The 72,089-nt window shown below is 41.2% G+C and overlaps 1 protein-coding gene across 1 annotated transcript; it reads right to left on the minus strand.

The window, feature by feature from the left end:
• Nucleotides 1-7,092: 7,092 nt before the first annotated feature.
• ESR2 (estrogen receptor 2) lies at nucleotides 7,093-59,701 on the minus strand (the record flags this gene model as incomplete). Its single annotated transcript, XM_080809747.1, has 8 exons — nucleotides 7,093-7,279; nucleotides 9,173-9,353; nucleotides 26,965-27,098; nucleotides 33,123-33,261; nucleotides 35,521-35,820; nucleotides 44,895-45,011; nucleotides 57,266-57,438; nucleotides 59,283-59,701. 8 exons carry the CDS (start codon nucleotides 59,699-59,701, stop codon nucleotides 7,093-7,095), a joined length of 1,650 nt encoding a protein of 549 aa, XP_080665873.1.
• Between the last annotated feature and the right edge of the window lie 12,388 nt (nucleotides 59,702-72,089).

Below are 72,089 nucleotides of genomic sequence, written 5' to 3' on the forward strand. Positions count from 1 at the left end.
TATTCCAAATTAGATGTTCTACACAAGCTACCCCAGAACAAAAGTTATTTTAAAAATATTTAGGAGGATTTATGGGTTCTAATTCTAAGCTAGGCTTTATATTCTACTTATTTAACTTGTTACAAGATAACTTAGGAGATCTAAATTCCCACAACTTGTAGATATGGCGATTATACGGTGTGACCTCCCGTGCTAGAGGGAGTGACGAGGGCAGCATGGCAGGGAAGGTGGGTACAAAAGAAAGGAGGAGTTCACCCAGATTGTTCTATTCCCAGCTCTCTCCAAAACAAACAGATTTTGTTTAACAAATGTTACAGGCAGAACCACCTGCCTTCTGGAGGATTCCAGTACCATTATCTATTTCTCACCAAAACAAAGTGATTAGAAGTCACTGAACAGGTTCCTGGGTTAACGACTCCTAACCTGCATCCTTTTTTTTTTTTTTTTTTAAGATTTTACGTATTTGACCGAGAGAGCACAAGTAGGCAGAGGGGCAGATAGAAGCAGGCTCCCCGCTGAGCAGGGAGCCCAATGCGGGGCTGGATCCCAGGACCCTGGAATCAGGACCTGAGCTGAAGGCAGACGCTTAACCCACTGAGCCACCCAGGTGCCCCTAACCTGCATCTCTTGACACTTGGGAGACACACTGTCCTAACCACCACCTCAGTCAGTGCCCCCCTCTTTCTCAGCCAAGCACAAACTTCAGGGGAAGCCAGGGAGGCTTGGCTGTAGATGAAGACCAGACTCCCAGCACTGGCAGCCCCTTCTGTGGGTCAGACACCCCCAGGATGTGTGCAGTTCCCCGGTGGCTTGATGTAATGGTACCAGTGGAAGGGAATCCGTCTTCACTTTACCAAATTGATGAAAGTGATAGGGGAGAATAGGGTATTTTGCAGTTTAAAAAAAGTCTTTTGATGCTTTAAAATCATTCATTTCTTTTCATGGATTAACAATGTCACCCAGCTGTTTCTCTGAGCCACCGAGTTGGTTAGAGGGTCCTTGCTCCAGTTCTGCCAGAGGCAAAAAGCAGAATCTCTACCTCCTTCTCTTCCTTCCAGTCCAAAGGAGGTGATGGTTCTGGAAACCTTTGACTCTGGTGGTATTTTAAAGCCTAATTGTGCACATGTATTCTCAGGATAAAGGTCTTTGAGTCTTTAAGCTTCTAGACCCTACCCTAACCCAGCAGGTCTTTTTTCACTCAAAGCTCAGCATATTCCCAGACACTTGTTATGAGATCATGTTTTACACTTTTAGGAGGCTTTCCATCTTCCATTTCCCACATGCAAGGGAAATTTTTAAACGACACTTGGCATTTAGATCTCTTCAGTATGAATGAATGACTTTTCTCCCCATCCTTAAAGCGGTGTCATACTGACTGACTTCGATGGGGTAATTACAGAAAATCCACCCAAGTAATTGATGTACTGGGTACCAGGACTTTGATGTGTGTGGGCTGGCTTTTACTTGAACACACAGTGCCTGTGGTTATTAATCACAAGGGTGAGATTAGCTGATCAAAGATTAAATTGCTACTTTTTAAAAAGTCTGTGGGGCGTCTGGGTAGCTCAGTTGGTTAAGCATCCGTCTCTTGATTTCTGGTACAGGTCATGATCTCAGGGTCACAGGTTCAAGCCCCACATCAGGCTCCACACCGAGTGCAGAGTCTGCAATTCTCTCCCCTCTGCCCCTCCCTCTGCTTGCACACACTCTCTCACATAAATAAAATCTTTAAAAAAAGGTTGGGGGGGGACGCCTGGGTGGCTCAGTTGGTTAAGCGGCTGCCTTCGGCTCAGGTCATGATCCCGGCGTCTGGGGATCGAGTCCCACTTCAGGCTCCTTGCTCCGCAGGGAGCCTGCTTCTCCCTCTGCCACTCTGTCTGCCTGTGCTCGCTCGCTCGCTCTCTCTCTCTCTGACAAATAAATAAATAAAATCTTAAAAAAAAAAAAAACCTATAAAAAAGGTGGGGGGGGCTTTGGCAGATTAAGACAGATTCCTAATCCTCTTGAATTATATAGCCAAGCATATTTGTGTTTATGTACCTTTTTCCAGGAAGAGTGTTCATGGTTTTCACCAAATTCTTAAAGGGTGCTGCATACCTAGAATAGAATAGAATTCAGAATATAATGGGAACATTGACTACTTAGCCTAGTTATTACAAGTTCTTAGATTCCCAACAAATACATTTTTAAAACCACAATTATGAAAAACACTTTATTTAGCTTTTGTCACATTAAACTTCTTTCCACAACAGTTCCATAAATATTAAGGGGAAACAGTGGAGGAAAAGTAGTACCTGGAAGGAATGGAAAGCAGACCTCAAAACCTGCTTTCACACAACAGCAAACACTCATTTGTAAAGACCCAGATACACAAGCCTGCTTCGTGGCACAAAGCATTCACCTGAAAAAACAAGGGAGAGCCGCCAGCAGGCTCTGAGGTCCACGGGACCACCAAATCATCACGTTACAGAACCACAAGTCGTGGCATTGAGACACCCAGCACAGAAGCACAAACACGGCAGTGTAGACTGTGCTGTTCGCAGGAGCTGCTCTGGGCTAGCCTTAGCAGCCCTCTGCCTTTCCCATAAAGGAAGCCCTCCCAGAACCTCACAGCCACTGGCCTCATAAGTGAATAGGATCCTCAGAACTCAAAAAACAAGGATCCTTGGCTCCTAAACAACAGAAGGATTAGAAGATCACATATCGTAGTCAGTGCACCTCTTGGAGCTGCCACTGGAGCCAAAGTCCAGCAACTTTGAAGCTATAAAGAATTAAGAGCATGTGTTTCACACTACTGTATACCAGACTCCACAGGGAAGCATCAGTACCTAAAAGGTGTGCGCGTTTTACACAGGCAAATGTCCAACGAGCGGACTCCACATCGGTACATTTGGGAAAAGCAACAGCAGGTATGAGGAGATGACCAGAGTGCCACCCACTAGCTCATGAGCCCAGGATGGGAGGACGGAAACGAACTCACTTTTTTCCGCCTGTTCTGTAACATTTCTTGCAGACCCGCATCTTGGCTGAAAAGATGGGATCTACAGGGTTAGTAGAAAGCAACTGGTCGAGTCTGTTAGGCATAGAGATTCAACTCCAGCAGCTGATTTAGGGAGGCAAGTCCTGTGGCAGCAGAAGACTTAACTTCCTGTCAGAGTTTTGCCATAAGTAGTTTCACAACCTCGAGCAGGTCAAAGCCCCCTCTGGGCTTTAATTTACATGTGTATCCAAGATGAGATTGAACTTCCGTGTCAGGTTTGTAAGCTGTCACTGTATCCAGAGTGTTGTGCAAATTGGGAGGACCCCACAGAAGCCCGAGTGGCATGCGTGTCAGATGCCAACTGATGCATGCATTCTGTGGTCTAAGAATATCTTTTCAGTTTTGTGTTAAACTCAGCTGCACGATTACCTTAGGCACTAGAACTCGGCCTCTGCTCAGCTCTGTCACTCACTTCCCTGTGGGACCCTGGGTGAGTTCCCTTATACTCCAGTTTCCACAACCAGAAAGTTAGGATCACTGTAATTATTATTAAATGTGAAAGTATGAGGCATTGAGAACTCTGTCTGGCACACAGTAAGTGGCACACAGATATTTTTAGTTGCTAACTGGTATATTTTTATCATTTCCTTCACATAGTCTTTATTATGTGTTCTAAAAGGTTTCTAGCAGCTTAAAGAAATGTGTCAAATCTTAATAAAAAAAACGCCTTGTTTCAAAATAGACCTAGACGCAGAAGGTTCACCTTGAATTTGAAAAGGTGTCTATCTGTGCAAGCTCCTTAGCAGATTTAAATAACAACCAAACTGGTTTCACATGCCGGAACATTCTAGAATTGCTTCATCCTAGCTTATATATATGAATATATAAGTAGCTCTGCCAAAAATTGGTAACTGATTTCTTTTTACTGAAATCTGGAGTAATTGCCCTCCCAAGGGCTAGCAGGTGAAATAATCCAGGGAGAGACCATCTCCCTCCCAGAGCCTGTGTCGATTTTGTCTTGTGTTGTTCTTAATATAGTTAAGGCCCTCCAGATTTATGTTCCCACCTCAATTTTTTAAGAAAAATCTCTTCAAAATTATTTTAGGGTCAATTCCTCTGTAGTTGGTCCCAGTGGACAGTGTGACAGGCCTGAGGCCACACAGAGGGGCTGGAGGGAGGGGAAGGCAGGGTGCAGTTAGGACGACGCCTGAAAACTCACTGCAGGCCCAGCTCACCCACCCTGGTCCTCTTTAGGGATTGCTAGCGCCCCCCTCAGGAATCTGAACATTCTGTTCTAATGTGATCTGTGTTAAGAATATTCCATGTTAATTGTTTCATTAAGATGTGTCCACATGATCCCATATAAGACACTCATGTTTTTGGAATTAACCCCAAATCTCATTTCATCTCCCACAAATAAGTTTCTCACATTAAACAATAACTCACAGATCAAAATGGAGGAAAGGAATCTTGCCACACGAGTCTGAGGCAAAGCTGAGGCTCACTTTTCCATAATACACAAAGTGTAGCTGGGTGTGTTCCCCCCACCCATACTCAAATTATTTCCTGTTTACAGTTGTCAGGTCCTATTCCCCCTTGTTCATTCCTTTTAAAAACTGATCTTGAAAACAGTGAAGTCCTCGTTGCTAGGCTATGGCAGAATTTTAAGTTGTCCATAGATCATTAGGATGGGGTATGGATACTCCCCAAAACAGAAGACATTTAAAAGAAAGCACTGTTTAGGAGACATTATTAATCTTTAAAATGGATACTGAGGATTTACGAAAAACATATAAAAACAGCAGACTGGCTACACACTGGTGTCTGCTTTAGAGGACAGTTTGGAACAGATGGGCCCAGAGATTGAAAACACTCCCATCTGCGAGGAGGAAAGGGCCCTACACTATTCAAAACAAAAGGAAGAACACCTTTCAGCTATAGACCAGGTTATCTCAACTGTCTCCTTGGCCCAGACCCCAGTTCTAAGAGACAGCCTTGCCCCGACGGCCCCCCCCCCCAAGGCTGGACTGACCGCTGTGGCAGTCTGAGCCAAGAATAAATGACCTAAAGTATTAACAGCCCCCTCATGGGCTAACTCCAAATGCAGGGAAGCAGGCAGCCTCACAAAGCATGCAGGAATAACTAGGAAATGAGCAGTGGGCCCTGGGAGAGCTCACTAGCACACGCACCAGCCCAGGCAAGTGCAGCATTTGGTATAGAAAGCTGCTTCGCCCCCCGAGACCAATCTAGTCTCTACTGTGGGCATCAAAATCCAACCTAAAATACGTCAGTCCCTATCAGCCACTGTGGCAGTGGCTTAGACCTCGTTCTGGTTTTGTTTTTTAATCTGGTAATTTCCTTGTAAGTATAATTAAGAGAATTTCACCAGCAAATACTTGTTCAAGACTGCCTCCCTTGCCTCCCACTTCCTGTTCTCCAGCCTTGTAACTGCAGTTTGTTGGGGTGCAGGTCTAGGCTGGCCGGAAAGAGAGAACATCAACCTTCTGGATGTTCCCCGGTTCCCGTAAAATGCAACGCTTGCGTTCTGCACGGAGTCTCACCTAGGCTGCAACACTGAACCACGAGGAATCATTTCAGACCAACTCAGAATACAGACAACGGCGTGCACTCCCTAGCTCTGTGTCTGAGTGTTTCTGAGACAGCTCTGCTCAACTTGTAGTAAATCTGCACCAATACCGAAATTAAGAATTATTTAAGGACTCCCTAGCAGAAACCAACCTTCATAACATCGAATTTAATCTTCCTGATGTCTTAATAAATACAGAATGTGCCAGCCAAAGTAAACCCATTTTCAAAAAGAGAATGAGTTTCATTGATCACAAGGTAGTTTTTCAAAACATCATCACAAAAATCAAACATGTATGTAACCACTCACTGCCAAGGTATAGATGTAACCCCTTTAATGTGTTCACTATGTTCCTGAAGATTTCAGTGTTTTAAAAGTGAGTTAAAATTATAATTCCAGATGTTGCTTTATCATCTTGTCCTATCTATGTCCCACTTGGAATAGGAACGAATATTCTTCTATGAAGTTTCCATTTCACCCAGCTCGCCATATAAATGTTCTGATAAGAAAATAGTTTAAAAGAGCGCTACGGTGTAAAAATTCTTTCTTGCTATAAATAACTATCCCTAGATATTTTTTAAAGTAGAGTTCACAAACCAGGTCTCCTTAAAGTGATACGCTCACCAAGTCTACACAGCCTGACATGTCCCCGTCTGGATGGCTGATGTGGTGCTTGTGGCTGCCCCCAGGGAAGCAGTGTGGCTGTGACCCAGACCCACAGGAGAAACCCATTCCTGCAAATGCTGAGCCTTTCTCCAGCACCCACTGAGCTCCTTGGGACGGGAGTTTTAAGGAAGGGACAGAGATTTAAATCTCCACAATCCTCCATAAAAGTGATCAAACACATAAATGCGCCCCCAAATAATGAGCAGGCTCTATGAATGCAAATCAAGAGGAATGAACCCCTATGGAGATGGCAGCAAGGTCTGGGGGAAGGGCGTGGCTCACCTCCCAGCCCGACCACTGGCTCCCCAGGTCACGATCCCTCTGGCCTTCGACAGTAATAGCGATACATGACCTCAGTCCTCATAGGCCTGTGACATTAAGTGTGTGGAACTAGTTCAGTGGCCCTGAAGAGAGCAAACGGAGGTCTGTGTAAGGGCAGGTTAGGCTGCATGATAAAGGTTAGTCCACTTCCGTAAGGGCCCCAGCGTCTCCCCTCTACACACCTTGCACAGCGAATTTCCACCATTCATTCCCAAACCTTTAAGATGTTTTCCAGAGGGGCGGAAGGGAGATGAGAAGAAAGGACCACACTGAGATCCTAAGAGGCTTAGCAAGAGGTGACGTGGGCATTGGAACATACCCCCGGAACCAGGGAACACTGCAGCTTTCTCACCCGACTCCTGGGAAGCGGGGCGTTCGGGCGCAGGATGGTACCCGGCTCAGCCTGCCGTAACCAAAGGAGGGACCACACGAGCCAGACGACGAAGCCTGCCCATCCCAGACAGAGCTCACGGTTTGCATTGGAGGTCACACTTCAGCCTCTGACCTCCTCTGTGGCCTGTTCGCCTCAGACGGGGCATCAGTGGGACGGGTGCTTCTGGGAGTCCTCCCTGCTCTTACTCTCCTCTGCTGCGCTGCACTCGGCCCCAGCAAGCGAGGACTTGTGCCCGCGAAGCGTGTGGGCGTTCAGCATCTCCAGCAGCAGGTCGTAGACTGGGACCACGTTTTTGCATTTCATGTTGAGCAGGTGTTCCATGCCCTTGTTACTGGAGGACAAAAAGACGCCAAGAGTCCTTCCTGGGAGGCAGCCATGGGAACGTCAAGATCTTCCCCAGCTCTCCCATCACAGCCGGTCTACCTTCCACCCCCTAAACCTCCCCCAGCCATTTCTTCTAGGGTTCTTGCGTCTGGCTCCTTCAGTCATCTACACTTATGGGCAGGACCTTAGTGTCCTATCACCACCCACCCACAGTGGCCCGACAGCACCTGGCAGAGTGCCGGGAATTCTCATCGTGCACAGTAGCTGTGTTCTACATAGTTCCACTAACACTGAATTAGCAAATACATTGCTTCTGCGGGAAATGCGGGGAATGCAGGATTATGTGCCCAAGGCTCTGGTCCCAACATTTTCATCATCCGGTTAATACTGAGCCCTGGTGTACCTGTGTTTTTGTTTAAAGACACCTTATTTAACATGAATTGTTGCTTCATTAACATTTAACTCACAGCCGATGATACCATAGCTCACACGTGAACAGAGCTTACCCAACACGCTTATTTTCTCCATAAGGCACATCACAGCCTTCTTGCGCTTAGGAACACTAAGCTTCATCACTATGCTTGGGGGCCATTTACAGACCGTGGACTCACCAACAAAAAGCACAAAAATGCAAAAACATGGCACTAACTAGACCACGCAAAGGACATTTCTTTATAGTATGAGAGCCGAAACAAGAACAAAATGGTCCCCTTGCTTGACCTCAGTTGGGAATGTAAGTGTGGGCAACTCAATTTTTTTGCCACCCTAAGCTGTCCTTGAAGGACCACAGAAATGCCACTAAGTATGGATTCAGGGGTTACAAATAAGTTTTTAAAAGTAGTCAAATTTGCAGAGCACCTGGGTGGCTTAAGTCAGTTAAGTGTCTGTCTTCGGCTCAGGTCATGATCTCAGGGCCCTGGGATCGAGTCCAGCACCGGGCTCCCTGCTCTGCAGGGAGGCTGCTTCTCCCCTTTCCTCTGCCTGCCACTCCCCCTGCTTGTGCTCTCTCTCCGTCTGCCAAGTAAATAAAATCTCGGGAAAAAAAAAATAGTCCAATTTGCAAATAAAGACTCTGTGACTAATGAGAGTGGGCTCTATCTGTTCTGCAAATGGTTCTGTGTCAGTAATTATTCAGGAGAAAACAAGGTGGACGTTGCTTCGTTTCCTCCCCTTGTTATAATTCTTGAGGTGAATACTGTCCTTCTCCACAGCCTCTAGACTCTTCCCCACCTTGGGTAGCAATGACCTTCTGTCCTCACTCCTCTCTGCCAGCCCCAGGGCAGGGCCGCCCTCCTCCTAGGAGCCATCAAGCACCAAGCATCTCTAAACCAGCACAGAGCCATCGTGCTACACCCGTCCCCCTCCATCAGCATACACTGAATGCACTCTCCTCGCACCCCGGACTTCCGAAACCGTGGGCCTCCCCAGTTCCCTCAGATCTCATTATTAACATCCTGATGCTGCTGCTGAGAAGACCCACTCCTGGGGAAGGCTTTAAAAGGGCACGCCCCCAGATCCCTAGCCTGAGGAGCTGATCTAGAGGAGCTGAGTTTAGCCTCCTCAAGCAAATGACCTCAGAGTGGTGGTGCAAGGAGGGGTGGCCCCTTTTAGAATCCCATAAATAAGCCCAAATCCCAATCACGTGCAACTATGGTAGCACGTGACATCCGCTCAGTGCCCGCAGTGCTGACCTCCGGCCACAGCTGCGTGCGCTGATGAAGAACGCCCCCCCTCTTCCCTTTCAGAGGTTTATTTTCCTTTAGAGGTCAAAATTCTACCTCCTCACTCTCAAACCTGCAAACATTTTCCCCGAAGCTCTTAGGCCTTCGCAGGGCACAGGCACACCCCCACACCCCGGCCCACCCCACACCCCCAGCAGAGCGGCCCCCAGGGACTGTACCTGGCGTGTCGAACGTGAGAGAGGAGCATCAGGAGGTTAGCCAGGCGCACGGACTGCTGCTGGGAGGGAATCCCACTCTTGGCAATCACCCAGACCAGAGCGTCGGTCACCGCGTTCAGCAGGTGAGTCAGCTTCCGGCGGCTCTCAGCCTCCTGGCTTGCTGCGGCCAAAGGGTACATACCTGGACAGAGTGACAGCCACAAGTCACCACTCTGAGACAAGGAAATGGAAGTTAGGGGCTCAGCTGGGAAGCATGGCTACATTCTCCAGAAAGGGGGCCAGACTGATCTGGGTTGTTCAGGTATCTGCATGTGTGGTGATATCACTGGCCCTTGATGTCCTTCCCCCAAGACCCAGCCCCATCGCCAAGCCCAGATGGATGTGGACCAGTCAACTGGTCTCTCAGAACACCACTGGCCCACAACTGTGGCCTCTGGGAGCAGAAAACTATCTAGTGGCCAGAGGCCATTAACCTGGTGTGTCTCAGCAGTAGCAACAAATACACAGACAGAGGTGATGAGAAAGTGAGATCAATCCTACCCTTCCCCACTAGGAGGGTCCCTCATCTAAGGGGAGTTTAACAGACAAAAGACCAGGGCCATCCAGCCTGCCTGGGCCCCCTGCAGACAGACTGAGCCCGTGGCCAGGCCCGTGGCATCACACCTCCAGTGGCACCTTGCTGGGGCAGGAAGACCATCTCTAGTTTCCTGCACTAGACCAGTTTCCTAGCTCTTCGAGCGCGGCTCCTCATTGAGCAAAGTCTGCAGGCACAGGTCTCCGAGGTTCCCAAAACCAGCGCAAGAGGGAGGTTGCTTCCCTTATCCGCCAGGCCCTGCTCTGTGTTTAATTCCCCTCCGACTCTAGGCTCAGAGATCCTGTAGCCTCCCACTATTTGCAAATTAACAGCTCGGGTCAATCTTCTTGCCCCCACTCCCCACTCCAACTCCTCCCATTCTGGAAGCTATTCTGGAAATAATTAGCTTCTCTACTAGGCTTTCCGTTTCAAAGTAAGAATAAAGGGGAACTCTGTGAAATCCTCAGGGGAGCTGCTGGCTGTGGGCTAGAATGATCATGGGGACCAGCACGCCACCATCCATATCCATGGCTTGGGGCAGTTTTTGTTCTCTATTTTGACTGGCACTTGTTCAATTAAGATAATTCAATTAAGATAACTCAATTCAGTACAGTTCAGTTGAGGGAAACGACATCCTGAAGCACAATTATGCAAGTGTCCGGCTACCCACATCCCCGGGGCCATGTCCCTCCACAATGTCAGACGACGCAGACTTCACATAGTCAGCTTCCTACAACAGCCCACAACTGCTTCCCTAACTCACTGGCTCACCTTGTTCTCCAGTGACTCTTCCTGGCCACCCCCCACATCCTCCAAACTCCCACTGAACCTCACAGCAGGTCCCCTGCTCTTCTACCACACTACAGGGGAAACAAGCCCCACCCTTGACCCAGTGCTTCCCAATCTGAGCGGCCAAAATGCAGACCTGCTCATGTGGCCCCCTTCCCAGCTCTTGGGCCCAAGTCCAAACCATCTGGTGCAGCTCTCAAGGGTACCAGGCCTCCCTCTGCTCTTTTCATCCTCATTTCCCACCACACCTCACCTTGAACCCCACTTTCAACTCCAGAGCACATGGCACACAGAACATGCTGCGCTTTCTACTTAGGAACTCTCTCCCCCCGCTCCTCCTCCTTGTCTCCACCCTCCCTTCTCTTAGCTACATCCACTCCTCCTTTAGATCCCAGCCTGGTGGTGAACTTCCTTCTGGAAGCTTCCCTGCTCTGCCTACCACCCCACCCTAAGTCTACCTTGGATTCTCTGAAGCTCTGATGGTGCCCATACACCCCCAACAAGGATCCCCTTGTACACAGCCTGTGGCCACCTTCCCAACCCTGAGAGACACTGGACAGAAGCACTTTGAGAGCACAAACCCTGTCTGCTTATCCTTATATCCTCATTACCTAGTGCAATGGCTGACAGGGAATAAATACCCACAAATGGAGGAATTGGGTTAATTCACACGGGTTCCGATATTTGCATCGTTGTAGCCAATCATGCCATCATAATGGAAATGATCAACATGCTTGTTCCAGTCTGCTCTGCTACATGATGTGTGAGCCATGGATGTCTACTGTCTTAAATGTGGTTTCGGATTCGAAAGGGAGTTAAAAGAGTCTACCAGTACTTGTGTCAATCCAAAGTGACAGTGAAAAAATACTCAGCTAGGATACAAGTGTTCATAGCAACATCACACACGATAGCCTTAAAGTGGAAACAAACCAAGCGTCCATTAGCTAAGAAATGGATACACAAAATGGGGTATATCCATACAGCAGAATATCACTCAGACAAAAAAAGAACAAAATACTTGTTTGTGTTTTGTTCATGCTACAACATGGGTGAACCTTGAAAACCTGATGCCAAGTGAAAGAAGCCAGTTACAAAGGACCATGTTTTGTATGATTCCACGTATCGGGCCAATCTGGAATAGGCAAATCTATACAGACAAAAAAGAGATGACTGGCTGCCTAGGCGTAAGGGTGAGACAAAAATTAGGTAGTGATAGCTAATGAGTACAGGTTTTCTTTTGGGGTGATGAAAATGTTCTAAAATTGGTTGTGATAACGGGTACCTAAGTCTATGGATACACTAAAATTCACTGAATTGTACATTTCAAATGGGTGAACTGTATAGTATGTGAATTCCTCCTCATAAAAGAGTACCCGTTGCCAAGGGCAAGCCCTGGGTCTTCCACAGGCTGTAGGGGCAGCACAGCTCTAAAAAGGACCATCATTGTCAATCACTAACAAGGAATCTGGGGACAGGAGTCAGCCAAGTTTTGGAAGGGCTGTATCAATTTTAGATATGGCAAATGCTTTTATATCCAAAAAGACTAACCTATTTAAAACCATCCTGGGAGGGAACTGGGCTGAAAAATATCCATGTTGCTGCCTCTTCGGTTAGCAGTGCCATGCCTGTACTTTGGGCGTTCACACACCTTGGGCTCACCAAACATGTTACATAGCAGGCTCTGGCAGAGGCAGGAGACAGGACACAAAGCCCCTCCCTCTAGGATGCTCATTGCCCAGTCACACAGGAAACAAAAATCAATCTCCTCTAACCCACCCAAAGTAAAAACATTATGACTCATTCCAGAACAAAATTAAACTTTTCATGAAACTAAAGAAGCACAGCATCAAAGGCGAGATCTTGGCACCATGCCCCAACAGACCAAAGAAAGTAAAATAAAAACAAAGACATAATCTCTCCTCTTTATCACCTGGGAACAGCTGTGTGTTCCTCTCACTAACCCACCTGCGGACATTCTGAGCAGCACACGGCGGGCGTGGGGGGCAACACCCCCAAGATCTGCCACATGCTGTGTTCAAAGGATGAAGATATACTGAAGGGAAATAAATCAGAAAATTTAAAGTGTTTAATAAAGACCCCGGAATACTAACCAAAGGAAAAATGCCTCGCTTTTAGGAGGCACGTGTCATGTTTGTTTATTTGCTTTAAGGAAAGGAACCTCTAGCCGTGACCCTTCCCTCTATCACCATCTCCTACCCCAGCACCGTAAGAACAGGCTGGTATCTGGGAAGTGCCCATGACATGAAACTAGGAGGCCGGTGTTCACAACGATTGGCCCCCACGTTCTCCATCAATAGAAAGGCCCCTGTCTTGCCTCTTCCGCACCCTTCTGTGTGTCCGTTTGTGCCTCTGCCTTCACCAGCCCACTTTACCGGGACTCTCCCAAAAACTCAGTGTGAACCAGGGCTTGAACTGATGTGTCCATCATCTTCATGTCAAAGAGGATTGCCCGGTTCTAAGCCCCTATTTCTTTCATTGAACAAAAAGTCTAATCCTCTTTAAGCCTGAAAATTGTTTAGATAAATAGACCTATTCCTAATTTTAAATATTTTTTTAAAGATTTTTTATTTATCCATATGACAGAGATCACAAGTAGGCAGAGGCAGCAGAGAGAGAGGAAGGGAAGCAGGCTCCCCGCTGAGCAGAGAGCCCGATGTGGGGCTCAATCCCAGGACCATGACCTGAGCCGAAGGCAGAGGCTTAACCCACTGAGCCACCCAGGCGCCCCCCTAATTTTAAATATTTTAAAAGGCCATCTGTGGATTGATCCCACTCTGTATCCTAGATTCAGTCCAACAGAAGACTTACTCAGTTTTTTCAGATTTCTGGTGATAAGATGGCTGGTCCCACTACTCTTAATTTGGATATTATAGTGTATACCCCTATTCTAGACCAAAAGAATGTTATCTAGTTCACTTTGACATTTTTATCATTTAGAAGTCACTGGCACATATGAAAACTAAATAAATATTTACTGAATTGAAATTGGATTAAAAATTAATATTCATCCCATATTATATGCACTATTAGGGGAGATAAATAACCCTAAAGTATGCAGCTATTTAAAATGTAACTACCGGGCACCTAGGTGGCTCATTGGGTTAAGCCACTGCCTTCGGCTCAGGTTATGATCTCAGGGTCCTGGGATCGAGTCCCGCGTCAGGCTCTCTGCTCAACACAGAGCCTGCTTCCCTCTCTCTCTCTGCCTACTGTGATCTCTCTCTGTCAAATAAATAAATAAAATCTTTAAAAAAAAAAATGTAACTACCAGGGCATCTGCCTTCAGCTCAGGTCATGATCTCCAGGTCTTGGAATTGAGCTCCACATCGGGCTCCCTGCTCTGCAGGGAGTCTGCTTCCCCCTCTGCCCCTCCCCCTGCTCATGCTCTTGCATGCGCACGCGCCTCTCCCTCTCTCTCTCTCTCAAATAAATAGAATCTTCAAAAAAAACCAAATGTAACTACCTACACCTGAAACAAATATAACTATTTTATGTCAACTGTATCTCAATAAAAAAACAAATATCCCATTAAAAATGGGTGATTTCAACAGATACTTCTCCAAAGAAGCTATACAGACCACAAACAAGCACATGAAAAAAAAATGTATATCATTAGTTATTACAAAAATACCAACAAACCACAATAATATACCATCACACACCTGTTAGCATGACTAAGGATCCTGCATTCTAGAAAACTCCTCAGTCCCAGGCAAATCTAAATGGTTGGTCACCCTAAATTACATTTAAATAAAATTTTATAAAATGCAAACTAAATCTATAATGACAAATTCTATTGGGGGCTGCACAGAATTGGACAGGGGAAGGAAGTGTAGAAGGCAGAAGTTATTTAGAGGTACAGGAAGCTTCTGCGTGTGACAGATGGATTCACTATCTTGATTGTGGCCATGCTTTCAAGGGCATATATATAAAAATGTCCAAAGGCATAAAATTGTATACTTTAAACAAGTACAATTTATTGTAGATTAATTATGCCTCATAGTTCTGCAGTCAAATGCTCTACCACTGAGCTATACCCCCGTGCCTCATGGTTCTGTTAAAAATAGTCTTGGCCATAAAAAAAATTCATGTGTGTGTATATATATATTATTAATATATATAGAAGTTTATATATACGTACATACACATAACTACTAAACCTGACCTGGCCACCTAGTATGCTGATACCAGGGCAAACCTAACTGATGCCATTATCCCAACTCGAGCTCATTGCTTACACAGGAAAACAAGAGACCACCCTACTAAGGAGACTGTCGTCTCCAGACAGACAGCCCAGTGCTTACCTAGCGCAGCAAGAAAAGCTGCCGGCAGCAGTTAGCAGCCCTCAGAGACCCTGCTCTTTCAAAATGGGACAGAGAACATCCACAGCCTTCTGACTCTAAGAAACCTACTCCATTTCTCTTCTCACGACCCTCAGCCCCGGGGCCCTCACCCTGTGCTGGATATGGTCCCTGCTGGACAGTATGTCTCTTCCACTCCGGCCGCAATCTGTGCTCCCTTCATCTTTCTTTTTCTGTTTTGTTTTCATTATATTGTTTCCAGATTTGTCGAGGTATAACTGACCTACAATCACCTGCACATTTTTAATGGGTACGATTTTATTAGTTTTGATATGTATTTATGTACACACACACACACACACACACACACCATAAAACCCTAAGTGTAATCAAGACTGCACACATTCATCACCCCCAAAAGTTCTCTCACGACCCTGAGTAATCTATTCCTCCAACTCTCCCAACTCCCATCCCATCCCCTGGCAACCACAAATCTGTTCCTACTATAGTCTGCTTTTTCCAAAATTTTATGTAAATGTGATCTTATAGTATATATGCTTTTTCATCTTCTTTCATTCAGCACCATTACTTTAAGATTCCTAATGTTACATGTATCTATCGGTAGTTCAATGCTTTTTATTGCTGAGCAGTGTTCTGCTCTACAGGCATATCACAGTTTGGGTTTATCCTGTCACCATTTGGTGGGTATCTGGCTTGTTACCAGTTTGGTGCTATTACAAATAGAGTTGCTATGAACATCTGCGTACAAGTTCTTGTATGAACATATGCCTTCATCTCTCTTCAGTAAATACCAAGAAGTGGAATGAATGGGTCACCAGGTACATGTACACTTAACTATTTAAGAAAATGCTCACCAGGGGGTGCCTGGGTGGTTCAGTGGGTTAAAGCCTCTGCCTTCGGCTCAGGTCATGATCCCAGGGTCCTGGGATCGAGCCCCGCATCGGGCTCTCTGCTGAGCGGAGAGCCTGCTTCCCTTCCTTTCTCTCTGCCTGCCTCTCTGCCTAATAGTGATCTCTGTCAAATAAATAAATAAAATCTTACAAAAAAAAAAGAAAAATGCTCATCAGTTTTCAAATAGTTGTACATCCCCCCAAAAAAGGAGTACCAGTTTATATCCCCCAACCCAGTAATGTATGAGAATTCTCCTTACTCCACATTCTCCCAAACTCTGGATATGATTAGTCTTTTTAATTTTAGCCAGTCTATTGGGTATGGTTTTTCATTGTGTTTTAATTTTAATTCCTCTAGTGAATAATTTTAGCATTTCATGTAATTATTTGCCATCACTGTATCTTCTTTGATGATACATCCATTCAATCATTTGCCTATTTTAGTTCAAGCAGCATTTAGTTGAAAAGATCATTCTTTCCCCACTACCTTGATACTGTTAAAAATTGCTTCTTGTGTGGGTCTATTTCTGGACTCTATCCCGTTCCAGTGATCTATATGTCAATACATCTTGTTTTGATTACTATGGCTTTAGAATAAATCTTGAAGTCCAGTAGGATAAGTCGTCCAACTCAGTTCTTTTTCAAAGTTGTTTTGGCTATTCTAGGTTCATTATATTTCCCTATGAATTTACGAGCCTGTTTATCGATTTCTACCCAAAAAAGCCTTAGATTTTTACTAGAATTAAACTGAATCTAAAGGTCATTTTGAGGGAGGACTGAGCTCTTACCAATAATGAACCTTCTAGCTCATTAACATATCTCTCCATTTATTTAAAATTTCTTTGATTTCTCTCAGAAATATCTTGAATTTTCAGTCTCACACATTTTGTCAAATTTATTCCTAAGTTTTATAATTCTAATGCTATTATAAATAGTATTGATATTAATTTCAATTATCATTTGTTCATTGCTGCCATGTAGGAATACAACATTACTAAACTCATTTTTTGTAGACTCCTTGGGATCATCTACATCAATTAGGATGTTTTCAGAGGTTTACTTCCACCTTTGCAATCTGGATGCCTGTTATCTCTTGTCTTACCTTATTGCATGGGGTGGAATTTCTAGTAAAATGTTAAATAGAATTAGTGAGGTGAACATTCTTGCCTTGTTCCTGATTATGATTAAGTATAATATTAGCTGAAAGTTTTTCATAAATATTTTTATTAGGTTAAGGGAGTTTCCCTGTATTCATAGTTTGTTTAGAGTTTTGAGCAGGAATGGGTATAAGATTTTGTCAGATTGACAGCAATGAAATTAAATCAGTAATCCAAAAACTTCCAACAAACAAAAGTCCAGGACAAAACACCTTCACAGGCAAATTCTACCAAACTTTTTAAAAAGATTTAATACCTATTCTTCTCAAATGAGTCCAAGAAAATAGAAGAGGAAGGAAAACTTCCAAATCCATTCTCTAAGCATTACCCTGATACCAAAATCAGTTAAAGACTTCACACAAAAAAGAGAACTACAGGTAAATATCTCAGATGAACATAGATGCAAAAATCCTCAACAAAATACCAAGATCCTCAACAAAATATTAGCAAACTGAATCCAACAATACATTAAAAAAAATCATTTGCCATGATCAAGGGGGATTTATTCCCAAGATACAGGGTGGTTCAATATTCACAAAACAACCAACATGATGCATCATATCAATAAGAGAAAGGATCAAAACCATATGATCATTTCAATAGATGCAGAAAAAGCACTTGACGAAGTACATCATTCATGAAAAAAAGCCCTCAACAAAGTAGGTCTAGAGGGAACATATCTCAACATAATGAGGGCTGTATATGAAAAATCCACAGGGGCACCTGGGCGGCTCAGTGGGTTAAAGCCTCTGCCTTCTGCTTGGGTCATGATCCCAGGGTCCTGGGATGGAGCCCTGCATGGGGCTCTCTGCTCAGCAGGGAGCGTGCTTCCTCCTCTCTCTCTGCCTACCTCTCTGCTTACTTGTGTGCTCTGTCAAATAAATAAATAAAATCTTAAAAAAAAAAAAGAAAGAAAGAAAGAAAGAAAAATCCACAGCTAACATCATCCTTAATGGAGAAAATAAATAAGTAAAAAATAGAAATGGGCAGAAGACACGAAGAGACATTTTTCCAAAGAAGACATACAGACACATGAAAGATGCTCATCATCACTCATCATCAGGGGAATGCAAATCAAAACTACAATGAGATACCACCTCACACCTGTCAGAATGACTAAAAACAACAACATAAGAAACAGTAAGTGTTGGCAAGGATGTGCAGAAAAAGGAACCCTCTTGCACTGTTGGTGCAATGCGAACTGGTACAATCATTGTAGAAAACAGCATGGACATTCCTCAAAAGGTTAAAAATAGAACTACCCTACAATCCAATAATTACACTACTGAATATTTACCCACAGAATACAAAAACCACTAATCCAAAGGGATACAGTCACCTCTATGTTTACTGCAGAATTATTTACAATAACCAAATTATGGAAGCAGTCCACTGAAAGATGAATGGATAAAGAAGGTATGGTATACATACACAATGGAATATTATGCAGCCATAAAAAAGAATGAAATCTTGACATTTCAAACAACATAGGTGGAGCTAGAAAGTATAATGCTAAGCGAAATAAGTCAGAGAAAGACAAATACCATATGATTTCATTTATATGTGGAATTTAACATAACAAATGAACAAAGGAAAAACAGAGAGAGAGAAGCCAAAAACAGACTCTTAATTATAGAGAACTGGTGGCTACCAGACGGGAGGTGGGTGAGGGAATGGGTGAAACAGGCGATGGGGAATTAAGGAGCACACTTATCCTCATGAGCACTGAATAATGTATAGAAGTGCTGAATCACTATATTGTACACCTGAAAATAATATAACACTGTATGTTAACTATACTGGAATTAAAACTTGAAAGTAAAAATAATAAACTTTTAAAAAGTAAAAAACAAAGTATGTGTAAAATTTGGCGTTATTTATTCCTTAAATATTTGGTAGCATTTTCCCAGAAAAGCCATCTGGGCCTGGAGTTTTCTTTGTGGGAAGATTTTCAACTGCAAATTCAGTTTCCTTAAATATATGGCTGTCAGGATTTTTAGATTTCTTTTTGAGTGAGTTTCAGTAATTCATGTCTTTTAAGGAATTCTTCATCTAAGTATTCAAATATATTGGCATAGTTGTTCATAGTATGACCTCATTATTCCTTTTAATATCTTCGGAATAGTAAGGTAACCTCTCTCACTCCTGATACTAGTAATTTGTGTCTTCTTTTCTTTATTCTGAGTAATCTGCCTAGAGGATTAGCAATTTTATTTTTCTCAAAAAAATCAGCTTTCAGTTTCCTTGATTTCTATTGTTTTCCATATTTGTTTTATTGATTTCCACTCTCTATCATTTCTTTTCTTTTGCTTACTTGGAGTTTTATTTGCTCTTCTTTTCCTAGAATTCTTAAGGTTGGATGCTAAGGTCATTAATTTGAGACCTTGTTTCTCTCTAATATGCATCTCAAGTGCAATAAATTCCCCTCAAACTATTGCTTTAGCTGCAACCCACAAATTTTGCTATAATATACTTCCATTTTTAGTTAGTTCAAAATATTTCCTTCTCTTGCTTTTGATTTTTTCTTGTGATCCATAGGTACTTAGATGTATGTTATCTGGTTTCCAAATGTTTGGAAAGTTTCTAAGATTTTTTTTTTTTTAAAGATTCTATTTATTTATTTGACAGAGAGAGATCACAAGTAAGCAGAGAGGCAGGCAGGGGTGGGGGGACGCAGGCTCCCCGCTGAGTAGAGCGCCAATGCAGGGCTCGATCCCAGGACCCTGAGATCATGACCTGAGCCGAAGGCAGTGGCTTAACCCACTGAGCCACCCAGGTGCCCCTCCAAGATCTTTTTATTATTGGTTTCTAATTTAGTTCCACTATGTCAAAGAAAATACTTTGTATGACTTAAAACCCTTTTAATGTATTTAGACTTGTTTTATGAGTCAGAATATGGTCTACCCTGGTAAACACTTCCTGAACACTTGAAAAGAATAAATTTTCTACTGTTGCTGGAGAGAGGGTTCTATATATGTCAAGTAGGTCAAGTTGGCTGACAGTATTGTTCAGGTCTTCTCTATATTTACTGATTTTCTGTCTACTCACTCTATATTGATAGAACTGAGAGAGGGATATTAAAATCCCCATCTCTAACAAGAGATCTGTCCATTTCTTCCTGCAGTTCTACCAGGTTTTGCTTCATATATTTTGAAGTTCTCTTTTTAAGGTATAAGTGTTTAGAATTTTTATGTCTTCTTGACAAATTTACCCATGTATCTTTATGAAAGAAACTTCTCAATACCCAGCAACAGTCTTTGCTCTAAAATTTACATTTTCTGGGTCAGTCAGGAGAGTATGCAGCTCTTGGTCTCAGGGTATTGAGTTTGAGCCCTGTGTCAGTTGTGGAGATTAAATAAACTTAAAATTGTTTTAAATTCATATTTTCTGATAGTAATGTAGCCTTTCCAGCTTTCTTTTGATTAGTCTTAGCATGGTACACCTTTTTCCATCCTTTTACTATTAACTTATTTATATCTTTATATTTAACTGGGCTTCTTGTTAGCAGCAAATAAATGTATCTTATTTATTCAATCTTTTCCTTTTAATTGAGGTATTTAGCATACTTACATTTAATGTAATTACTGATAGGACTGAGTTTAAATTTACCATTTTAAGTATTTTCTATTTGTCCTATCTATACTTGGTTTATTTGTCCTTTTTTTGTCAACTTTTGGATTATTTTTTTTAAAAAGATTTTATTTATTTATTTGACAGAGATCACAAGTAGGCAGAGAGGCAGGCGGTGGGGGGGGGAGAGGAAGCAGGCTCCGTGCTGAGCAGTGAGCCCAATGCGGAGCTCTATCCCAGGACCCTGGGATCATGACCTGAGCCGAAGGCAGAGGCTTTAACCCACTGAGCCACCCAGGCACCCCTGGATTATTTTTTATGGTTCCATTTTATCTTCTTTGCTGGTATTTTAGCTCTGTTATTTTGTTGGATGCATTTGGGTTTATGATATACATATTTAACTTATTGCAGTTTATCTTCAAGTAATACATAGCACCCCACGTACAAAATAAGAATGAAATACTTCCATTGGTCCTCTCCCAGCCTTTGTGATCTTGTCATACATTTTACTTCCACATAAATCCAAAATATGTTATTTTTGCTTTAAACACTAGGCTATCCTTTAAAGATAAATACTTTGAAATAATAAGAAAAAATCATTATATTTACCCACATTATTACCATTTTTAGGTCCTCTTTATTCCTTTGTGCAGATCCATGTCTCCATCTGATCTCATTCTCCTCCTACTTGAAAAACTTCCATTACTGTTTCTTACAGTATAGGCCTGCTAGTGGTGAATTCTTTCAGGTTTTGTATATCTGAAAATATTTATAGTTCCCTTCATTTTTGAAAGACATTTTCATTGTGTAAAGAATTCCTCACAGTTCTTTCTTAAAATAATTTAAAGATGCTATTCCCTTGTCTCCTTGACTTACAACAGAACAGAAATTCACTGTCATCCTTGTCTTGTTCATTGTATATAATATCTTTATTCTCTCGTTGCTTTTAAGACTTTTCTCTTTATCACTGGCTTTAAGTAACTTGATTATGATGTGCGTTGGTGTGGTTTCTTCATGTTTCCTGTGCTTGGGATTTATTGATCTTCTTGGATTGGTGTGTTTACAGTTTTTATTAAAATTGGAACATTTGCAACCATTGTTTCTTCAAGTATCCTTCTACAGCCCCCCCATGAGAGATTCCAAATTCATGTATATTAATAACTACAGTTGTCCCACAGCTCACTAGTGCTCTGCTCACTTTTTAAACATTTTTCTTTCCATTCTGTTTTGATAGTTTTTATTGCTATGACTTCACATCCACTAATCTATTCTTCTGCTTTGTGTAATCAGATTGTACAAGCGCTGACAATACTGACTCCATCTTTGGTCCTCCACCTTGTTCATGCCTGGACAATGACCTCCCTCGGGGCTACCTGCTCCAGGCCCCATGGAGGTTAATGCAAGCACTGACTGCTATGCAGGAAGTCTGGTTCAGAGAGTCCCTAAAGAAAAGGCATCACTTTAGAAAATTAGTAGAGATCCTCTGGCGCACAGATGGTCTCACTTTAGAAAACTACCCTGTGACCCGACCACCATGTCCCTCACTCTATATAAACTGGGGAATACAGTCCAGACTTGGCAGACAACAGGGGTAGAGAGTAGCTGTGTACTGTCTGGATTGTCCATCTGCCCAATTCCTCCATCAGTTAGTTCCCGTAAATAAAACTGTGTAAATGGTATGGAGTGGTTTGGACTGTTTGTTGGTCTCAAAGTGTTTTCTCAGTCTGGAGGATATTTTACTGTCCCTCTTCTACCATATAACACAGATATAAGTTCCATGGAGACAGAATTTTCACATCCAGAAGTTCCATTTGTGTTTCATATTTTCCATGTCTCCTCTAAATCACGCGTGGTTTCCTCCACCTCTTAGACTTATGGAAAGCAGTTACAGTAATTATTGTTACTATTGTTTTAATGTTCTTGTCTACTAATTCTATCACCTGTATCATTCTGGGGTCTTTTCTCATTTACTGGTTTTTCTCCTCACTATAGGTCATGTTTTCTGCTTCTCTGCAGGTTTGCTAACTTCTGATTGGTTATAAGACATTGCCAGTTTTACCTGGTTGCGTACTGGGTATCCTTGTATTCTTCTAAATTTTCTTGAACTTTGTTCTGTGATGCAGTTAAGTTACTTGACAATGAGTCTGATCCTTCAGGCGTGCTTTTAAGTTGTGTTTGGTAGGACCAGGGAAGCCTTTAGTCTAGGGCAAGGTTTACCTCACTCCTGACACAACACCTTTTTGGGCACTATACCCAGTGTCCAGTATATTACAAGGTTTTTCCTCCGGCTGTGAGAACATGAACTACTCCTGGCCTGTGTGTATGCTAGGGATTATTCTGTCTGCTCCTTTCTGATGGCTCTTTCTCTGTCCTTGGTTAAGTATCTTTATAAGCATGAGATTAGTACTCAGCTGAAGACTTGAAGGGCATCTGCTACAGTTCTGCAAAGCCTCTCCGTCCAACTCTTCCCTCGCCAGTAGTCTCCTGCCCTGCAAATCCCAGCTGCACTGGCTTCCCCAAATTCACGACTCTGTCTCCCCAGTGCAGAGAGACCACAGGCGTCTATTTGGCTTACGTCCCCCTATAGAACCTGGACGTTGGCTCTATGTAGTAAACTAGATGATAAAGAGTTCAATTTTGTTCGTGTCCCTTCTCTTGGGGATCACTGTCCTGTGTGGTTTGTTGTCCAATGTCCAATGTCTATTTTGTACATTCCCTTGTTTTTCTTGTTTTTCTCTAAGGTGGGAAAGTAGATTCTGTCCCTATTTTTAATGTAATGCTACAAATACTCCAGAACAAAAAACCACCTATACCTTCAAATGCCTAAAACCTAGCAGAGAAAAGACCCCTCTTTCCCCCTGACAATGGAAATTTTCCAATAGAAACAGAATCCCATCTTCCTAAACCCACTTGGCAACTGTTAAGGACTACCAAGGGAAAGGAACTTTGTTAAAAGAAGATTTCCTAAATGGAGATTTACTGTAAACAAATTCCACTCAATTTACCACCACAAGTGGTAATTACCTCACATGCCTGACTCACCCTCTGTAATTCTCCTAATACAGCAGTTCTGTCAGATGCTGCAGGAGGAGCACCACAGCCTTAGTCTTTCCCATTTGCACAGATGATGTTTCTGGCTTTCACAGCAACACAATATGATGTCTCAGAGACTAAGGTAAGGAGCCTTGCCAAACACAAGGCTTTACACTGCAAAGTGTTGTAACAAGAAGCAAATGGCTTTCCAAGGAGCACTTTGCTGCACAGATAAGTGTTCTAAATTATTTCTGCAAGTAAGAGAAGCCCCATAAACTGGCATTTGATGATCTTCCTGGGCCAAGATGGGAATGCAATTTTCAAGCAAATCCCCCTTTAACACAGGCAGACATGGCAGCACACGCGGGCGGTAAGGTCTGTAGGTGGGTTCAAAAGGATCAGGAAAAGTTGATTTTCTTCCATGATCAGTTTCAGATGTCTCAGCGGGACATTTTTCTCCATGCACATCCCCTTAATCTCTGAGGTAACCTGGGCCCTTGTATTATGTTGTAAAAGGTGAATGTCAAGAAGGTGCCTGAAGTCCCAGAGCATTTAAGGAGTCTTCCTGGCTTTCCCTACAATTTTCATTTGTCCAACAACTGACCATTTCTAGTCACAGATTGTTTTCCTGAGCTGGTGTTGAGAGTGTGTTGGGTCTAGGGAAAATGTCCTGTCAGACAGGTAAGGCCAGAGTAAAACCCAACTCAGCAGTACCCAAAGGTTGTCTACAGGATCTCTGTACCTTGCATGATCTTCAGATTCCTTCTTTGTTCCCCCCTCTTCCCCTTCCGTCAAGACTTACCCCATAGACAGCCATCTATCTCCATGCTCTACACCAGGGCTACTCAAAGTGTTACCAGTCCACAGAGGTAAGTAGAAATTGAGGGTGAACACTGGGAAACTCTTATAGCAATTGACAGAATAATTTTAAATCAACTTGATGTAATAACAAAAAGTTAACCTTGTATTTTGCATGTTTATTTTTCCTAATAATTTGTTTTTATTATATTTTATCAAAGTAACTGTCTATAATAATTTAGAAATTAAAAAAGAAAAAGAAACCTGATCCTTCACCACAAATAGCTTGAGAAGCACTGCTCTATAGGTTTCCCTTTCCCCTCCCATCAAATTTAGTGCCAACGTCCAAGAGTACGTGGGGTGTTAGACATGCAGAAAGGTATAGGCTACAGAAGGAGAGGTCAGCTGGCCCCAGAACATGGCCACAGGTTCTGCACTGAGCTTTAGCCTCAGGAACTGCTGCACTGGCTGATTTAAAATAAAGTAGCATAATACGATCCCACAGATTCCTATTATTTCAAACACAAAAGTTCTAAGGTGAGATAAAATCTAGATAGGAAGGCCCCAGGTGATGTTGAAATGAAGTTAGCTCTAAGTCATCAGTTGAGGATTCAAACTTGCATATCATATTATTTCAGAAAGAAAGAAACCAACAAGAGTAAGTAGCAAAGCGATTACCACCAGGGATAGCAGCTGGACCAAATAGTAGGTGAGACAGTAAACTGAACAGCGTGAACACTACATAGAAACTTAGAAATGTGTACAAAACAGCACCACATTTATTGCAGCAATGTTTATAACAACAACAACAAAAACCTGTAATTAAGTAAAGTAAACGTCCATCAATAAAGAAATGGTTGAACAATTTAGACAACGTCCTCACTCAAAGATTGAGTTAGATGTCTCCTAGTTGACCTGAAGGTATTTCACAGCATTTTGAAAAGTAAAAAAGCAAGACACAGAGAAGTATTTGTATATTACATTTCCCAATTTTTTTAAATGGGGGGGGGGAGAGCTTATCTTTGTGGATATTGAAGGTGAGGTATTATTTTAAAAGATTATTAGAGGATGGAAGAAGGTATGAAAGTCTATCCCTCTGTAAGATTAGCTGCTTGGTGTTGGGGTGGAAGGGTCAAGCAAGGGTCAAAGTCTTTATAATTTTTTATCATAAATAACAATAAAAAATGCTATGCTGTTTATGTAAAATGACACGTATAAGCTTGTGTGTGCCTGGATGTCTTTCTCTCTATGTCTGTATACATACATATATCTATCGACATACCTACCTACAACCCATCTCTATCTACCTATCTACCTACCTACATCTGTCGAGAGCTTCCTATCTACAGAGAGCTGTTTGAGATTGGTCACCAGGGTGCCTGGGTGGCTCAGCTGGTTAAGTGACTACCTTCAGCTCAGGTCATGATCCCAGGGTCCTGGGATTGAGCCCTACATCTGGGCTCCCTGCTCTGTGGGGAGCCTGCTTCTCCCTCTCCCTCTGCCGCTCTGCCTGCTTGTGCGCTCTCGCTCAGTCAAATTAATAAATAAAAGCTTAAAAAATGAAATTATTTAAAAAAAAAAAAAGATTGCTCTTAAAAGTTATGGTGGTTATTTTGCCCAGGCACAGGGGAGAATCCTGGTGATTTTTTTCTTCCTTATATGTCTTCCTCTTGTTTGAATGTTTACAATAACCAGGGATTACTTACACAATAAGAAAAAAGCAGGAACGCTACAACACCCATGATGCTTTCAACCGCTCTCTTGTTTCCCGCCTCTAACCCTTGCGTTTCCTTCAGGTCAGGCCCATCCTCCCCGTTCCCGCGCACCAAGTCAGTTCAGGCTCTCACTGTCCCGGGTCCCTGCCCCAGTCTCTCCCCTCTCCAGCCAATCCTTCACGTGGCAGCCAGAGGGACCCTGATGGACCGCCTATCTGTCCATGACGCTCCCGCATCTGCGCCTCTCCTAGGGCGGCTCAGAGCCTGAGGGGCGGTTCTCGGCCGGGTGTGCCGCATAATCTCTGGCACGGCGCGGCTCTTCTCAACTGTGCGCACCTCCCTCTGCTCTTCTACTGCACCACGGGCAGAACGTGTCTGCCCAGTCCTGACCACGCGCTCCCCCCACCCTCCCCTGCTTCCCCACAGTCGTCTGTACACACTCTATTAAACCACTCATCGTTCTTTTTAATGATTTGTTTTCTCTTCCTCCCTCCCTCCCTACACTGGGAGGCAGGGCTGTATCTTCAATGTCTTTACCGAATGAATAAATGAAACCAACGAATGAATGAATTTGTAAAAGTAAAGCAGTAAATATAAATGAACGTCAACCACGTACAATGCCTGTATAAATGATGAACAAAGGCTGCAAAGTAAGTATTTTAAGGTTCATTTTTTTCCTTTTCCAGCAGTGGCTTGGGCCACTTTCTAAATTACTGCCAGTAATTCAGTCAATGAATAATTTATATTCAAGTTACCACACGTTAACTACACTTTCAATCCCTATAAAATGAAACAGAAGTCAGAAAGAAAGCCATTTCCCCCTTCTTCAATAAAATAAGTTCAATACTGTTCTTCACTTCATGCCAGTTCTAGAAACAGCAACTCTCCCCCATAAAACACAGCCCAGCTGTGTGACTACTTACTGGAGTTGAGGAGGACCATGGCCTTGACACAGAGATACTCTTTGTGTTGGAGTTTTAACTCACGGAACCTTGAAGTTGTTGCCAAGAGCATGTCGAAGATTTCCAGAATTCCTTCTACGCATTTCCCCTCATCCCTACAAAAGTTCATTTGGAAATTTAAGAAACATGCAACACTAGGCAACCATTAAAAGCAATAAGGAGTATTTCCTTGTTAATCTCAAATTTCATCTTGTATACCCTTTAACAAAATGGTAATGAAATCACCTCCAACGGTATGAAATTACTAGAATTGTCTTCATATAAAGAGGACAGGGAACTTTCTCTAAATTCTAAAAGCAAATACTTGGAGTAAATACTATTTAGGCAAAAATGTGTGTTGAAAATACGCCTCCCTTCTACCCGTTCAATAAATGTTTTAATGGAATACATTTCTGTTGATTGTTTTCTATCTAAACCATTTCAGCCAACCAGCCAGAGTTATGTCACATATTACTCAAATGAGACATTCTGTATTCCCCTTAGAAGACTCTGAAGCACTAGTGAGAGTTACCAGAGCAAATGCCCTAAGAAGAAACAACCCTTTACATCTAAGGCTTAACTCACTCCCCGGCAGTCATTTAGAAACCGGTGGGGCAACTAAGAGACGTTGAACATAACTTGAAAAAAAGCTAGTCTGATACACAAAGAAATCACAATTAGAGAAAACAGATTAGAAAGAGGAAAGGAAGGCTGAGAGGGAGACATGAACATTTTTCACTTTCCAAAGATTATTTTTAAGCAGAAGTTTTAGACAAACTTTGAACCATATAATCAAAATTCTTTTGAACATTCATAGAAATGAATTTTTATGCATACTTTTGAAGGAAATTACTTGAACTGTATTTAGAAAATACCAGCTTCAATTCACTCCAGCCAGACACACATTATTCTGCCTCACTGCTCCCCAAAAACCTTCTATTATCATCAGTCGTAGTCATTGGAAGCCCTTGACAAGCAGTTAGATGGTTTCGCCATGAAACTTCCATCTGCTTCTCGACACCTGCCATGAAGGATGAAGGGGAGCCTGGCAGCAGTGGGTGTCTGCAAGTTTCATCTTCAGTCTCCCCTGTAGTCCCTGAAGGGGACCTGAGATCTTCAGAGAACTGGCTGCTCCCCTTCTTCCTTCCCCCAGCCCCAAGCCGGGACATTTCCGATGATGGCGGCGGGGGGGGGGGGGGGCGGGGAAGGGTTTCCGTGAAATTCAAATGCACGGACACCAGTGGGAACCACCAAGGCTGGGGCAGCCTTTGCCACTGGATTCTCTTGAGGGCAGCAGCTTGCCAGGATCCTGTGTCCCACAGCATTCAGACCCCACCCCCAGACTCACCTACACAAAGCTACCAGCAAGCACACTGTGAGTTCCAAACGTGTTAGCTTCTGCAACCACCTGAGGCTTTCTGAAAATGCACAGGTTAAGTGATAAAACACCAATGCCACATAATCAAATCACGGTGCTTGTGGACAATTAATTATTGAAATCTGTCATTGCTGGGCTTGAGGACATCGGACACCAAGAAAAGCTGGTTCTAAAATATCCTGTGGTTGGGAGGGGCTCTTGGCTGGCTCAACCTGTAGAGCACGCGACTCTTGATCTCAGGGTTGCAAGTTCCAGCCCCCAGTAGGTATAGAGATTACTTTAAAAATCTCAAAAAAAAAAAAAAGTATAAAATCTCTGGGAATAAATTAAAAGCCCACCAAGTCCTGCATTGATTGTTTAATGGTTTGACTCTACTTTTCTGTGAGACTCAGTCAGAGGTGGGGTCATGTCACTCCCCAGATAGTCTAAGACCATTCATCTGAAATCAATCCTGTTTTGCAGAGGTTGCCTCTTATACCTAAAAACACATCTCTGCATGTTGAAATTTGTATAATTTCCTCATTGAAATGCATGTCGTTTTATTTATTATAATTTTTTTTATTATGTTATGTTAGTCACCATACAGTACATCATGAGTTTTGGATGTAGTGGTCCATGATTCACTGTTTGCATATAACACCCAGTGCTCCATGCAGTCCGTGCCCCCCTTAATACCCATCACCAGGCTCATCGATCCCCTCACCCCTCTCCCCTCTAAAACCCTGTTTGTTTCCTGGAGTCCTTGGTCTCTCATGGTTTGTCTTCCCCTCTGATTTTCCCCCCTTCATCTTTCCCTTCCTTCTCCTAATGTCCTCCATGCTATTCCTTATGTTCCACAAGTAAGTGAAACCATATGATAATTGTCTTTACAACACACCATGTTAAATGCAGATTCATATTTTAAAAACGGAGGGAAAGTTTATATTCCAGAGCTTCCTAAGCCCCGAGAATTGCTACAACTCACAGTAATCAGAACATGTGTACCACATGGAAAAAAGTGAATCTCTAAACTAATTCTAAAGAACTAAGGCTGATTGCTTTTCTTAGCAGCTGTGACAGCCAACCATTTCAGTCAAGGGGCGGCACGGTTAGGATATTTTTATTCAATTCACAGGCTGCGGAAACCAAATACATTTTTTAGGAAATAAATGGGAAATACAGGAAATAAGGTATAATACCTCATAAATGATACCCTAATAGAATTCTGCCTGAAATGAGTTCTATAGAGGAAGGACTTTTAAATAATATATTAATGACATCTATTATACTTACTTCGTAACTATGGAATGAAATGGAATTTGGAATAAGAAATTAGGATAAGATTAAAAGATCTGAATTAAAGAGAGAGGACATATGATTTGAATGTTAAAATACCAAAACAATCTATAATCAAACCAAACCACTCATAGAAGCTTACTTTTGCACATTTGTCCAGAAACTAGGGCTAAGCAAAAATAAAATAGTAAGTACGGGTGGAATGTCTAATTATGTGCTAGCAACTACTTTATAAAAGAAAGTGATCCTGTTCTATACCAAGGACAAAATGTTGAATGAGTGAACGTTGCTTTAGGTGCACTATTTTGTACCTACATACATACCAACGGCGGCACATATGTGGGCATGTGTAGACCACACAGAGTTCACTTGTGGGCAGGGGGAGGGCACTAGGGTTGGGGAGGATGAGCTCCTGGCTTAACACATGGAGAATACTTAAATATTAAACTGATATGAAAATTCCCTACATACAAAAAGGGAAATGAAAATTTTAAAGTGAAAATTCTTTGGGTGTCTTGAAATTCAACGCACACGTCACTAACGGGAATGCAAACTCAGTACATTTACAATATGATTCCATGGAATTCCATTAATGTCCACAATGGAGTCCAAGCCCAGATCCAAACGCCCTCTTTTTAATGATATGCAACATTAAACAGTTTCCTGCTGATGCCAAGGACATACATGTCTTAGCATATATGAATTTTTTAAGCAAGCAGAAGCTCAGATTCTGTGGCAAATCCCCGCGTGAATTTTTGACTCTAGTGGTTACTGAGAGAAGAACCACCTTGTTTAGAAATAAGCTGAGGTGACCGGAATTTCCTCTCATCTGGAGTAGGTTCAAGTTTTCTCACTACAGAAGCCTCAACAAGAATGAAGGACAACAGCAATTATTATCTCCGTCTCCACAGTGAGCTAATTTAGTTGTATTCATACCTTCTATAGTCACACTACCACTGGATGGAACTGATAGGACAATCTCCCAAAAGACAGTGATTTTCAAGTACTGTGCAAATTGTTTATTCATGTTGCAGAAAAACCTCATAATACTTCTTTATGATGTGTAATTTCTGACTTTTTGAATAAGGAACACTTGGAGCATTGTTGAATAGGCAACCCCCCAGAAACACATATTCACATAAAACAATATTCATCTGTATTGTACATGCATGAAGGAACTGAACTATCTTAGACTTGAAATTCTTGACTTCACCAAGTTTATGTGTTGGCAGTACTAGAGATTGCAAGAAAAAATAACCATGACAGGTACCAAAAATGCCTGCTCAATGTCAAGGCACTTAAAATTGCAGAGACTCCAATACTCAAATATATACATCTGTATGCCTTACGACATGATACTTTCAAATATTTATAGAGTAATGGGAGGGGAGTCTGGATGGCTCAGTCAGTTAAGTATCCAACTCTTGATTTCGGATCAGGTAGGGATCTCAAAGTTGTAGGATTAGGCCCCGCGTCAGGTTCCACACTCCGCATGGAGTCTCCTTGTCCCTTTCTCTCTGCTCCTTCCCCTGTGCTCTCTCTCAGGTAAGTAAGTAAATAAATAAATAAAATCTTTAAAAAGGACTGTGAGTCTATCAAAATAATTTGTAAGAAAAATTACTTTTTTTCTTCTATTACTTAACCAAAAGGTAGGCCTAATGTAGGCCTACCATTTGTCCAGGATGTATGTCCATTTACAGTAACTTAAACTTACAGGAATTAAAGAACCCAAACAAAGAGGAGAGTTAATTCTACTAAAAACCAGGAATGAAAGAGTCACTGAACATAAACATTAAATGTGGCATCAATTTAGAGATCAAGACAAAAAATAAAGTAACTTAATTCCAGTGTCTGCAAATGTATTGATTCATCAAGGGATGAAACTTCTTCCTAGTACTAAGTTCTAAGAGAATTATATGTGTATATTTGTGTGTGTGTGTGTCTTCATTTGAACACCAAGTGGAATATAATGAGTGAATGAATGAGAGTAATGGCTTGGCTGGGTGCTTGGCTTTTCAGCCTGCCTTGCAATACAGATCTGGATCTTCGATGAAAGCAAGAGGAGTAGGTTTGTGAAGTGGGCAGAGTTCTCTACCCCAGTTCTCTACCCCACTGAGAGGCGTGTCCTATCATACAGGGAACTACTGTTATATTAAGAACATGGACTTCACAGCCCCAAAGTCCAGATCCACCACTTACTACTCTCTACCTGCAGGCAAATTACCCAACCCCAACATTTCCATATCTGAAGAACAGGGATAACGCCCCAACTCAGAAAGCGCAGTTACGATGATGAAGTCGGTTAACACATCAAGTGCTTAAGATGGTGCCTGGCACATACAAGCCAATAATTTGGCTATTCTGATTGCTACTGAAGGGTCTGGATTTCCAGAACCTTCTTCTATGGTTTAACATCTGGGTTTGCTCCCTCCCGAGCCACAGTCCAAGCTCTAGCTCTAGCCAAAGGCCCTGCTCTCCACCAAAATACCTACGTTACTTAGAACAGTGCTCGTTGTCAATGTTGTGACAATGGACAGAATGGGTGCTAAAACCTTGAGGTTATCACTTTTTATCTGTGTAATATGTGCATAGGGGTCTTCTGATGATCCAAGGAGGCGATACCAAGGGTTGGGCGCAGATGTTCTTGAACCGTATAATAGCCTCCCTCTACTTCATGCACAGAATCAAATGTGACTGAACATCCTACTTGAGAACTTTTTCAAAATAAGGAATGTGGAGCTCAATTTCCTTCAAGATTTTCAACCTGCTCAAATGTATAACAAGAAAGAGTTCTATATTTTGAACTAAAATTTTGAGTGTTGTCTATTCTAGCTTTTCCTCCATGAACAGTTCACCTGAGTCAATTAAAAATGGGTTCCTTTCCTGTGCCATCTTTAAAAGAAAACAAAATGTAATTGAGTGACGGCACTGGCACTATGATTCCCCAATTTCCATTACCTTTCATTGGTTTTAATAACTGTTCCTTCCACTGCTATGGTCAATAATGCTATAGAGTATATGTACTTACAAGTCAAAGCACATTAAAATAAGCTTTGCAGATTTGTAAGAATCTTATCACCTGTCTAGACAGAGATAGACATGGTCCCTATAAGTGGAAACTGAACAGCAGGACAATTTAAAATTATAAACTGAAAATGCAATTTTTAACACAGACAAATCTGTGTTAAAATTGTACACTTTAACATGTTGACTTGTTAAACATGTTTGACTTGTACATTTAGTGGCCACCTAGTCTACAAGATATAGGCCCTGCCATGGTCTGGCCTGTAAAGGCCGCCGCACCACAGCTAAATGAGTCACGGGACACTGAACCCTGGGACCCATGCTCTCCTTCCCCAGCTCTTGACCTGGGGAAGGAGCTCATGATTTTATCATCCTCTTAGTTCCCCCTTTAGGTGTGAGATTTTAATTGCGGCACCCAGGACTCAAACAGGTCAGAGAAGAAACACAACATCTTTTTTCTCACCTGTCCAGAACGAGGTCGGGGGCAAAGATGAGCTTGCCCGGGTGGTCAATGGAGCGCCACATCAGCCCCACCATTAGGACCTCCATCCAGCAGCTCTCCAGGAGGCGCACTTGGTCGTAGAGACTGAGCTCCACAAAGCCTGGGGAAAGCAAGAGGCTATGAGACATACCCACTCTCCTCCTCAATTCCCTGTTTCTGTGAAAACAGAAGGGCAAGGTTTAACAAGCTATTGAAAACACAAGCAATACAAGAAAACACTCAATATTTTAAAGATGTGGTTAAAATGCTGACCTAAGGAAGGACATTCTGAACTCAGGGTAGGCAGTCTTACACTGTCCAGCCTTGGGGACCTTCTAGGGACGGATCTATTCCATTTAAGATTTATAAAGGACGGTTACCCAGGCTTAATAGCTCCCCAGACAAATGCTAGGGATGAATAGAAAGCTGGAGCAGATCATTTTTAGTTACATTTTAAAAATTCCTCTGCACTGCTGAGAAAGATAAGAGTCAGCTGCCAGCCAGAGACTGCCTGTCTAGCCCAGTCCACAAGAGGGGCTGGAAGGGGCAGCGGGATGGGGGGGGGGGAGTGCAGGACACGCAGAGAGACCAGCACCAGCCCCTGTAGAAAGTCAAGGCTTCAAATGAAAGAGATCTCTGATTGCTTAAAATTTCAGTGTTAGAATCATTCTTCTGAGTAGGAGTGCTGTCTCTAGGCTACTCTATCCTGAAAAGCAAACGTAACAATGGAAGCAGGTCCCAAGAGCTTGAAAGCCTAACAACATGGATTGGTCCAAACATTGGAAAGAAACAGGTGATCTCGAGGGAGGGGAGCACTTTCAAAGCAAAGCTGAGATCACTGGTGCTTCCTCCACAACCATGATAAGAAGAGAAGGCCAGGTAATATAAAAACTAACCAAACACACAGCCCAGGAGTGCAGCAGACTCTGGTTAAGATCCCGGCTCAGCCTCATCCTAGCTAGTTACGGAATCTCCTTTTAAGTCAATTTTGTTACAGAAAAAAAGGGGAGTAGCAATGACTACCCTCCGAGAATGCCCGCAGGTAATCTCTTCCAGCATCTTCGTTTTACAGATGAGGGGACCACGGCTCGGAAAGCACACGCGGCTCAAACCTGTGAATAATATAATGCCGGTGTGCACAGAGAACTGAATGGAGGGAATTACGAATGGCAAGACGGCTCAGTCCTCCTCCAAAATTGCAAAATTGTCCTAACACGCGTACATGTGCCAATCTCGCCTGCGGTTACAGACAATAAGCCTGCCCACCGGACATTAGGCTTCTTATATTTGCAGATATTCAACAAGATCAAGGTTAGGTGATATTTTACTTTTTTTTTTTTAATTTTGGAAAATGACAACACCCACTGAGAGAGGAAAGAAAAATGACACCTTTAGACTATGCCTAAATTTTCTGAAAAATTTTTTTAACAACACCAGGCTTGAGGAAAGACTAACGCAGCTCAGGAATTCAGTTTTGTTAGGACACAAAGAAGCTACATGGTTTTCAATGATCGTTAATTTCACCACCACTCTCCACGTGGGGTCCTGAAAACCAGCATTTGGCATACGTGTAGCACGACAGCTAGAGGAAGACCCATCAGTATTGTCTCCTATGAAAAGAGCAGGAAAAATAACAGAATTCCAGCTAAGGGGAAGATCTAGACGATCAAAACAAAACTAGACACCAGGAGATCCTCAGGAAGCTCGGAAGGACTGGGCACAAGTCAACAAACGACCCAAGAGATATTATTACCCCAGGTCTGGGTTCCCACATCTCTTTACCCCCAACTCCTCCCCACTGAGCTTCTCAGCAGCTCCCAGACTTTACACTTTGCCTAAAGCGGTTGCAGCCTGCAGGCCATGGGAACTGTCCCTAGTGGCTTAGAACCTGGATCGAGGCCTCATTTCCTAGATGACCGTAAATATGCACATGGAGAAGCCCTGCCGGGGGATGGGCTGCTGCCGTTCTGTGTTAGAATTCTAGATTCACTCTCACAGAAACACCAGTTCAAATGATAATGAGGTGGTAATTGTAGCACAATGCAGTGTTTCAGGTATATATCACAAGCTGGCCTGCCCCTAGAATTTCTTGCCCAAATGGCCACTTTCAGCCCACTTCCAGAGTCTGGGTGGTTTTTTTTTCCTTGGGTCCACCCTCTCAAACCACATCTCAACATGAGGTGTCCAACAGGCTAGTGTGGGTAGGAGATGTGGACAAGAAAGAAAGAACATTTTTCATTTAAGATTATAAATCAAGCTGTCAAACTGTTACACACCCAGTCATCATTTGTGTAGACTTCCATTTGGTACTCTTGCCCTACAAATGTTAGGGGCAGGCCTTTCTTCCATAAATAAAAAGCTAACATCCAGAAAGCCCTACCTGGAATTTTCTTGGCCCAGCCAATCATATGCACCAGCTCCTTGTCGGCCAGCTTGGTCAGGGACATCATCATGGAGGCCTCAGTGAAGGGCGTGCTGGGGCGGCTCACGAGCACATGGGGCGGCTCTGCCTCCAGGAGGGTGAGCACCAGCTGCTCCGGGCTCAGGGCGCTCAGCAGCAGCTCCTTCACTCGGGTCACGTGTCCGCCATTTTTCCTGGCTTTGCTCAGGCAGTGCAGCTGCTCATCGGAACTTTTCTGCCTTCGCATAACACGGTACCCACACCTTTCTCTCCGGGAGCCTAAACCGGAGAGATGATAACACAGTAGTTTCCCGTGGTTTCCCCAGCCCAACATGCAAGTTCCCTGAGTCCCCAGGGCAAGAGTGAGGTAATGACCTGGGTCCAGCCTCACCATGTGTGTTAGGACAGAAGCCTGACTTATTTCCTGGAACCTGTGGGGCAAGTACCAAAGATCGTTACATTTGTGTCTATTTTAACAAAGTCAAAATACAACTTTTTAGGAACAATAGCCCAAATGAACTTAAACTCTCCATTTCAAGATCACCTATGGATACTAAATCTATTTCTCTTTTAAAGAGCGCTGACATACCTCAGTTTCCAAACCACGGAATTAGGAATATTCTTTTTTTTTTTTTTTAAGATTTTATTTATTTATTTGACAGACAGATCACAAGTAGGCAGAGAGGCAGGCAGAGAGAAAGGGGGAAGCAGGCTCCCTGATGAGCAGAGAGCCCCATGCGGGGCTTGATCCCAGGACCCTGAAATCATGACCTGAGCTGCAGGCAGAGACTTTAACCCACTGAGCCACCCAGGTGCCCCTAGGAATATTCTTGAGACAAAAGATGGGGAAAAGTTAGGAACTGAATATTGATATTTCCAAACAGTTATCAAATAATATACTCTTATAATACATTCTTAAAATGTTTATATGCACATATGTGTGTTTACACATACACATGAACACATGTATTCTTTTTACATATTTGCACAAATATATTTCAAGTAATAGTTTTTTATAAATTTATTTGACAGAGAGAGAGACAGTGAGAGAGGGAACACAAACAGAGGGAGTGGGAGAGGAAGAAGTTGCCTTCCCACTGAGCAGGGAGCCCAATGTAGGGCTCAATCCCAGTGATACCATGACCCTGGTATCATGACCTGAGCCAAAGACAGACGCTTAATGACTGAGCCACCCAAACACCCCTTCAAGTAATAAATCTTTTAAAAATCCGAAAAATATAGAAGAGTACAAATTTTGGTATAAATCCTTTCAGTTTTAATGCTTTTTACTTTTTCATATATTATATGCAAAATTTGGGTCACAGTATATATATATTATTTTTAACCTTTTTCTTTTGACTAAAAGTATATCATTGTACAATTTAAAAATCTATGCAGCATTCTGTTTTATGAAGATAACATCACTTTATCTAAAGTGTCCCTGTTGGGGCGCCTGGGTGGCTCAGTGGGTTAAAGCCTCTGCCTTCGTCTCAGGTCATGATCCCCGGGTCCTGGGATCGAGCTCCACATCAGGATCTCTGCTTAGCAGGGAGCCTGCTTCCCCCTCTCTCTCTCTCTGCCTGCCTCTCTGCCTACTTGTGATCTCTGTCAAATAAAAATAATAATAATAAAGTGTCCCCTGTCAATGGAAATCTAGATTAGTCCTAATTTCTTTGCTAGTATTCACTGTACAATGAAAATGTATCTTTGTACACACATCTAATTCATTCCCAAAAATAAACTCAAAGAAGTCAAGCTGCCGAACCAAGGAATATACACACTTAAGATTTTGGTACATATTAATAGGTTACCTTCTAAAACTATTTTAAAATTGATAATACAGACAATACTTTAAGGAGCTTCCTATTTTCTCATAACACCATTGGGCAATAAAAGTCATTTCTAGGGGATCCTCAGTGGGTTAAGCCTCTGCCTTCGGCTCAGGTCATAATCTCAGGGTCCTAGGATTGAGCCCTGCATTGGGCTCTCTGCTCGGCGGGGAGCCTGCTTCTCCTCCCGCCCCCACCCTCCTGCCTCTCTGCCTACTTGTGATATCTGTCAAATACATAAATAAAATCTTTCTAAAAAAGTCACTTCTAATCTTTGCTAATCTGACAAGTGACTAAACAATCTCATTTTACTTTGTATTCTTTTAATTAGTAGTGAGGATGACTAATATATTTGCCATACTTTGTATTTCTTTTACTGGTATATCATCTATTTGTTTCTCTTCCCTTTTCCTGACTAATAACCTATAAAGTTTATCTAGTAACTAGAGATAACTTTTGTTATGTGCCATATTTGTCTCATTATATAGCTTTTAACTTTACTCATGGTATCTGCTGTCATAAGAAGGTTTAGTGCACAGTCAAATCTGTCTTTTTTTTTTCACATCAAGATATACAAATATTTTCTTGTATCTTCTTTAAGCACTTTTGGGGTTCAAATCTATTTAGAATTTTATGTATGTTTGTATCATGTCATATTGATATTTCATGTTATATTCTTCAAATGGATGTATAATTTTCCCTGTAGCATTTATTGCCCAAGGTTTTCCCACTGATTTTTATAAATATATATAAAAGTATCTTCTTCCAGGGGCACCTGGGTGGCTCAGGCAGTTAAGTGTCCAACTCTTGATCTCAGCTCAGGTCTTGATCTCAGAGTGGTGAGTTCAAGCTCTGCATTGAAAAAGTATCTTCTGGGCGCCTGGGTGGCTCAGTGGGTTAAGCCTCTGCCTTTGGCTCAGGTCATGATCTCAGGGTCCTGGGATCGAGTCCCGCATCGGGCTCTCTGCTTGGCAGGGAGCCTGCTTCCTCCTCTCTCTCTGCCTGCTTCTCTGCCTACCTGTGATCTCTATCAAATAAATAAATAAAATCTTAAAAAAAAAAAAAAAGAAAAAGTATCTTCTTCTGGATTTTCTCCTCTTTCATATATACACATATATGTGTATATGTATATGTGTGTGTGTGTGTGTATGTGTATTTTTTTTTTTTTACTCCTGTGCTGGTATCAATATATTTTAATTACTGTTGGCTTATGGGTCAGAAATACAATGGGATAGGTCTTTAAGATGGTGTGGGGAGGGAGAAACCTTCAATTTAGAATTATATTCCCAGCTAAACTATCATTCAAGAGTGACAATAAATTAAGGACATTTGAATTAAGTGAAGATTAAAAAGATATGTTCTTTTGAAAAATTACTGTGTTATTTGGGATGGAGAAAAATGAACCCAAGAGAAGCAATGAAATTCAAGATGCAATGGTAAGAAAATAAATTGGTAAGCATGAGTGGAAACCTAATAAACATAGAATGAATAAAGTAATAATTTTTGGAGGTACAGAAATAAAGTAGAACCAAATACTGAGTAATGATAAATAAGATGAAAAGTGAGTAATTTTGGCTTGAGCTTTCTAAGATCCTTAATTTGGAAAGAGAAATATCTATTAGAGTGGCAAGAATTCTCAAATTAATCAAGAATGCATTGCTAAAGGGCACCTGGGTGGCTCAGTGGGTTAAAGCCTCTGCCTTCATCTCAGGTCATGATCCCAGGGTCCTAGGATCGAGCCTCACATTGGGCTCTCCACTCGGGGGGAGGGGGGGGAAGGGTCTGCTTCCTCCTCTCTCTCTGCCTGCCTACTTGTGATCTCTGTCAAATAAATAAATAAAATCTTAAAAAAAAAAAAAAGAATGCATTGCTAAAATAGAATTGTCACTAAAATAATTGAAACCGCATGTATGACCTCCAAACTAGCAAAAGAGGAGAAATAAAATAAGAAAATGGGATCAATTCCAAAAAGGAAAAAAGAAAATATATGATGAAATTGTTAAAATCCTAAAATAAGATGACAGAAATGAATTCAAGTATCAATGATCACATTAAACATAAATAGACTAAATTCATCAATTAAGAGCAACTCTGAGATCACATTTTTTTAATCTAAACATAGACTGGTTGTAAGGGATACATTTAACATATAGAAAAAATGAAAATAAAGGGATAGAAAAAGATAACAGGCAAAAAATTAACCAAATAAATCAGTTACTCTATCAATATCAAACACTATAAACCTTAAAAATCATTATTAAGTCCTCATCAGATTATAAAAGGATAAACCCATAAACATCAAAACAAAACAACAAGAAAACAACCTACAAACATAACAGCAAAAAAATGACTAAAAGAAAGGGAGAAATTGACAAATACATTATTATAATACATATTTTAATGTATCTTTCTCAGCAACTGACAGAGTAAACAATTAGGGGGAAAGGCAGAATACAAAACATTGGAATTGTACAATTCACAAGCTCAAGCTATAAAAACTCATGGAATTTGCAGAAATTATCACATACTAGTTCATGAATAAAATTTTAACTAAAATTGATTATAATACAGATCATACTCTTTGATCACAAAAAATACAACTTCCAAGCTCCAAAGTTTGGCACAAAAATATTTCTAAAAATCCATTGGCTAAAACCAAAAATACAAAATGAAAATTAAGAAAGATGTAAGTTAGGATGTCATTAGCATGGGTACAACTTTTATATGCATCCCTCCCCCCGCAAAAGAAAAAAACCTAAAAGTTATATCTGCAAAATGCCTAGTTCCTATATTCCCACCATTATGTTTGTTCACTAAATTCAGTTGTCCACATTTTTAAAAAGAAATATTAGTTAGGAGGTATGAGTACCTTTAAAATTACTTGCTCCCAAGAAAATTTATCTGAATTTCTTCTTATCCTTGGTTAATCAAAGTAGAAGGAAGGGCTCTATCTATCTAGAGATGATCAAATCAAACTCTTTACTGAAAGAACTAAAAGCCTAAAGTATAATTCATTTTATTAGTAATCAGATAGCTTTAGGTATTATTTAAGATTAATTATACCCCCAGGGTAAAATGGAACAAAATGTTTGGTTTAAGAAAGCACCTTTCTGATCACACACCTGCTTGTAGAGTACGAGGAAAAGGAGTTTGCAAAACAGGTTTACATACAAAGAGAAAGGTTTGATTCCATGCACTCAAATTTGTCTGACCAACTTGCACTTACAAAGCCCTATATACTGGGCCCTGTACTGAGTCCTAGGGATTCTAATATCAATAAAATAAAGCCCTTGGCAGGGAACTCACTGTTTTTTACCAAGGACATTTCTAGTGTCATGGCTTCCCCAAAATAATCTTGGCAGAGTCACCCGGGGTGCCTCTGAGCAAGCCTGAAGGGGAACGCCACCAAACAGGAGTGCTCCATATCAGAAAGTGATAAATAGCCCCCCCAAAGAGAGGATGATGATAATGGTGATGACAATGACAACAAAAATGGTAATACTGGTAAATGATAACAATGAGAGCTAACACCTACTGGAAAGCTCCTACATGTCAGACATTGTGTATTGTATATTGATTATTTCATTCCAAAAACTGCCCTAGAGGGCAGGTGCTATTATCATCTCCATGACACAGAGGAGGAACCGGGCCCAAGAGAGCTCAACTCACCTGGCAGGGGTGGAAAAGCTTGAAAACAGTGAAGACAGCATATAAACTCAAGCAGTGGCTGGTGCTTTTACGACTTTATACTACCTCCCTATCGAGCCCCTTTCATGTGTGTATATGGCAGATGAATCAAGAGACAGCATCTGAGAGATGTGGATTTATTCTCACAATACAGGAATACAGACCTGACGTGGCTATTCTGATTGTTCTGGCTATGTACGTTTCAGTGTATCCTTATAATGAAGCCTTATCCCTCAAGTTGGTCTGGGTGAGCACTCTCCCACCATTTAATCCACCATATTAATATTTCCACAGAAAACACAAGATTGGTGCAGAAGAAGAAGGTGATAACAGAAAGACATAATTTCTAAAGGGGGAAGTGAAATGATGCAGGGGGATCCAGGATGGGAGGGAGGGAGCTTCCTAATCTTCTAAGACCGGAGAGAAGGAAGAATATGGAGGATTTATTGAGAGGGGAGACAAGAGGAGTGCTGGAAAAGAAGGGAGGCATCGCTAAGAAAATTCACTCCTAACGGTCAGTAAAGGGTTAAATACCCAACTGTTTACATATCAACCCATCTCATTCTTTCTGCAATCTCCAAAGAAAATAAAATATTTTTTTCTTAGACAGCCCTACCCAATTTCTTTTTGGCCAAATTCAATGACCCTTTCTCTTGTTCTCTTTTCCGTGAAAGATTTTTTTTTCCAGTTTTATTGAGAAATAATTGCCATATATCACTGTGTAAGTTTCAGATGTATAGCACAATGGTTTGGCTTACATAAACTGTGAGGGGATCACCACAGTAAGTTCAGTTAGGATCCATCATCTCATAGGCAAGGAGGAGAGAGGGAGACAAAAGAAAGTGAAAGATTTTTTTTCTCTCAGAACTCCTAGAATTTACTCTTAATAACTTTTCATGTATTTCCTACAGCTTGTTAATTACAGTCATCGTACCGTATGTTACACTGCTCGTACTTATTTATCTTGTAACTGGAAGTTTGCACCCCTGACCACTTTTCTCCAATTCCCTCTCCCCACCATACCCTGCCTCTGGTAACCACAAATCCAATATCTTTTCCTAGGAGTTTGGGTTTTTTTTTTTTTTTTTTTTTTTAGATTCCACACATAAGTGAGATCATACAATGTGTCTTTCTCTGCCTTACTTCACTTAGCATAATGCCCTCACAGACCAGCCATGTTGTCACATATGGCAGGATTTCTTTGTGGTTTGTTTTTTTTAATGGCTGGATAACGTTCCATTTTTACACACACACACACACACACACACACACACACACACACATCAACTTCTTTATCCATTTACCTGTCAACAGACACAGGTTTTTTCCCATGTCTTGGCTACTATAGATAATGCTGCTATGAACGGGGTGTGGGGGGGGGGCCCAAATATCTTTTTGAGTGAGTGTCATGAAAGTTTCTTTTTAACTACACCTTTATACACTGCCTGTGCAAGACTGTATTGCATTAAAACTTCTCATAATTTATATGAGTTCTCGAAGAGGGAGAAAGAAAGTAAGGAAAACTAAAATTTAGCTGCAAATACTGTGCTAGGTCTTTATGTCTTTCTTCACATGCATTCCTCACAAAACTCAGGGAAACAGGTATCTTCTTTTCAGAGATAAGAAAACCGAGGGCCAGAAAGGTTAAGTTTGAGCATAGTCACAGTTCATAAGAACTAATGAGACAAAAAATGAATTTTGGTCTTTGGGGGTCCTGTCCTTTTGTTCTTCCCGCCACATACACTGCCCCCTGCAGGCAGATTATGCAGGTGCTCCTGCCCTGGTCCCAAACCACCAGGGCTACAGCTAGCTGTCCAATAGACCCTAGGACAATAACAGTGTTCTTATCCTAGGACTAAACTATAAATCACCTTTTAAAAAATACACTCACCTTAAAATATTAACTTAAAATATGAAACATCAATTTGCAATCTTTTGTCAAAGGGCCAAGGCTTTCTCCTTCAGTACCACCGCCAATTAAATCACGAGTGCATTTCCTACATATGCCATATCTGTGATAAACTGTCTCTGAATTTTCAATTTCAGCTTCATTAAAACAGAGCAAGAACTTAGGCACTCATAAAGCAATCCAAATTCAGAATTTTTCTAGGTTCATGACCCCTCCCCCCAATCTCACTCATACCTAACTCAGTAGCTACTAGTCCTTTACAGTTTGGGGGTATTTCTTAATGCAAGCAGTACACCCAACATGGGTTTTGAACTCATGACCCTGAGATCAAGAGTCAGCTAGCTGGCCAGGTACCCCTCCTTTACAGTTTTATCCAAAGCTTTCAAAGAAGTGACTGTCTTGGGGCACCTGGATGGCTCAGTTGGTTGAGCATCTGCCTTAGGCTCAGGTGATGATCCCAGTGTCCTGGGATCGAGCCCCACACTGGGCTCCCTGCTTAGTGGGGAGTCTGCTTCTCCCCTGCCTCTCCCCCTGCTCGTGCTCTCTCTCTCTCTCAAATAAAATCTTTTAAAAAAGAGAAATGATTGTCTTTTCCTACTCATATTTCATATGGTTGCATAAATTCTAATTAAATTATATAATTTGACAGTTACAGAAAGTAGAAACAGGTTTTAGAAGAAGCCCACTGGTTACCGATAAGGGTATAACTGAAGCAGGGGGGAACAGAAATGCTCGAATATTTTAGAGAGTAACCAGTACACACTGGGAGGTCATGGGCATTGGCAGGGTATTTTACAAAGAAAATATCAGTGATTCTCAGAAGCCAGAGAAGTGTGATCAAATAAGAGAACTTCTGCTCTACAGGATATAGCTGAGTGAGATGTCTTACCTATTATACACATTTTTTTTTTTAAAAAAGGACAGAGAATGTTCAAAAGGCAGAGCTCCTAAGAGACTGTCAGGAAGAAAAGAGACTCTTGTTTCAAATTTTTCAAATAGTTACAAAGAGAGAAATTACAACTAACCACAGGCAAAATACTGACCAGCAGAGTCAGGCAGAGCTGATGTGAGTGCACATGAACCAGCAAGTGTGTACAGACGAATGAATCAAAAAGAGAGAGGATATAATCTCAAAGAGATTTTGAGAATGTAATCTCAAAGAGAGCAGGATGTAAGCATTCTTGTCAGCTGTTATTCTTATGTGCCCATTTTTCTTTGTTTCTCATGGATGTATGCATCTATGTGTGGACACACACACATATGTATGTTTATTCATAGGTATGCATACATACCATCATAACAGAATCCCCCTATGTGCTGTCCAGAGTTCTACCATGTTTCTGACTCCTCTATAGATCTTCTCTAGAAAGCTAATAGGGGATGGGCATGATTCTTTCCTCTAGCTATCCAAGTAACCCACCAGATAGTCTACTTTCTTGTCACAGCTTTCACTGTGAACATTTACCAGAACTTTCTCCCTAGACTTCTCAAGGCCTCAGGCAGATGGTCATCCAAACCATTTGCGTACTTTAGTAGCCAGAGCTCTCAAATCATGCAGTAGCCTATTGTGTTGTCAGACCACTTAATTGTAGAAAGGTCTTCCCTACACAGACCTGTACCCCTGGGGCTAATAATACATTATATGTTAATTTAAAAAAAAAGAAGAAAAAGAAAGAAAGGTCTTCCCGACATTGGGCCAAAATGTGCCTCCTGTAACCTGTTCCCGTTTGCCTCAGCTCTGTCCTCCGCACTGACAGGGAACAAATCAATGCCCCTTCCAATGGGATAGCATACACATACTTGAAGATAATGACCAAGTCCTAAATCTCCTCTCATGCAGGCTACCTGTCCCCAGTCCCGCCGCCTGTCCTGTCTGACAGAGCTGTCAGCGTGGCCCACACATGATGAAAGGGGAAGCGAAAACTCACCACACTTCACCATCCCCACTTCATAGCACTTCCGGAGTCGGCAGGCCTGGCAGCTCTTGCGCCGATTCTTATCTATTGTACACTGATTTGTAGCCGGGCAAATGTAATCATTATGTCCTACAGCAGAGGGGGGGAAAAAGCAGGCTATTATTACAATATTTTGATTAAATATCTTCCTGGTCAGCAACACTGATAATGCTACTCAGCTAAAAGGTAGGCGACATCTTCTTAATGACAGGTACAGGCACAATGGCCAAAGTTTGGCCTCATAAGTGCCTTGTTGGTGAGTCAAGAAAACCTAGGAATATTTGAATATCTTACTCTTTGTCTAATAGGCTATTCTCTACATGTTCTTCGAATTCTTAAGAGATACATTAGAAATAGTCTCCTTCACAGGGCGCCTGGGTGGCTCAGTGGGTTAAAGCTTCTGCCTTCGGCTCAGGTGGTGATCCCAGGGTCCTGGGATAGAGTCCCACATCAGGCTCTCTGCTCAGCAGGGAGCCTGCTTCCTCCTCTATCTCTCTTCCTGCCTCTCTGCCTACTTGTGATCTCTGTCAAATAAATAAATAAAATCTTAAAAAAAAAATAAAAAGGAATAGTCTCCTTCAAACCATAAGAGACTCTTAATCTCACAAAACAAACTGAGGGTTGCCGGGGGGAAGGGGATAGGTAGAGGGTGGTGGGGTTATGGACATTGGGGAGGGTATGTGCTATGGTGAGTGCTGTGAAGTGTGTAAACCTGGCAATTCACAGACCTGTACTCCCGGGATTAATAATACATTATATGTTAATAAAAAAATAAAAAATTATTAAGAAAAAAAATAGTCTCCTTTGGACATGGAAAGTAAGACAGTTGCCTGAAATTGGTGTGGCAAAAAACAACAGGACTTGTGCATCAGTCACCAAGTTCAACTGCTTATATTCTTTCATGTATATCCCTCTTCAGAACTTAACATGGTATTTTTAAGGGAATTCAGTCAAACAAGAGAATAAAAGTAATCAATAAGAGGACAAAGAAATGAGCGACCTGAAGAACCAAAAGATCTGTCACTTGAGGCTGGTGGTGATTACTGTTCTCAATTCCCCCACTGCCTCCCTCAGCCCTGTGACCTCACAGTGCACCCAAGTGTGCTTGCCCACCGACTGATGTTGAGCTTGGCCACGAAACTTGCTTTAACCAGTGGCATGTTAGTAGATGGAATATTCCAACAGCCTGGCTTGGCTTCTTGAGCTCCCAAGGTGGGGAGGAAAAATGCCCCAGGTAGCTGCCAGTCCAAGGAGAATGTGGAAACAGATGAACTTGATCCAGAGTCAAACTTTGAGAAGTAGAGGCAACCTCCCAGACCTCCGGACAAAAAACCATAGTTCCATGATTGGACCAGAAGTAAGTTTTACAATTCTTTCCCACTTTAGGTAGATTCCAGTAACACCTTTTCAACCAAACACAAACTGAAATTCAATTGTTTGTGACTTTACCACCATTCCCTGAGACAGCCTGGGGTGGCACCAAAGGTGTAGACTGCACAGTTCTAGAAACAGGAGGACAGCTTACCCCAGAGATGCAAAAATCATGTTCAAGTGACCCTCATACTGCCATGTACAGGAAACCCGGCATGCCAACATTTTTGACTGCCTACTGATTTCCAGATACTTTATCATTTCATGTAATCCTATAACTGCCCTAGAAAGAGAAAGGATTCCCATTTTTCAAAAGAAAACACATTAGTTCGGTTCAATAAGCTCCTTAAGGTCATGGTTTTAGTTTTCCATGCCGTATAATAAATTTCTACAAACCTATAAGCTTAAAACTAAATGAATTTATTATCTTGTTTCCATGAGTCAAGAATCCAGGCACAGGTACACCTGGGTGGCTCAGTCGGGGTTAAGGATCTGCCTTGGGCTCTAGTCATGATCCCAGAGTCCTGGGATCAAGTTCCCCCATTGGGCTCCTTGCTCAGCAAGGAGTCTGCTTCTCCCTCTTCCTCCACAGCTCCCCCTGCTTGTGCGTTCTCCCTAATAAATAAATAAAAGAATAATACATGAGGTCATCCTTTTTGGTTTTATAAAGAGGTTTATAACAACAAGCATTTAAGGGACTAGAGGTTCATTTTTTTCCCTCAGAGTTTATTTTAAAAGATCATTTTACTTAAAAAAATCAGAAAACACAATGTTATGAACACACTAAAAAAAAAAGACCAGCCTAGAAAATATCTTATGCAAGAAGGTCAGGGTAACTGAATTCACTTCTGACACACACACACACACACACACACACACACACACACACACACACACACAGTCTTCTTCAAACTACATGAACTACCTCACATATCAAACTGGTTTTCTTAGTGGGGTGCCAGGGTGGCTCAGTGGTTTAAGCCTCTGCCTTCGGCTCAGGTCATGATCTCAGGGTCCTGGGATCAAGCCCCAAGTTGGGCTCTCTGCTCAGCAGGCAGCCTGCTTCCCCTGCCTGCCTCTCTGCCTATTTGTGATCTCTGTCAAATAAAAAAAAAAATATATATATATATATATAAAATATATATATAAAAATATATAATATATATATTTTTAAAAATATATATATAAATATACATATATTAAAAATATATATAAAATATATATATTTTTAAAATATATATAAATATACATATATTAAAAATATATATAAATATATATATAATATATATATATTTTTTAATAAAATGGTTTTCTTGGAGTACCCAGATGGCTCAATCAGTTAAGCATCTGACTCTTGATTTCAGTTGAGGTCATGATCTAAGGTGTGAGATCAAGCCCCACATTGGACTCTACATTCAGCACAGAGTCTGCTTGGGGATTCTCTCTCCCTCTTTCTCTGCTCCCCAACCCCACCCAAAATAATTAAAATGGTTTTCTTGTTCCATGCAACAGTCTGAGAAGCACACTATTCCATACTAATAGAACTCAGAGAAAAGTTCAAAGCAAAATTAAAGGCAAAATAGGTCGCTAATTCATTAAGATAAAAAGCTTTCTAGGAAAATATGCTTTTTATAATCTAAAGCATAACCAGTTATCTCTGGACTCTCTGCAGAATTATTGAGTCTATCTGAATACCTGTTGTCATTTATATCCAACTGCATGGAGGGGACAGAGAGCACTGGACTTGGGATCAGAAGATCTGAGTTTCAGCTCAGTTCAGCCTCCCAATGTTGTCACTTCAACAATAGGGCAATGTTTGTCACCCACACCCTCCCTGGCACACTTATCCCTCAACAGCCGGCAATGACCTTGCATTCTGTTACCTCAGGACATCCTTCATGACTTCAAAGCCAAATTAGTCCCAAGTAACAGAATATGTACCTCCAAGATAAGAATCTTCTACATAACCTACCAGCTGTCAGAGCTTCCCACTTAAAGCTCAGCCTCTAAAGTCGTAAAAAGCAAAGAATTAAAGATCTGTGAGCAGCACTCAAATAGATTTTAACTTTCAAAGGACAAGGATAAAAGGTTACTATAAATACCAATATGAAAGTGAGTAGAATAGTATTACTATTATATATGGATATAAAATAAATAGTTCCAAAGATGGGGCGCCTGGGTGGCTCAGGGGGTTAAAGCCTCTGCTTTCGGCTCAGGTCATGATCTCAGGGTCCTGGGATCGAGCCCCACATTGAGCTCTCTGCTCGGCAGGGAGCCTGCTTCCTCCTCTCTCTCTCTCTGCCTACCTGTGATCTCTGTCAAATAAATAAATAAAATCTTAAAAAAATAAAATAAAATAGCCCCAAAGAATGAAATTTACAGAAATACCACTGAGAAATGTACCAGATATATATTTTTTAAAACAAAACTGTATGAAGAGATATGAGAGGCCTAAATAACTAGAGACATAACAACGTTCTTGATGTAAAGACTATTACAAAGATTCCTTCCAAAATAATTCCCAGGTTTAACAAAATCTCCACTTAACATTAAGGATGGGAATCCAATTAATAAAATTACTCTAATGTTCCTATGAATAATAAATGAATAAGTAAACAAAAGAAAATAGAACACTTTAAAAATAGGAGGTAATTATATTGGTATGTATTAAAATGCATTATAAAATTATAGTAAATAAATAAATAAATAAAATTATAATAGTAAAAGCAAAAAAAAAAAACCGTAATAGTTAAAATAATGTGGTACTTAGAAGAATGAAGAACTAAGTCAATGGAACAAAACATTATATATATAAGAACTTAATATATCATAGAAAAAAAAATCAATGAACACATGAAAAGATGCTCAAAAAGATCAGTAATCCAGGAAACTCAAATTATATATGGGACACAATTATATATGGGATAGAATATCTAAAATTTAAAAGGCTGACAAAAAAACCCAAAAAACAAACAAACAAACAAAGGCTGACAATATCAAGGATTTTTACAAGGATATAAATCAACTGGAAGTCTCATATGTTATTGCTGAGAATGCAACATGGTTCAACTATTTTGGAAAACACTTTGCTGGTTTCTTATAAAATTAAACATATGCTTATCCTACAACCAGCTTTTTTACTCTTAGGTATTTCCCCAAGAGAAACAAAAATACAGGTCTACAGAGAGGGATATGCATGAATGTTCACAGAAGTTTTATTCAAAATATCATAATAAGTGAAAGAAGTGATACACAGATGGTTACATACTTTATTATCCAATTATATGATATTCTAGCAAAAAGCAAAACTATAGGGAAAGAAAATAGATCAATGGCTACCAGGCCTTGAGAGGTTGGGGGGAAATTGGCTGCAATGGGCCTGCAGGAACTTTTTGGGCTGATGGTAACATTCCAGATCTTAATTATGGTGGTGGTTGAATGGGTACATGCATTTTCAAAATTCATAGAAGTATGTCATAGAAGAATCTTACTATATATAAATTAAATCTCCAATTCAATGAGAAAAAAAAGCCCCCCTATTTTAAAAAATCAATGAAAATGAATAACCTTTAATAAAACAATGTAGAGAAAATTGACTAAGATTAACTCATTTGATTTTTTCCTTTTTAGTTTTATTTTATTGAAGTATAATTAATACTCAATGTTATATTAGTTTCAGGTATATAATTTTTTTTTTTAAACCAGAAGATGGGTTTATTTGGGAATAAAAGAGAATTACAATCCAGGACAAACAAGCTGTGGTAAAACCATAAGCAAGTCTGGGAAACAAAAGCTCAGGTGTGTAACATTTTGATTCAATAATTGTGTACATTACTCAGTGCACACCCCGTAAGTGTAGTCCTCATCTGTCACATTACAGTGTTTTTACAATATTCATTAGATTCCATAGGCTGTACTTTTCATCTCTGTGACTTATTTTAATCCCCTTTATCTATTTCACCCATTCCTTCCCACCACATCCCCTTCTGGTAATCACCAGTTTCTTCTCTGTATTTGAAAGTCTGTGTTTCGGGGGCGCCTGGGTGGCTCAGTGGGTTAAAGCCTCTGCTTTCGGCTCAGGCCGTGATCCCGGCATCCTGGGATTGAGTCCCGCATAGGGCTCTCTGCTTGGCGGGGAGCCTGCTTCCCTTCCTCTCTCTCTCTCTGCCTACTTGTGATCTCTGTCAAATAATTAAATTTAAAAAAAAAAAAAAAAGGAAAGTCTGTCTTTTGGGGTATTTTTCTATCTTTGCTCATTTGCTTTATTTTCAGATTCTTTTTTTTTTTTAAAGATTTATTTATTTATTTATTTGACAGAGAGAGAGATCACAAGTAGGCAGAGAGGCAGGCAAAGAGAGAGAGGGAGGGAAGCAGGCTTCCTGCTGAGCAGAGAGCCCGACGTGGGACTCGATTCCAGGACCCTGAGATCATGACCTGAGCCGAAGGCAGCGGATTAACCCACTGAGCCACCCAGATGCCCCTTATTTTCAGATTCTACATGTAAGTGAAATCACATGATATTGAGACACCCGGGTGGCTCTAGGCAGTTAGGTGTCTGCCTTCGCTCAGGTCATGATCCCAGGATCCTGGGATCGAGTCCCACATCAGACTCCTTGCTCAGTAGGGAGCCTGCTTCTCCCTCTGCCTGTCACTGCCTCCTGCTTGTGCTCACACTCTCTCTCTTACTCTCTGACAAATAAGTAAAACCTTAAAAAAAACAAACACATGGTATTTGTCTTTTTATATCTGACTTAGTTCACTTAGCATTATACTTTCTAGGCCCATCCATGTTGTTGTAAATGGCAGGATCTCGTCCTTTTTACGGTTGAGTAATATTTCATTGTGTAATTTCTTTATCCGTTCATCTATTGAGGGACACCTAAATTGTTCCCATATCTTGGCTATTGTAAATAATGCTACAATAAGCACAGGGGTGCACATCTCTTTTTGAATTAATATTTTTGTTCTCTCTGGATAAATATCCAGGAGTGGAATTATTAGATCATTTGGTATTCCTATTTTTAATGTTTTAAGGAACCTTCATATGGTTTTCCTCAGCAGCTGCACCAATTTACATTCCCACAAACAGAACGTGAGGGTTCCCTTTTCTCCACATCCTCACCAATACTTATTTCTTGTGTTTTTCATTTTAGCCATTCTGACTGGTGTGAGGTAGTATCTCATTGTGGTTTTGATTTGCAGTTCCCTGATGAGTGATGGTGAGCATCTTTTCATGTGTCTGTTGACCATCTGTAGATCCTCTTTGGAAAAAATGTCTATTCAGGTCTTCTGCCCATTTTTCAACTGGGTTACTATTATTTTTTGGTGTTGAACTGTAGAACTTCTTTATATAGTTTGTATACTAACCCCTTAATGGATATATCATTGCATCATCCCATTCAGCAAATTGACTTTTGTTGATTGCTTCCTTCATTGCACAAAAGTTTATTATTTGGGCATATTCCCAATAGTTTATTTTTGCTTTTGTTTCCCTTGCCTCAGGAGACATACCTAGAAAAATGTTGCGAAGGCTGATGTCAGAGAGATTAATGCCTAAGCTTTCTTCTAGGAGTTTTACGGTTTTAGGTCTCACATTTAGGTCTTTTATCCATTTTGAGTTTATTTTTGTATGTGGAATAAGAAAATGGTCTAGTTTCATTCTTTCACATATAGCTATTTTCCCAGCACCATTTACTGAGGAGGCTGTTTTCTCCCCATTATACACTCTTACCTCTTTTGTTGAGGATTACTTGACCGTATAACCATGGGTTTATTTCTGGGTTCTCCATTGTGTTCCATCCGTCTATGTGTCTATTTTTGTGCCAGTAACATACTGCTTTGGTTACTAGAGCTTTGTAATATATCTTGAAACTTGGGATTGTGATACCTCCAGCTTTGGTCTCCTTTCTCAAGATTGCTTTCATTACTCAGAGTCTTTCATAGCAATTTCAGTATTATTTGTTCTAGCTCTGTGAAAGATGCTGTTGACATTTTGATAGGGAATCCACTGAATCCATAGATTACTCTGGGTAGTATGGACACTATCCATATTTGTTCTTTCAATCCATGAGCATGGAATATCTTTCCATTTGTTTATGTATCTTCAATTTCTTTCATCAATGTTTTAGAGTTTTCAGAGTACAGGTCTTTCACCTCCTTGGTTAAGTTTACTCCTCAGTATTTTATTATTTTTGTATAATTGTAAATGGGATGGTTTTCTTAATTTCTTTCTGCTACTACATTATTAGTGTATAGAAATGCAACAGATTTCCATTCATTAATTTTGTATCCTGCAACTTAAATTCATTTATCAGTTCTACTGGTTTTTGGTGGAGTCCTTAGGGTTTTCTATATATAATATCATGTCATCTGCAAATAATTAAAGTTTTACTTTTCCCTTACAAAATTTGGATGCCTTTTATTTGTTGTCTTGTATGATTACTGTGGCTAGAACTTCCAGCACTATGTTGAATAAAAGTGGTGAGAGTGGACATCTTTGTCTTGTTCCTGAACTTAGAAGAAAAAGCTCTCCATTTTTCACCATTGAATGTGATGTTAGCTGTGGGTTTTTCATATATGGTTTTTATTATGTTGAGATATCCTCTGTCCAAGCCTCCATTATTGAGATTTTTTTATTATGAGTAATGATGATAAATACATTTCATTCTTCATTCAATATACAGAAAGAATTGGGTGGCCATTTTTAGCTACTACAACATATTTTATATCAGAGGATGCTAAAAATACAAAGAGGCCAAAGAAACAATCATTTACATAGTAAACTATTGTAAAAGCACTCACTCTTTACCTTATGCACACTTAGATATGACATTTCTTCCTCTTTCCCAATAGTTTCTTGGCTCATGTAGTAGGAAGGAATGTGGAAAGCAGAGGAAACTCCCCTGTCATTGTCATCAGTCATAGTTTAAGGGTTCAAAGATATTTTAGGTAGAGATTTTTGCAATAACAAGGGGAAAGGGATCCTTTTCAAAGAATATAGTTGGTTGTATTGGGTCAAGATTTCCTTAAGGAATAAAATTCTGGAATCTCAACAAGACAGAGAATTGTCATCATATCAAGAGTTCAGTTCTAAATTTTGTTTTATTCTTTCTAAATTTTAGAACTCTGAATTGTTCTTACTACATAATAGCAGGAGAGTAAGCCTGGCCTTACAATTTACTACTACAATTATCATAAGTAAAAATATTAAAGCACTAAATATGTTAAATTCAGAATGAAAAGTTTTGTATATAAATTACAAATAAGCAAACCATACAACTTATGTTTTGATAATATTTGATGACATAGGCTTCCTTTATCTGTGATTTTTTTCTTTTAATAAAATTAAGTTTGGAAATAGCAGAGCACCCTGATCCACCGAACTATGAAGATTTTAGAGAAGGTGGGTGTAAATATGATTAGGATTAGAAGAAAAATACAAAGAAGAAAGAAAAGATGTTGATACAGAAGAGTTAGAAGAAAAGCTAGAATATCTTAAATTTGCATGATGTTAATAAATGACTAAATATTTTCACAAAAACTCTTTAAAAAAATAAAAATTTAAAAAAGTTGCTTATTTATTTACCTATTTATTTAGAGAAAGAATATGTGTGTGTGTGTGTGTGTGTGTGTGTGTGTGTGTGTGTGTGTGTGTGTGAATATGGGGAGAAGGAGAAAGAGAATTTCAAGCAGACTCCCCACTGAGCATGGAGCCTGACACAGGGCTCAAACCTACGACCCTGAGATCATGACCTGAACCAAAGTCAAGAGTCAGACACTCAACCAAGTGAGCCACCCAGTCACCCCTGTTCCACCTTTAGAACAATTCTGTAAGTATTTCCATTTCACAGAAGAGCAAACAAGCTAGGAGGTAAAATCATAGAACTAGTAAGTGGAAGATCCTGGAAAAATAAGTGGACATCTATACAGGGTGAATTTCAGGGTCTCCAGGAAGGTGACTCTTAACTGCTAACATTCTACCCTTCACCACCCTCTGGTTTCTATCAGGAACCATCCCACCATCATCACTCTTACACATGCCAAACATTAAACATAAGTCAAAGGGAGAAACAATCTTTGTAATTCCTAATAAGCACATTTTCCCCCAAGCTTTATCTTTGTAAGTATTATAACTAGGGACTTCTGGGGAAGGTGGCAGAATAGGAAGATCTTAAGCTCATCTCATCCCATGAATAAAACTAGATAATAACACACCAGTGTAAATAACCCAGAAAATGACCTAAAGACTGGCAGAACAGACTCTCCACAGATAAATATAGAGAAGAGGCCACACCAAAGAGGGTAGGAAGGGTGAAAAGGTAGTTGGGAGCTAAACAGACCACGGGGACAGACCTATGGAACTGTCCATGGGAGGGAGGGACCTACAGGCTTGGAGAGGGGAGAGGAACAGACTATCACACCAGGTACCCCAAGTATGGGGAACTCACCCAGGTGAGATGAAATCCCATAACATTTGGCTTTGAAAACCAGAGGGGGGGTAATGTTGTGAGTTCTTACAATGAACAGGGCTTAACAGGTAGAACTTCAAAATCAGCAGGCTTGGCTCTGAGAGAGCTGGGAAAGCAAAAAGAAACAGAGTCTCTGCCCTTGAAGAGAGTACAGCAAACAGCCCCATGCAGATACAGCATAGAAGCAGCAGTTTGAAAAATGCCTAGGGTACATGGGAGGGAAATTAGTTTACTAATCTCAGGGTATGTGGTGGAGGGACAGGGATCATTGGCAGACTTTTCCAGGAACAAAGGAGCTGGTGGGTGCCCTTTCCCTCCCCTGCACCCCACAGGTCTGTTTAGCTCCCTGATCTAACTCTACTCAAGCCCCAGGTGGCTCCAGATTGGCCCATTAGCAATACAGGGACCAAATCCTGCCCACAAAAGGCAAAGAGAACCACTGCAAACAACTGGACTAAAGGCACAAGCAGCTTAGCCACTACAGTAGTGTGCACACAACACACATAGGCGACACCCCTGAAGTCCAGGTCTGGTGAACAGGGGACATTACACTGCAGGGCCCGAGAGAGTCTCTTCCTCATAAGGCCACTACTTACAAGAGCAGGAGACGTAGCTGACTTTCCTAACACATAGAAAGAGACACAGAGAGCTAGACAAAGTGAGGAGTCAGAGGAACATGTTCCAAAAGAAAGAACAGGACAAAATGACAGCACGAGACCTAAACAAAACAGGTAAGAAATTCTCCATCAGGAATGTTATTTATTTTTAAAGATTTTATTTATTTACCTGAGAGTGAGAGAGAGAACATGAGAAGAGAGAGCATGAGAGGGTCAGAGGGAGAAGAAGTCTCCCCGTGAAGCAGAGAGCCTGACACAGGGCTCGATCCCAGGACTCCAGGATCATGACCTGGGCCAAAGGCAGACACTTAACCCACTGAGCCACCCAAGCACCCCACCCGATAGAGAATTTAAAGTAATGGTCATAAAGATACTGATTGGACTGGAGAAAAGACTGGAGAACCTCAGTGAAACTCCTCACAAAGAAATAGATAACATAAAAAAGAACCAATCAGAGATAAGCAACTCAATAACTGAAGGCAAAAATGCACTAGATGGAATAAATAGTACACTAGAAGAAATAGAAGAACAGATCAGCAATCTGGAGGACAGAGTAATGGAGAATAATCAAGCTGAACAGGAGAGGGGGGAAAAATGAAAACAGACTTAGCGAACTAAGCAACACCATCAAGCATAATGACATTTGCGTTGTAGGGGTCCCAGAAGGAGAAGAGAGGGAAAGGGGGGCAGAAAATGTGTTTGAAGAAATAATAGTTGTAAACTTCCCAAATCTGGGGAAGGAAACAGAAATGCAGATCCAGGAGGCACAGAGAGCCCTCAACAAAATCAATCCAAGGAGGTCCATACCAAGACACATAATACTTAAAATGGCAAAAAGTAGGGATAAAGAGAGAATCTGAAAAGCAGCAATAGAAAAGAAAATGGTTACATACAAGGGACATTCCATAAGTCTGTCAAATGATCTTTCAGCAGAACCTTTGCAGGCCAGAAGAGAATGGCATGACACACTCTGAGTGCCAAAAGAAAAAAACCTACAGCCAAGAATACTCTATCCAGCAAGACTATCATTCAGGGAAAAAAAGAGAGATAGAGTTTCCCACACAAACAAGTTACAGGAATTCATGAACACTAAACCAGCCCTATAAGAAATGGTAAAGGGGACCCTTTGAGTGGAAAGACCATAAGCAGTAGTAAGAAGACAGCACAAGAGCAGTAAAATTAAATGTATCTATAAAAATCAGTCAAGGGGGGCACCTGGGTGGCTCAGTTGGTTAAGCATCTGCCTTCAACTCAGGTCATGATCCCAGGGTCCTGGCATCAAGTCCCACACTGGGTTCCTTGCTCAGTGCAGAGCTCGCTTCTCCCTCTCCCCCTGCTCATTCTCTCTCTTGCTAGCTCTCTCTCTCTGATAAATAAATAGAATCTTTTTTTAAAAATCAGTCAAGGGATTCACAAATAAAAGGATGTAAAGTATGACACCATATATCTAAAATAAGCAGGGGAGGGAAGTAGGGGAGGAGTAAAGAATGAGTTCAAATTTAAGAGACCATAAACTTGAACTACTATATATGCATAAGATGTTATATATCAACCTAATGGTAACCACAAATCAAAAACCAGTAAGAGATACGTAAGAGTTGTAACTAGGCATCTTTTCCCAAGAAGATGGTGATCAGTGATGGTGGAAAGAGATCCATTCAAGTTCTGGGGCTCTGGGGTCGAGATCCACAATGAAAAATAAGGTGCTCTACACTTGAAATAATCCACTCCACCATCCACCCCATCCCCAAACACACACTGTCCTCTGAACTGCTCATCAAGTACTTTGTGTACCAAAGAGGCCAATGGTGAAATTTCTGCCAGGTCACCTACAAAATTATTTGAAAGCAAAAGCAGAAAACAAAAGAAGCTAACAATACTCTTGTACCTTGAATGCTTCTTTTAAAAAAGGCCTTACATCCTTCACACGACCAGACTCCATAGTGATATCCAGATGCGTAATCGCTGCAGACCGCACAGAAGTGAGCATCCCTCTTTGAACTTGGACTAGTAACAGGGCTGGCACCACTGCTCCCACTAACTTTCCTTTTCAGTGTCTCCCTAGGGGCAAAGAAAACACTCATTGTAAAACAGCATTAAGGAGAAAGATGCACTTTCTAGTAAAAAAAAAAAAAAAATAGCATTAACACTGCCAAATTTACCTCTTTGCCCTCCAGGGCTCAAGATAAATATATTCCAGGAAATCCGATCAAGCACAGCCTTTGTTGCTGGTATAGGATCTATGAAGAGTGACACCGTTGGGAATGACTAATGTTTAAAAATGGTTCCACAAGTCTATGTCCACCCATGCAGCGTGGATGAGACTGGTAACCACAGATGGCTAGTGGCAGCCACCAGGTTGCACATCTCTGAGCAGAGTAAGTGACCAGGACAAGTCATACCCGCAGGTCTGAACCATGAGCAGGATGTACAGGAGCCTCCTGAAGTTGCTAGAATTCATCAACACTGTACGGTTGGGCCCAAATGTGCCTAACCATTTTCAAGTCTGCCATTCCCAAGTATTGCTAAATAGCCCTTCAGAGTTCCCATTTAAATGCGGCAACAAAATCTCTCATTCTGCAGTGTAAGATGAAGGTCTAGAATGAAAATAATTTTATGAGGAGTAACAAATGGACTCTTAAGTTTTATTGAAGTGAATACTACACTCTGGTTTAGAGAGATAGAGAAAGAGTAGGGAAGAGTAGGGAAGGGCAGGGAAGGGCAGAGAGAAGAAAAAGAGAAAGAGAAAAGAGAAGAGAGGATAAAAGTGGACACATGCCTGTCCTTAGAAGGTTTTAACGGAAGCAGGTGCTCAGTGTTGGGGAGAAGGGTAATGGCTCCCATAGAGGAAAGGAGAACCCATCAAGGCAGCACCGGCAGACACCAAAAGCCCACGTGGTCAGTTCCTAATTTTGCCAGACCAGGTTTCTTTGGGAAAGGAAATGTTAGAGGTATGATTTATTTATAAATGAACATAATTATACCATGGGTTCATTTATCCTAGTATTAGCAGAACTCTGATTAGAGTTCATGCCCAGAAACAAACAATCTTCCCTTTTAGGCTGGGTGAAAAACAGTAATTTAAAAAAGGTATATACAACGTTTATATTCTCTTTTACCAACGAAGTTATTAAAAGAGAAAAATTACTGTGTAATATGGCTTTCTCAAAGTGTTACAACAGCATTTGAAAGTAACAAATTTCAACATCCAATATGCACTGACTTAATACTTCGGTCGTATTAGAAATTTATCTACTTCTCATCTTTCTCTCTACCCAACCTCTTCCCACCATAGCTGTAATTATCATTAAACACATTACAAATTGAATGGAAATAACCATCATGTTACCTTGCTTTTAAAGGTACAAATACGGTTTTGAGCTTCACGAAATTTCAACCAAAGTCTGCAATTAGTTCACTGCTAAAAAGCTTATGCCAATTATTGTCTGTCTTTCCAGGCTTCATGTGTCCAGTATATTTCATTTAAGTAACCACCACGACCAACTACCATCGTTGCTTTTATCCTGCACACAATATGCCATGAATGCCCAATTGTGATTTCACCACAAAAAGGACCTAACTTGAAAGTAAACATTTCTTTTTCAAACCCACATCACTTTATCAAGAGAAAAGGGATTTAAGTTCAATCTTTAATGTCTAGTCATGATAATGAATTCTTCCTACAACCCATATCTACAAGCTTACTTTTTAACGAGGAATAGAATATCTATTCTATATTCTGGAATTCTAGAATATTCTAGAACTCAGAATATCCTATGTGTTAGGTGCTCTAAGAAATCTATGTGATGAATAAAGACTTTGAATAATGCATAGCTTTCTTCCAACTCATAAAGTGATTTGAATAATGCCCCTGACATACAATTCAGAATGAAGACTGAATTTACCTGTTTACAGGTAAGGTGGGTTCTAGTGATCTTGCTTCACACCAAGTACTCTTTTGAGGTTCTGCATACAGAAGTGACGACTGACAATGGATCGCTAAGGGAGAGAGGTGTCCAGGAGTTGGCCACAGCACATTCGGGCTTGTGGTCTGTCGACCGGGTCCACCTTCTGAGTTACTGGCACTGCTGGGAATGCTGTAATTCATCACAGCAGGGCTGTAGAACGTCATGGCGGAATATTCATGGCGGCTCTCAACATAGGAGGAAGGTATATATATGGGGCCGTGCTCCAGGGGTAGGACAGATTGACTGCAGTTGTAGGAAGCTGGAGAGTTAAGGCTAGATGGTGAGTTTTTGATATCCATGTCTTGAATAGGTAACAGCTGAGGAAACTCTTTGTGGGAAGAGGCACAAAGGGACATTGTACTGTTCTCAAAGACTCATGGGCAGGTACGATGGCTGTAGAGAAAAACAAAAGACATTTCTAAGTTAGAGCTACAGGCCTAACTATTCAAAATGTCCAAACATATTTATTACTTACACACACACAGCTTAGAAACACATCCTGAAAAGACAGACTCAAAAGCATTAACTTCAGGGATTGTGAACGGGAGGCATGAAACTCTCATCTGCTACTTTATTCACTTTATTGCTTTTGTTGTTAGCTACAATAATTTTTTTAACCACAAGAATTTATTATACTTTTAAAAATTAAAAAATGCAGGATGATTTTAAAATGCCAAGGGATTTTTTCCCCCCTTCTGGAACTAGAGAAGTTTATTTTAAAGTTCTTATGGAAAAATAAGAATAACCAAGAAAACATTGAAAGAGCAGGTCGGTGAGCAGAGACAACTTTAACAGATATCCAAATACACGACGAGTCACCAGTAATAAAACACAAGGAACAGACAGGTCAACATTCCCACGTCCTTTATCAATTCATTGCTTCTCAGCCTTCAATGCACCCTTTAATACGAAACCTACAGTAAATGCTGGAATTGCTTTACCTTGTTAAAGTGAGCGCAATACTAAGCGTCCTCAGTAGAGGGCGCTGCAGGGACACCAAAAGGAGGAAAAGGCAGCTGTAATTTCTGGCGCCGGCAGAGGTCCGCAGTGTGGGGGGTGAGAACAGCCAGTGGAGTCTGGCCCCACCCCCGCCACGGGTCCAAAACGAGGTCCCTCTGCAACCTTGCAGCGTCGATGTGGGGATAACCCTACATAACCACCTGTCAGGACTGTGGCCCCAAGAGTCACAAAGAAGTTGTTCCTTGTACAAATCTCTTTACCTCGTGCTACCTGCACACTGTGAAGGCTTTCTGTCCCCTGCCTCCCCCTCCTGCAGGCACCTGGACTCCCAGGGCACAACCACACCTCCAGTTGCTGATTGCCTGGTCTCGCGTTGCACCCCGGAGGCTGTCCTGTTGCCTGCCCAACAACCCTAGACCAGCTCTGGCCTGGCTAAACTAGCAAAATCTCTGCTAGTTAGTGGCCTATCCACCTTTCCCAAAGAGGTCTGAACCCCACCCAAGTTTGTCCTTCCTTGGGTGCTCTCTCTCAGCCCTAGGGTGCCATTTATAGTTTACTTATATATTATACTTAATTTCTTTTTTTTTTTTTTAAGATTTTTATATTTCTTTGGCAGGGTGGGAGGAGGAGAAAGCATGAACAGGGGGAGGGAGAGAAGCAGGCTTCCCACTGAGCAGGGAGCCCTATGTGGGACTTGATCCCAGAACCCTGGGATCATAAGCTGAACCGAAGGCAGATGCTTAAATGACTGAGCCACCCAGGTGCCTCATAGTTATTCTTTACATTAAGACTCCCTTGTTGAACAGATTGCAGTTTCTATCTCCTGATTGGACCAGATGGCTACCTAACAGAATAGAAAATCCCAAAATAGAAAATTCAAGAACTCGAAAGTTTTTGAAAATTTGGCATATGATAAAGGTGACATCTCAAATCACGGAGAAAACACTGGACAGTAGAACAGCCACTGGGAAAAGAACCTATGCCAGAATAAACTCCAAAGGGTTCAGAGATCCAAATGTTGAGAGAGAAATGGGAGGAGGAAGGAGAGGGAGGGAAGGGGGTTGGGGGTGAGGGAGAGAGAGGGGACTGCACAAGTCCTAGAAGCAAGCACAAATAAACTTTATATCTTGGTTGTGGGGAAAAACCTAACTAATGCTTAAAATCCCCATCCAATTAATAATGACCAATAAATTCAGAACAGAAAAGGAAATCTTTGCGCATCATAAAAACACCATAAGCAAAGTCAAAAAAAGACCAATGACAAATTGGGGGGTAAATACTCTCAACTTCTATGAGAAACAAGGAGCTAACTGTCCTAGTATTTAGAACTCTTAAAGTGAAAAAAGATTTTAACAAATTCTTTAGATAGGGACACCTGGGTGGCTCAGTCGGTGAGGTGTCTGCCTTTGGCTCAGGTCATGATCCTAGGGTCCTGGGATCAAGTCCCGCATCGGTCTCCTTGCTCAGTGGGCAGTCTGCTTCTCCCTCTCTCTGCTGCTCCCCCCGCTTATATGTTCTCTCTGACAAATGAATAAAAAAAAATAAAATATTTTTTTTATTTTTCATGACATTGATTTTTTTTAATTAACCTACAATTTATTGCTTCAGGAGTACAGGTCTGGGATTCATCAGTCTTACACAATTCACAGCACTCACTATAGCACATACCCTCCCCAGCGTCCACAACCCAGTCAGCTCACCCTTCCCACCCCCCTCCCCTCCAGCAATCTTCAGTTTGTTTCCTGAAATTAAGAGTCTCTTATGGTTTGTCTCCCTCTCTGGTTTCATCTTGTTTCATTCCCCTGCCTCTTCCCCCATGATCCTCTGTCTTGTTTCTCAAATTCTTCATATCAGTGAGATCATATGATAATTGTCTTTCTCTGACTCATTTCGCTTAGCCTAATACCCTCTAGGTTCCATCCATGTCATTGTAAATGGCAAGAGTTCGTGGATTTTTGATGGCTGCATAATGTTCCATTGTGTGTGTGTGTGTGTGTGTGTGTGTGTGTGTGTGTGTGTGTTTGTGTGCGCGCGCGCGCATGTGTGTACACCATATCTTCTTTATCCATTCATCTGTTGATGGACATCTTTCCATAGTTTGGCTCTTGTGGACATTAATTCTTTAAATAGGCAAAAGACATAGAACACAGAAAAAGACAAAACAACTCTTAAAACACAAAGATGATCAACCTCACTCACAAAATTTAAAACTATACCAAAATACCATTTTCTTGTGTTTAGCAAAAATTCAAATGTTTAACAAGAGACTTTCCTGGTGAGGCTGTGGAAAAACAGAGACTCTCTCTGAAACTGTTGGTAGGAGTGCAAAATGGCACAGCCTCCACGGATGTCTGGCATTATATACAGATTTTACAGGTGTTACCTTTGGACTGAGTCCATAGTGATATTTTAAAAAGAAAAGAACAGAGAAAAAAAGAAAATGAATCATTGGTTCCCATTGGAAATGACTGATGTATCACTCAGTCAGAATTAGCAATTAAAGGAAAAGAATTAAGTCTGTACCCTGTGTTTTTGAGAGGTTCTGTAGTTTATACCATGGTTGAGGGCAAACTCTTCTTTACAAAGTATGCCACCCAATAAATAGTTCAGACAAAAAATACTTGGATGGGTAAACTGGATAGTTACAACAAGTAAAAATGTTAACAATTACTGAATCTAGATGGTGGACATATGGACATTCATTATACCAGGCTTTCAACTCTTCTGTAAGTTTAAAATTTTTTGTAAGAAACTTTGGAAGAAAGACACAAAATAATACAAGAAATTATAAATGGAAACCTTTAAAAAAAAGTTAGAATAATATAATCTGGAAAATATAATATAATCTGGAAAAAGGAAGAATGACCATTAATAACTAGACTGGTTGAGAAAGGTCCTTAAGTAAAGAAGCTTGTCTTGAGAAGTTCTCCATGTTTGAGATTTTCAGCTCTGGCTGTCAGCTACTGCCACATGTCGGCAACTGGGCTCTCTAATCCTGACCACTTTCTCCTGACATTTTCATTTGAGCACTCATTTTAATTTGTCTTCCAAACAGTATACCTATGGTGATTTTAAACTATGTCCACAAATTCTTCAACATTCCTCCCTTCAAAAGGTGGAGTCTAATCTCCCCTTGAGTGTGTGCTAAATTTAGGACTCATTTTGAATGAGTCCTAGGGGATGTGGCTTCCATGACGAGGTCATAGAAGGCACTGCAGCCTTTTCCTGGCTTGCTCCCTTGGGTCACTCACTCCAGGGGAAATTAGCTGCTGTACTGTGAGGACACATGCAGCCTTATGGAGGCCTCCTGCCAATAGCCAGCAAGGAACTCCAGCCAACAGCTCTATGAGTGAGGTATTTTGGAAACAGATCTTCCAGTCCCAGTCAAGCCTTCAGATGACTGCAACCTCATGTGAGGAGCGAAGCCGGAACCTTCCGGCTAAGCTACTCCTAGATTCCTGACCCTCAAAAAATGTTCAGGAGATATTATGTTTGTTATTTAAGCTGCTCAATTCTATGATGATTTGCTACACAGCAGTAGATAATACAAATACAAGGTAAAAATCAATCATTTTCCTCCCCCAAACCAATCCTAATTTCCTATTTGTTAATGACAAAGTGCAACACACTTCACTTTGACTTCTCCACTGCATCCAATTACCTTTAATCACTAGGGCACACTTTTTTTTTCCTCCACAGTGCATTTTCCTCGTGGTCTGTCTTTTGCCATCATCTAAGCAAGCTCTCGTTACTTCTTGTCTGTGCATCTGTAATAGGCCCTCACCATGCCTGATCTCTTGTGAGCTCCTTGTCCAGGTCCACAGAGCTGCCAGAATAATTCTTCTTTTTTTATTTTTTAAGATTTACTCATCTGAGAGAGAGAGCACGTGCGTGGCACACATGGGGAGTGGGGGTGGGGGGGTGCAGAGGGAGAGAGAAGCCCAAGCAGACTCACACTGAGCATGGAGTCGGAGGCAGAGCCCAATAGAGGGCTTGATTCCATGACCCCGAGACCACGACCTGAACTGAAACCAAGAGACAGAAGCTTAAATAACTGCACCACCCAGGTGCCCCCAGACTAACATTCTAAAAACCAGCTCTGATCACCCCTCTGTCCTCCCAGCCTGTGTAATAAGTCACACTCTTCTAACAGCCAACGCATTGCACTCTGCTGCCCCAACCCATCATCCCACTCTAATTGGCTATTTTCCTACAGAAGACCTGTCATGTCCATAAGGAGTATGCAAAGTGCATCATAAAGTGGTTGGCGTTTTATGCCTTAGCACCCTTCTTACTCTTAGCACCCCTATAATTATTTACAAACTTCATCCTCCTTACTAGAATAGAACTCCATTGAATCATTCTTGTACATGGTAGAGATAGAACTAGATCTTAAGCTCCTGAAGGCACACACTATTTTTATTCACCTTCTCCTACCACTCAGTAGTTATTTGCTATAATGAAAGAGTATGAGGGAATGTGTTTATAAGATTTCACCCAGTCAAGGGTGTTAGTCAAAAATAGGAGCACCAACATCACTCGGCACCACGGAAATACAAATCAAAACCACAATGAGATGTCACCTCACACCAGTCAGAATGGTTAAAATTAACAAGTCAGGAAATGACAGGTGTTAGCAAAGATGTGGAGAAAGGGGAACCCTCCTACACTGTTGGTGGGAATGCAAGCTGGTGTAGCCACTCTGGAAAACAGCATGGAGGTTCCTCAAAAAGTTGAAAATAGAGCTACCCTACAATCCAGCAATCACACTATTGGGTATTTACCCCAAAGATACAAATGCAGTGATCCTAAGGGGCATGTGTACCCCAGTGTTTATAGCAGCAATGTCCACAATAGCCAAACTATGGAAAGAACCTAGATGTCCATCAACAGATGAATGGATAAAGAAGATGTGGTATATATATACAATGGAATACTATGCAGCCATCAAAAGAAAAGAAATCTTGCCATTTGCAATGATGTGGATGGAACTAGAAGGTATTACGCTGAACAAAATAAGTCAATCAGAGAAAGACAATTATCATATGATCTCTCTGATAAGAGGAATTCGAGAGGCAGGGCAAGGGGTCATGGTGGGTAAGGAGGGAAAAAATGAAAACAAGATGGGATGGGGAGAGAAACAAACCATAAGAGACTCTTAATTTCAGGAAACAAACTGAGGGTTGCTGGAGGGCTGGGGGGTAGGAATAGGGTGGCTGGGTTATGTACACTAGGGAGGGTACATGCTATGGAGAGTGCTGTGAATTGTGTAAGACTGATGATTCATAGATCTGTAACCTTGAAGAAAATAATACACTGTATGTTAATTAAAAAGAGGGGGCGGTGGGAGCACCTTCAGTAGGTATGGTACCATGTAGAGAAAGGAGATCTAAAGGAGTCCCAAGACATGCAATCTGCATTCAGAGAGCTACTGTGCCAGGTAAAGGAGGCAAGACACACCAGGTAAAATGCTAAGGAAGTAAAACAGACATCCTACCACTTATAATCAGCACTGATTGACCATGAAGGACAGGAGAGGGAACAGTAGCTGGAGAAGAATACAGAATTTAAAAAGTGAGTGTGTGGGGCGCCTGGGTGGCTCAGTGGGTTAAAGCCTCTGCCTTCGGCGCAGGTCGTGATCCCAGGATCCTGGGATCGAGCCCCACATCGGGCTCTCTGCTCAGCGGGGAGCCTGCTTCCTCCTCTCTCTCTGCCTGTTTCTCTGCCTGCTTGTGATTTCTGCCTGTCAAATAAATGAATAAAATCTTTAAAAAAAAAAAAAAGTGAGTGTGTGTGTGTGTATATGTGTGTATAGATAGATATCATACATATCATATATACAGAATATATGATATGCATTATAGACATAATACATGTATGCACATAAGACATATATATGTATATGTATAATATATAGATGCATTATATGTGTACTATATATAATGCATGTATAAGATATATGTGTGTATATATCTTCTATACATTTCATATGTCAATATGAATTTATTAATCATAACAGAATTTCATATTTCCATTACTCAACTCAAAAAAAAAAAAAGTACAAGAAAACAAGATGGCCTACCCAGTATAATAGAAGTATATCCAGAAGTGTGGTCACTGTGAGGAGTATACACATTACATTCAGGAAATTACAAAGCAGGAAAGCAGTGAACTGAAGAGTAACCATTTGAACAAGACTTCAGGTTAATATTCAATAATAAAATCAGTTGAACGATTTAAACAAAAAATTCTCTGAACATTTCAGTCTGTCAAGTTTTCGCTGAATTTCATGTTGTCTCAACTTTACATTGCCCCAGAGAAACATACGTAGCATTTTAACATAAGTAATTCAGCAAATCAGCACACCAACCTATCAGAAAGCCACTTCTATTTTTTACTTTCAGTAGGCCCCTTAAAAACAGAGTTTCTTCTGATACAAAGTAATGAATAGCAGCACGGAAATTCATGAACTTGAAATAACACTTCCTATTATCCAGGTAGAAAGTGAACAGATAATTTAAAATGAAGATGACATCTCTCTCAGGAGCAGAGAATCAATCCCATTACTCATTTTCACCTGTAACTGAAATGTGCATTCTCAGCTCAGAAATGCTGAAATGACCTGTCCGACACACACTGCCAAACGGCAAATCCAAGATTTGTCCAGGCAATCAATCAGATGCCGCGGTGACTTTGCTTAGAAAAATCGATTTCACATACATATGCCAATCAATTTCTCTAGAATTTCCACACAGCTCTAGCACAATAATAATTCAGGAGCAAGAACTGGTGGCTGGATAGTTAATTAAAAGCCTGTGTTCCCTTTTGGTTGAGGATCTTTCAGATGTATCCAGATTCAGGTGGTAAAAATTTGTCAGTGGAACGTTGGATCATTAGTAACTTGGTAGCCAACGCAAAGGGTTTTTTCTTTTGAAGCAAAGATACAACAAGGGGTGAGGAACTTAAATCATGGCAGGAGACCCTGTAGACAAGCAAGTAGCGAAAGTCTTCACAGGGGGTCTAAGAAAGTGACTAAGCAACCTGGGCTGGTTATGTGAGTAGTCTGATCTAAACCAGGCAGCTATTTCTTCAGCACTGCAGGACAAGATTTTCCCAACACAGTCCTTTGAACAAGCAAGCACTGATTCAGTGAGCACAATATCTGGAGTCAGAGGGAAAAACAGTCTCCAACCAGATTAATTATTGGGCCTGGCAGGCATGGAACTTCACCCGGTCAACAAAAGAACATGTATCCAGACATCCTGATTCTAAGAATTAAACACTTCTTTGCAGGTCAATTTTCCTTAACTAGTCATCATAGTCTAAGATAGTTGGCCCATATTTTTCATGATGAACAGCCGTTGTCCTCTGTCCAAAGACCTCTCTGGTCCACTCCTCCAGCACGAGCACGCGTACATACACATACAGACACACATACGCTGGTGGTGAGCCCTTGTGGGTCACGTTGGTGTTCAGCAGGAAAGCTTTCTGTACACATGGGATTATACATCATGTTCTATCATACTGGGAACACATTCTGGAATTTAAACAGGAAAAAAAAGTTTTTAAAATCCCAAATATGAAGAGCAATTCTTTGGGAGAAGAAAAAGGCAGCCCTAGAAATGCTAGAAAGACACTCCAGGAAGAGTAGAAGGTTTTTATCGATGTACCAGTCAAATCTGGTTAAACAAGACGAAGGCAGTCACCACCCGGCTGGCTATTACATATATTCTCTGTCCAGTGGACAGAGCAGTACACAGGGTCCTAGTCCCCACTCTGCCTGAAAACCAGGAGATCTCACACAAATCACATCAACTCCCCAAGCTTCCACGGCTTCTTCAGTAGAAATGGGGACCTAATATGGGCTGCATGTTCTCGTAGCATTTGGAGGATAAAGTGAAATGATGTATGTGAAAGCATCTGTGAGGTATTATTACTCCTCCAGAAGGATGAAGTCCGTCCATTAGCAGGTCATTGGATACACCTGCAGTGTTGGGCAGAACTTCCAGAAGAGTTAAAATGCCCTCATGACCACCCTGAAGATTATTGTCTCCTCACTGCTTGACAATTCATGACACTGGTCCAAATAGCTGGGCACTGGGAGCCTATCTGAACCTTATGGAACCCAGAATGCCCCATTCTCCTTGTGCTGTGCCCTCGAGTGTGTCCATCACACTTCCCCAAGCATTCAAACACCCCCATTTGTGTGCCCCACAGAAGTCATAAATGCACAATCACCATGCAGAACACGAGGAATTTCATAGAAAAGAAAAAAAATCTTTAAGCGTCAAACATCCTTGATGTGTGTCAATGGCAGTCTACCGATCGCCGACCTTAAATTTTCTACAGCCAAACACAGCTCTTGATCAACTTAATTTTCATTAGAAAGAAAAAAAAAAAACCTCCAAAAATCACTGTAGAACTGATCATTAATAACTGACTCCCATGTACAAGTACCTTCCAACGTGAGAAAAACCTAATTTCCCTTGAAGCCCACTGGACCTTATCGAGCTGGACAGGAAATAGAACTTTGCAGCTGGATGGGAAAGAGGCCAGAGCCTCAGCCGCAGAACCAACACACACTAAGGCGGTGCTGGAGAGAGAGCCCATGGGTCTGCTCTCTTCAGCAAGTCTCCGTCCCTTCCCAATTCCGACCGCTCTTGGGAAATGGAACCATTTTCACATATCCATTTGGGCCAGGGTGGGGAGGGTTAGGCATGAAGAGGTTCAGGAAGACTTGACTAATGGCGGAGTTAAGCTGAATGCAGTCCTCTTCCGGTCCCAGGTTTGACAGGTGAACATGAACACTTACCCACGAAAACACTGCTGTGAGGAAATCTCTACAAATCCAGTAATTTGTCTTTCCAGGGACCCTCACTCTCCTGCCCTGTCAAGAGCACCTGTACAGATTCCCCACTAAAACCCCTTAATGATGAAGAGCTGTAAAGGCTCCAGCTAGGAATGCCGACCCCCCAGTTTGCCGGAGCTTCCTCAGCACCTCACTCTGCCTCTCCTAGCGCCTGCCACTGGAGTTCTCGGAAGAGTAAGCTGCATATATCAAATACAGGCCCTTGTTTTCATAGCACGAAGAAGAAAGGGAAAGGACTTCATCTGACAGACCTTCATGAGGACTGCTGAGCAGTAAGAGGCTCCCACCTGTCCACTGAATTGAACAATGTATTAAGCAGTAAAGAATATTAGTTTGCCAAAGATTTTGCATCTATGTCCTGCAAGACAATCTAGATTTCAAAGCATGAGCACAGAAATGAAAAAAACTCTGATGTCAACAGATAATCGCACACAGACCTCAACTCTTGAGTATTTTAACTTAAGTCACCATCACTCTATATTGGGTTTTCAGTGTCTCCAGATTGTCATTTTCAATCACTCTTCTGCTCCTCACTATTCAATGATATGTAATTTCAGGTAACTTTCTTAATCTCCAGTATAATCAAAGTATTTTGTAAATGCCCAGAGTATAAAAAATGCAATACATTCTATTAATATTACATAAGTAACCAATGTTATTTATTTTTAAGACTTTATTTATGTATTGACAGAGATCACAAGTAGGCAGAGAGGCAGGCAGAGGCGGGGGGGGGGGGGGGAGCAGGCTCCCTGCAGAGCAGAGAGCCCGATGTGGGGCTGGATCCCAGGACCCTGAGATCATGACCTGAGCCAAAGGCAGAGGCATAACCCACTGAGCCACACAGGCATCCAACCAATGTTTTTTTAAATAACCCTATGTTCAGTTTAGGATAATTAACATTACAGACCATAACCAAAGGCTTATCCCACAGTGGAGTCTGAATGTGCTAAGAGTGAAATCTATTAGCACAATGGGAATTTAACACTTAATCCCATTTGCAAATTAGCTTCTCTTTGCCTCAATTCATTCCAAAGCATATAGGAGTAAAACAAAAATACCACAACCTGACTCATCCCAACAGAAAGGGGGGTGGGAGTGGAGGATGGAGATACTCTTGTGAAAAGCAAAGAAAGATAATTATTTCTAGGTAAACACACTGAAGAGTAGAACGGTAAAATCAGCAAAGAGATCAATGATTTCCAGGGGTTGGGATGGGTGGAGAGGGTTGACTACAAAAGCACAAAGAGGACTTTGGGGGCTGAGGGCACGGTTCTAGGTCTTGAGTGTATATAAGTGATTATATAAATGTTGCAACTTCAGAATTCATCAAGGGTACTTCTAAAGAGGCTAGATTTTACTGTATGTCAATTATACTGCCAGGAGCCTACCTTTTTAAGAAGGCTATTATGTCTAAATCCATGTGCTCAGCACTGAATTAAGATTACACTCAAGTATACAGTTCTCAAGTGTTGTAGATGTAATTACTAAGAAACTTACCAGTAAACAAGTCAAGCTCAGCCTTCAGTATTTTATATAATTATTACATATTTGTAAGTATTATATAAAATGCCTCAAAACATGAAGATTATCACAAGATGTAGTCTGCATCATTACCTGAATATGTATTTATAGAAAACTGCAGTGTTTACCTCTTACAAATGGACATATTAATATCTACTAAATGTTAATTATATTTTTAAGGGTTAATTTACTACTAAACTTTACCTCTTTCATATTTTAATAAATTGAGGAATATAAAAGGTCATTAGATTAATTTGAGTCCCTCAGAACCACTATGAAATGTATTCCAAATGTGTTTTTAATTGATTTCTGGGGCTCCTAGGTGGCTCAGTCATTAAGCGTCTGCCTTTGGCTCAGGTCATGGTCCCAGGGTCCTGGGATCAAGCACCCCCCCCCCCCCAGGAGGAAGCCTGCTTCTCCCTCTCCCACTCCCCCTGCTTGTGTTCCCTCTCTCACTGTCTCTCTCTCAAATAAATAAAATCTTTTCAAAAAATCGACTTCAGAGACTTTCAAGTCCAAGTGTTACAGGAGACTGGCTGCTTTTGAAAACATAAACATAAGAATGTTTCAGTAATACAGCTGAGAAGAAAAAGAAAAGATTGAATGTAAAATGGAACCTAAGATTATGGTTTAACACCTATCGATGAACAGACCCTTACATTTTCCCTCTTCCTGAATATATGCATAAATATAGATTTCTCTGCAGAAAAAAAAAGTCGAAGTGTTACAGTCACAGCACATTTCTATTTACAACACTCACAGCACAAACCTTTCTTTTCACGTGTTCACTTAGGGAACAAACATCTTTCCCCACAAAGGACAATATCCACTGTGAGTTCAGAAACGTAAAAGTAAAAATTCCCAATGGAATGCCCATATAAACACTAAAAATCTAACAAAATAAGACAAAATCTTTTCTCCAAAGTGTTGCATGCCACACCAAAGCACAACGTTGTTTTAAAAACCAGTAAAATTGAGTCAACCCGGTTTTCCTAAATTTAAAAAAAATCCACTCGAACCCAAAGTTTTTTTTTTTTTCAAAAATAATAATTCCCTTAAGTTTATGCTTCCAATTTGAATTAGGCACGAATGCCAACGTAAAGGGGTAGGAGGGCAGCCGCTGGGTTCCTCATCAGCAAATAAAACGACTAGACCTTAATCTAGCACGGTTCGCCCAGGACAGAGACAACTGTTTTTTTTGTTTTTGTTTTTGTTTTTGTTTTTTTTTAAAGATTTTATTTATTTACTCGGTGCAGAGAGAGAGAGACAGAGATCACAAGTAGTCAGAGAGACAGGCAGAGAGAGGGGGGAAGCAGGCTCCCCGCTGAGCAGAGAGACCGATGTGGGGCTCCATCCCAGGACCCTGAGATCATGACCTGAGCCGAAGGCAGAGG

Source organism: Martes martes, assembly GCF_963455335.1.
Source record: "Martes martes genome assembly, chromosome: 7".
NCBI classification, from domain to species: Eukaryota; Metazoa; Chordata; class Mammalia; order Carnivora; family Mustelidae; genus Martes; species Martes martes.